This window comes from Sipha flava, unplaced genomic scaffold (assembly GCF_003268045.1).
Source record: "Sipha flava isolate LNK unplaced genomic scaffold, YSA_version1 85_pilon_pilon, whole genome shotgun sequence".
NCBI classification, from domain to species: domain Eukaryota; kingdom Metazoa; phylum Arthropoda; class Insecta; order Hemiptera; family Aphididae; genus Sipha; species Sipha flava.
This window is the reverse complement of record NW_020273627.1, coordinates 923,961-996,049: the sequence shown is the minus strand read 5'-3', so window position 1 is coordinate 996,049 and position 72,089 is coordinate 923,961. Positions and strand designations below refer to the sequence as shown.

Genomic DNA, 72,089 nt, shown 5'->3' with positions numbered 1-72,089 from the left:
TTAAAAACAATATTCCTTTGGTATATTTTAATTAAATGTTGTATTAGCACTATTGTCACAATATTAAAAATAACAAATAATCATATATATATTAAAATATAATAACACAAAAAAAAAATTGGTTAACAAAAGGTAATCCTTAAATAATAATAATTTAATACAAGATATAAGATAACAATATAGGTATATATATATGTATAAAAAAACAATATTTCTTTAATGTATACGATGGTAAATATTTACTTTCCGAAGAATAAAAAAGAAACTTGAAATACTATTTAAATTTTATTATATGAATTAACAATAATATATTTTACATATTATCTGTACTCATGTTAGTTCTTCTATCGCTTAAAATTTGTTTATAGAGACTAAATGAACGTTCAACATCAACAGCTATTAGAGATGCAAACTTCATGTTAACAACTACATTAGGTATAAAATATTTTGGGAGATCTTCATTGTGTCCACATAAAATGTTCCCAACTTTTGCTAACATTTGGTAACCTTTATTTTTTGAACTTAATTAAGACACTTTAGTATTTTTATTATGTTACCCGTTTCACCAGGTATATTGGTTAGTTTGTAGATAACAATTTGTACAATCTCCAACTATGAAAAAAAAATCAAATATTCTAAAATATACTAAATGGGCTAAATATTCTCTAACCTATGATATATTCTCAAACATGCAAAAAAAACTTTTTTCTACAAACTCAGAATTGAATGAATCGTCCACATTTTATACTCTCATACAACTGCGTAGACCAAGTAACGATATGTAAAAACATATAAATCCGGTCTTTACTTATTACAATAATAGACAGTCCATGGTATTCTATGGATATCTTTGGACAATTTCGATTTTAATTTTTTTTCAATTAAACTATGAAATTGATATTTTAGTTTTTATTTGTTTGTATAGAATTTATTTATGCAATTATACGAAACGTAATCGATCCAAATTTTGGCTATGATCACATTTTGAGACTATCATATTGGAAGAATGTAATACCACCATGTGTGTCAACATTTTTTTTCATACGTGGAAAAATATATCAAAACCACGTAATTCTATGCCTAGACCAGCATTATTTTTTTCATGTAGGAACTCACAAAACTCTTCGTACCTGTCGCGTTCATGACCTCGTTATTATAACGTATTTCAGTGGTGTAGTTTGAATATTTGAATATAATGACTAGGACTGCAAAAACTACCCATGTTGCACAGAACCGTTCCCTCCTCACTCCCGACATTTTAAAAACAATATTATTTTAGTAAAAACTTACTACTGTATTATATTGATATAAAATATAAATATCTGTGATTCATCATACTTGCTATTCAAAACTACGAATCAAAAAAAGATATGGTAGGATATTTAAACAATTATTATTTTGATAAATTTAAATCCACCTAAGTTAACTGTTTTCATCCTTCAGTGAAAATTTATATTGATGTATTTGCCAAAATACTAAAAACTAAATGCGTGATTTAAAAAATATGATGTTACCGAAAAAAATATTCCAACTATATATTTAAATAAATCTAATTTTTGGTGATAATATCTATGAACTCAGGTGGTATAGATATGACGGATTTCATCTGTGCGTCGTGTAAAATATTGGTCGCGTGAAAAGAATATTAAATAAATATTATCTACCAAGACACGTAACTCATTTACATACTTACACACAATAGTATATAACACGAGATTATACTTGACCGATTTATGACGAAAAAATGTCGCCTAATTATCATCGATGATCGATGAGAAAGAAAGCTGTAGCACAGTATTATGGGATGAGATGAAGTAAATACTTATACTATTATTGCACAATTTCAGAGATGACCATAATACGTCTCAGTGCGTCAATACACGAGGCTGTGACGTATTCGTGGCTATTGTTCTATGATATTGGGGAAAACCTGTGTACAACAACAGACGAACACGTTAAAAATGCATAAATATGTTTTTAATGTATACACACACGGGCACGTATTTTAATCAATAATGTACACTGCTACGTTATTAGCTAATACACTGACGTTGAGCGCACTTTTCCCCGTTGTGTTTAATACCATGATGATAGTGGTGTTGTACGGATCCAAGAATCAATAACATAATATTAAAAAATCGTAAAAATTGCAACATACGCGTCGTGATGAAGATTGGCGAGTACGCAATGTTAAATCCAAAAAACTTATGGTCCACGTGGTACACGCATCCAAATATCATCGGATTCTGTAAGTGCACACATGTGTACTGTTGCAAACATAAACGCACATTCGCCACAACGTACCCGACGTGTAATATTTTAGTTTAAAAGAGCGATCAAACACTAATGAAAATCGATACAATGTGATCAGATTTTCGATAAATAATCTTCTAGTAAATTAAATTTAATTCAAGTACAAAACAAATATTCTTCGAAATCGTTACTCGTCTCGTATCAGTGTATATAGCGTGTATTATTATTTTTAGCCATATTGTATATTTAATCATTTCAATCAAACGAATGCGATCGTATGGATGTAGACCAAAATAAATTTGGGGGGGGGCCCTTTAATTATTAATGCACTGGTTCATCGAACTGTGGGCGCCACTGCACATGCATATACTTACTGTATATGTATACATATGCTTTTGGAAAAAGGTTAACTTTGCCTCAGCTTACCATCTCCCCGATTCGTACTGGTGTGCGTGATTTTAAAATTACCATTATTGTTGTCGTGTTGCGTTGCGCAGGATGGCCCGTTGGGGAGTATGAAATCGACGTCATTATCGACGTGCAATATGGTCATATACGTTTTTTACGGTTAACGACACGCGTAGTGGGCGCGTGCGTGACAACAGGTGAACCGCTTGTTCTAGTGTTTACACTCATTAAACCTATAATATAATACAAATACGTATTTTTATACGAGTAGTACAAATATGACATACACACACATACACACAGGTGTAATATTATCGTATAGATTAACCGTATAGGTTAAACAGTGTAAACATCGTTTCCACGAGAATCCACGGCACCCGGTGTCGATACATGTTTGTTCGACGAATATTTATTCACGTCGTATTACTGCGGTATATGCTCGCGTGTGTACACGAGTGAATCGTGGGCGCGCAAATATTTGCGCTCGTGTCAAAAACTCGTTCGGACCCTTTTCGGCGATAGTGTCCCCCCTCCCCAACGCGCACTGCGGACACACCATGCGACGAGCGTGTACGCGAACGCCAACGCGGGAAAAGAGTCGTCGGACGACCACCAGACACAAGGTTAATAATATAATAATTGAATTATTTAACGGAAATGATTTCCGATCACAAACAGTACAACGCAATACAATTTTAAACATAATAATAATAATTAGGCCTGTAGGACTGAAAGTAAATAGAAATGTAATAATTATATAAGATCATTCTCAGAACGTGTGTCATAAACGTGATACGTGTCTAATGCGATTTCATGGAGATAAGGAATTATTAAAACAATCAATGTGTTTGTCACCAGACCTGCGTACAGGGACGGTACACGCGTCCCGGCCTAGTGCTACTTCGTACTTGAACAAACCCCCGCAACCCGGTCGGTCTCTCGTTCAGTCCTCCTGCCGCACCACTCCTCCCGCCGATCCCTTCGATTCGCCCGTCGGGGTCGTAGGAAAAAATATTTCGATCGTGGGCGCTCGCCTCGTATCCGCATACCTGTCCGACCGGCGGCGGCGGCGGCGGCGGCGGCAATATGTGCGCGCGCGTCGAACGTGTCCGCGACACAGTGAACTTGACCCGGTTCACGGTTCGGCGGCCAGACGACCACGCGACGCGCACTACGGTTCCGACGAACGCGCGACCGTACACCGAGTGATCGGTCCGACCCGCGCAACTTCTCGTCACCGCGGTCCCGATCGGCTCCGGACGTGTACGTTCGCCGCGCCGCTTTCGATTCCCGCGCCCGGAACGTTTGGGCGCGTCGCACCGGGAATCGAAAATAAGCGCACGGGCATGTCCCGAGAACTGTTGCTCGCCGGAGAAACACCGACCGACCGACCTGACGAACATCGACAGGACTACCACGTCACCTCTTCCTACACGCGAACGCGGTAGATTAGCGTTTTAACTTCGACACGGTCCCGTTTTGAAACGCGCAAACCGAACAATATCGATTTAGAGCGTCTTACAAAACCGACTCATCGAAACGTGGATAATGTTCTCCCCTCGTGGTTTTGCCCACGCGTCGGCTTGATCCGATATAGAACACACAACGTTCGAACTGTCCAACGTAGAACTGCTGCGTTGTACTCGTGCAAAACCGGCACGGTGCGGGTGTGGCCGCGTCCTCTTACGGTACACTCGTACCCGAATACCGGGCACCCCTTCCTCTCAACACTTCAATGAAAACATTACTGTCGTTGCGATCCGAAAAGTCAGACGAGACCGTGTGCCGCGTTCTCGGATTATTTGCAGACGCTGCAGCACCACAATCGTAATAGTAATGGTATGCCTTAATCGGACTGCTGCAGCGTTTGACCCGTTTGAACGTAAACGAATTTGTGTTTCAAACAGTCGTGTTAGTACTGTCCTTGACGGACGTTGCCGTGTTGAAAAATCTTTCGATAATAATACGAAAACTTTGATCGAGATCTGGCAAAATTGTTGATCCGATTAATTTCACCGTCGATTACTGCGCACACGTAGACGAAAAATATAATGAAAAATCAGTCGCCGAATAAAAATTCCTCGCGGTGTTCGATCGGAAACCGCGCAGTTATACCGCGGAGATTTATAGGTTTTATTTTTATTATATATGAATTTTTTTTTTATCCATTTACATAATTTATGTATGCGTATAAATTTTTTCACAATGACGCTACGGAACACGATATTCTCGCATGCAGTCGTTCCCGCGGTTATCCGAATCGATCGGATCCGGAAAAAATCACACACAGAAAAATGCAGTTATTCGAACGCGTCTCGGCGCCAGCAATTATTACCAGCGAACACCGACTACTTGGTTTACGCGGGCATAAGGTGTTTTACGGGAATTCGAACGGCATTCTTCGCGTCACGCGCCCAAGTCGCTAAATGCGACAAACACCATTATCATGTCTCGTATCCGTTGAATAATTTGTATTGCCATGTACACGGTCCCATCGGTCATCGACGAGGCGAAGCAAATGTCGTGTGCTTGGACTCCGGCGATTTATTAAAATATCATCTCGTGTCTCCTCATTCTAGCCGTCGAATAATAATGAGCTATTTGTTTAGCGCGAAACCGTGTTCTATTTATTCAAATATTAACATATAGGCGCGAACGCATTTCACTTATAGACAATATCCTGACAGTTTGTGGGCGTCTTGTTAAATCGTCCCGACATTGAAGTAAACTAATCCATTACTACGATATGAATTTAGTATATATTGTCATAAAAAAAATATTCCGTCCGAATTTAATTATGTTTTATTATCATTTTACATTTTACATTTTCGAGTTGTACAGAAACGATATATTAACCTACAACAATGTACGTATTAATTATGTTACCAGATGTCCGTCTTCCGTTGGTTTAATCGATCTTCTAAAATCGTTAACCGTATTATTGGTTGGCATGATACATTTTTTAATATCATTTTTTTTGTAAAGTAGTATAAGCCAATTGACAACAATTAAATATTTACGATTCTTAATATTTAGCTGATATTATCTAAAACTTAAGTTGAACTTAATACCCGGATGTAATTGATTTATTGTTAATATATTTCCTACAGAACATAACTACATAAATCACCAAGTTAAAATAACGATTTAATCTACTCTCGATGTGTATCTCATCAAATCTTCAAATATTAGCCCAATATGTTTTTTTAAAAACTATTAGCTACCAATAATTGTCATTACATGTTTCATTATACAGTATATATGTACCGAGGAGATAGTTCATGATTTGTTATTACATTATGATCACGATATACTATTATTATTTGTAACATATAGCAAAAATCATATCAGGTACCTATTTATTATAAACCATATCACCGTGATTATGATATTTTTATAGGTATACGTAACTACACACAACACTTACTTATTGAATAGAAATTTCAATAAATGATTAAAATTTAATTTAATTATTGATTAGTATAAGAAATTATGTATTTTTGATATTTTGTTTTTAAGTCCTTCGTTTTATTTAGCCATATGTTTTTTTTCGAAAGGAGTCATATAAGTGTTGACTGCTGTAATCGAATGCAAAATCATCTAGTCGTTTTTATTTAATTTAAGATAACGCGGTGGCAGTACTTATTAAATCTAGTATTGTGTTCATTAAAAAATCTGGTATGACGTTAATTTAATTCTATTTAAATACTTAATTTGTTTACATAGAATTCTATATAAATATTAAAACGTAAACTGAAAACTACATCAATTACAACTACAACTTTAATTATTGTGCAAATACATGTAGCAACAAATTGTCTTCGAATTGGTTCTGTTCCAAAAAAAAATATAATATATTTTTTTTCATATTGCTAACGGCTTTTACGTGTGAAAATTGTTGAGATGAATCATATATCTTATCATTTTTATTTTAAATATGTACCATAATATATTTGTATTTTGTATTAACTGTAAATAATGTAATACAAGTAGTATACAAGACATAATTTAAAGCTATCAGTCCAATCAACAAATATCGATTTGTGTGGTTTGTATGAACAAAAAACCGCGTTAACTATTTTTTTTTCTAAAAAGAAATATATAAACTCTGTAAGAAAAAACTAATAATATTCTTACTGGAGTTTAAAATCTATAACTTTTGTAATATAATCCGAAGTTATTTGTCCATGCGCAAAATCATAGGTCAAACTATATGAAGTAAATAAGTAAATAATAAATCTCTATACATGAATATTTATTATACATGTATAATGTGTATAATGCAATAGAATAAAAAACACATCTATTATAGGTTTAAGGGGTTAGTTTTAAGAAAATATTTTAAATATTAATGGAATTTCACCAACGTTTCATTAACCTTAGTCCGTAAAAATATTATATGATTTGTCGAGCGATTCGAAGCTTTATCGTCCGTAACAAACGAGCTATGTTAAGTATTCAAACGCATCAAGTCTATAGTCTATCCGACCATATCGTATGGAAAACATTCCACCGTAAGTTACCGTCTGCTGTACCGTGTAACCAGTGATGTATACAATGTAATTTTACTGTACAATCCTATCATCAAAAATTGAAAAATAAATTGTTATGTTGCATTTTTGATACATACAATCAAATTATTAAACTATGAAAAAAAAAACATTCCTAGAAAACTTCAACGGCGGATTCAAAATAGATCGTTTAAATTAATCGAACGATATCTATCTCGTAAATAACTTTGTGACATATATAAATAGCAAATTACAGTTTTCGACCCAGCTTATATATATTGATATATACGATAAAATAATAACCTTTGAAATAACTGTCGATATTTTAAATCAATTTTATGTCGTTTCGGAACAATATTTATATTTGTAACTGCAACTTTAGAGTCACAAAAATAACATTTGACACCCTAAATATCAGGCTTTCAATACAATTATGATTTTAAATTATTAATAAGAAATAAAAAACCAACTACAGAAGTCGATCACTTGATTAAGATCAAACTAGTGTGGTAATAACGTTTTAAAAAAAGAAATGGCTATTTTGCATTGTCGTTTGAAAACTGTTTTTAAGTATAAATATTGTATTTTTTTTTACGTTGCAATTTTTCAGATGAGCCGATTTTTAGATTCGTTCATGAGCACAGAATTATACCTGTACATTATTATAGTGTCTTAAATGTGTAACATTATATATGTAATTATTTACGCCAATGTACTAACTTAATTATACAATTTACACGCAGAGAACGTATAGTTATACAAAACAAAATGTAATTATTATAGTTGTGTATAATATTCTATACATAAATAATTAAAATACCATTCACCTATTGAATGATCAACATAGAGCCAAAACTACCTAACTCATTCATTTGAAATGTTGAGGGAACATACTTTTTACAAGCGCACTAAGAAATAATTTTTGAAAAATCGCATTTTTAAGTGTCAAAACAATTTTAAACCGGTTGCAGATATTCCTTCACTTTTTTTTTACCTAGGAAATGTGTTATTTTATTTAATATATTTATTTCAACAATAATTGTTATCGATAGAGGTGTACCTATACAGGTATAATATAATTAAATAAAAACAAATATCATTACGATATAGGTACGACGAATAAGCACTTTTTTTTACCAAAGTTTTTTTTTTTACATTAAAACAGTATTCGCTTGGATTACTAATTGTAAAATATCTCCCGGGTGAGGCCGAGTAATTCAACTACATTATTACTTACTCGGCAACGATAAAGACTGGCGTTCGTTCTTATTATTCAATTGTTTCGATGGAAATACTTTGTTTCCCGTGAGCATATTATTGTTTATTAATACGTTAACAGAACCGCGTCGATTACATATATAGGTATATCTAATCTGTCATCGGTCGAAGGTGTCTCGTGAAACTCCGGCGCCCGTGACCTCTTTGTGACCCCACGCAACAACAGCAACAACAATAATAATAATGATCGACTCGAACCGTCATGGTTGGAAGTAAGTCCACCGGGCAGTCATGAGGCATCACGGGTATGGTGATGTATTTCGCTCACGCCAAATGGATTTGTCACACGTTCGACGAACACCGGAAACTTTGATTTCGGCAGAGCAATTATATTACGATGTGCATGCGACGTTTATCGTGTAACGACACTAGGTGGAAAATCGCTTGAAACCTGCACAGTTGATACGAGCAGCGCGGTAAAATTATAGCAGAGAAAAAAAAATAAACTCCCAGCCCCGAGGTGAATCGTGTTCATAAATGAACGATAAATTAATGCGTGACCCGTAGCGTATCAATATGTATAGACATTTTATTTTACACACTTTTGTCGTCGAACTTTACGATTAAAACGTTTTCGTCAAATGAACAGAACAACGCGAATAATAATCGTAATTGAAGGGTATTGCTATCGGCAATATATTTCTATAGAGTACGGACAATGTTCGACGAAAAAAATAGAAAAATATACTCTGAGTAAATAACAATTTTGTGATCGATGTAATAGTAGTTCTAAAAACAGACTACGCACCGACTTCCGCAAAACTAATAACTTAAGATTGGGGATAGTCTATACAAAATGGCTTTATGATTAATAAAAATAAGCTAAAACAGGTTTCTTTCGCATCACATGATCAATACAAAAACGTTTAGACTAATCACGATACTATATTGTATGTGTTTACAAGATTACATGATTAGGGTTATTAATGTTTTTTTAATTGTTAACCATCATACACGCAGTCTATAATTTTATGGAAATTTTTCATACATACCACTATTGTGCACTTAATATTGCTATAGAAAATCAAAAGAAATCCGATAACGTAATTTTTTTATGTATTTATTTCAGCCAAAATAATTATTTACAATAATTATTTATTGTTTAGTAGCATTACAGCTTACTTTACATTGTATAAATATACATAAGTCTTTAGCTATAAGATCTACACATGGTTTACTAGTGTATGCGATTACGGTACAATAATTAAGTTAAATGAACTGACATTATCTAGTTTCTTTAAACACGTTGATTTAAATTATGTTGTACCCAAAATGTAATTCAAAAATATTAAAAATTTGATATTATATTGAGAAGTTTATTAATTTAAAGAACTTTTAAAATGTATCTCATGGTCATTTTTTGTGAATAAAAATACTAAAAATTAAATAATTCATGTAATAATAATGTTTTGGTTGATATAATTTGCAACAAGTTTTATGTGTATTCGTATTGTATATTAGATCACAAAACTCATACCAATTTAAACACATTATTTCTTCAAATTCTTTTGATTAGTTTTTTCAATACAAATAACACTAAAAAAAAAATTGGGAATTATCATTCAATAATTTTTAAATTGATACTTCAATTTTAATTTTCATTTCAAACAAAATAAAAAATCCTGACTATAATAAAGGTTTATTTATCAAATATATTATTTGATTTCCAATACACAGTTGTTTGGGTATAATTAACTATAAAAATTACTACTAATAACACTAAAAATATAAAAACAATAATTAATTTAGTCAAATAAAAAATAAATATAACATTATACTGTCCAGTGCAGAGTGAGCTGTTTCCAACAGTACATCAAAACAAATATTTCTTAGATATATACTAATTTTAATAAAAACAATTTAAAAAATGAATTTGTTTTTATTTAACAAAAATAAATTATTTAGATCACCTTGAAAACTTATTGTAACCACCGAATATTTCAAGATTAAAGGATAGTATTAGATACACCCAATCCTTGAGTAGTGGTCACATTCTCATATTTTAATTAAATTTAAATTACACTGAGGACTCTTTGTGTGGAAGGTCACGATCACGAAAGTCGTGGAAACTATAAAATTAAATAAATTATTTTGATAAGATTTTTCTCGTGAATTTGAGGAGAAGACGCGTGCGTGTGATAGAAATACCTATGGTGACGTCGCTGTAATGATTCATATGGCCAGTAAATTATTATTGAACAATTTTGATGGATGGGAAATGAAACGACGAGAGAACCAACAAACAGTCGAACGATGCACGTAGATAATTTTAAAACGATTTATAGCCTAAAATTAATTAAATAAAAACATACAAAATTCAAAACTAACAACAACCACTCGAATTTGTCAGCAGCACGTCTTGTTTATATGATTTTGCAATATCCGGCACATACCTGGACATCAATCACAAGGCCATGATGATGTATCAGGTCCTTTGTTAATGCGTGCATACATAATACGTTATAGTTTCTATACAATTATACAACATATATAAATACATAACTGTATGTAACATAACACGTATGTATACTTAACTGTATATATACAAGCAATCACATAAATACCTCGTGAGAAGTCAATTGTTTTAATATTCAAGTTGACTAATAAATATAAGGTAGATACCGTTGAGGGGTTTTTATTCAGTTACTCGACTAAGAAATTACTGTTCATAAAATGCACACAGGATTATTCACAAAGACAAATTACGTACAGACATTTATTTTGATTCACTCGCCACGACGCAATTTTATAAAAATAATAAAATAAATCTTGAAAAGACTTTATTGTACTATAGAAAATATAGGACGTTTCATCCCAGACCTATTCCAGAACTATAAAAAAAATTTAAATCAAATCTTGTGTATCTTTTAATACACATAATAATAATAATTATAATAATAGTACCGACTTTTGAAACATTATAATGATGTACCCAATTTTGATTTTTGTTTTGACTATTTAGCTAAGTTAAAAAATGTTATTATGAATAGTTCTTAATTTACCTATTGTATTGAAATAAATAAATAAATAATAAATAATTAGTTGTAAGTTACCATACTGTAAATGTAAAACGTATTATAAGTTAAGTTAAACAAACAATGACGCTGCTGTTGAATTTAAAGTTAAATAATAAAAAATAAAAACGTTTAGTTAAAATTGAGATTTAAAATGAATTAGTTAAAAAAAACTTTATTGCATCAATTATCAATCGGTATGTTGGATATAACAAATACCTTAATCCCTATGAAGTGCGAGTGATAGACACGGAAAGAAAAGCATGGCTTGCAATCCTCTTAATTAAAGTTGAAATTAATTAAATCAAAAAATATTATCCATTTTCAACATAAAAAATTACATTTTTTTAACATAATTTCATATTAACATAAGTTATTATAATTGGAAAACTTCTTTAAAATGCCAACTTTTTAAAAAACTTCAAAGTAAAAAATACCACACGGTTATCCACTTAAAGTCATTATCTGAGCGATCTGGAGCATCCGAGTTGGGTTCCGAGTACTAGGGGCTAATCACAGGTAGTGTACTAGTTGGGTCCCAGATTTTTCGGCGGTCATCAAAACCGTACATTTGCCGTCATAACCGCACATTTTACATCGTTCAATACAATTATATAATATAATTATAGCCATATTAAAAAATTAAAAAATATTAAAAATTTTAAAATCATTATATAATATAAATAAAAATGAATGGAAAAGAAACTAAAAAACAAAAAAAAACTATAAAAAACATTTTTAACCACACCTATGATCTAAATAGATAATAAACAGTCCTCAGTCTTTTAAAATAGGAAGGAAAATGTAAGTAAATGTAGTACTTACCAAAAAATATTCAGGAACTAATTTATACTTAAAATAATTTAGAACACAACTAGTGAAGTATCTATAAAAATCCGGGACCCAACTAGTGTAATACCCATGAAACTCCAGGACCCAATTCGGATGCAGTCGAGCGATCTACCTGTCAGTCTTTAAAGGAAATACTTTAATGAATTAGCTTTACACAAATTATAATAACAAACAAATCTAAAACAAATCCACACGTACATACTTTCATTTCAGTAGCAATACTTTTATCTATAATAAATAAAATGAATAATTATGAAACCATTTTGATTAGTTAAAATTAAATTAATAACATTATAATTTTTATGTTCTTCTATTAACTTGGTCATTAGTTATCAAGCAGGAGAAATCATTCGTAATGATTCACTACAAATTTTGTAGTACATTATAATTACGCTAATAGTACATTTAAATATAGAAATCAAAACAATATTTTTCTCTTTTGGGAGTCAAGAACTTTTGGATAAACATTGTGCCTGACATTTTTGAGTGGTATTAATTATTATTACATTTTTTATCACGCTTTCATAGTAAATAATAATTAAAATTGTATTTTTATTTTTAATTCAGATGAATATAAAAGGAATTTTGACTTACATCAATTTATCGATGAAAATGTATTCTTAAATATTTAAATTTTATTGGCAATATCAGTAATAATTTATATTGTTAATACAAAGGGATGTTCATAATTTTGTTAACAATTTGATATGGAAAAACAGTATCTTGTTATTCTTATTAATTATTTCCAAATATTAAAATAATATTCGAGTCACACTTGAAAGCCGACAGTAAACGAATAACGTTAACACTGTCCATATTTTGGTATTATTATTATTATTCATTGTTGCGGTTAATTCGATTTCGATGCATTCATTTTCATGCGCATGAGGTGTGCAGGGTGTACTTTACTTATTCACAAATATAACATTTAAAGTTAAAATATATAACGCAATACTATAACAATTTAATATACAAATAAATTGTATAAAATTAGTTGTACATGTATATTAATAATTATTTTTAATATATTACCTAGCAAATACAAACAGGTACTTAACGAACAAAAGTTTAGAACTACAAAATTCAATTTACATCAAATATTATTACTTTTCATAATGAGCATAACAGTTTTTAATATATAATAATCATTTGAAACTTATTTTTTAATCATTATAATAAAGTAGAATTAATTTTTTTCTATCCTAGTTGTAGTGAAACAAGGAACCCCTAGTAAAATGTGAATAGTTCCTGCACACACGCGTACATATGCATGCACTATAATAATATTCGTTTAACCGTTCGAAAAATAATGTTTCAAATAACGTGTATAATAATATTCTCACACCGCGCATCAATGCAACAGTAAAATCAAAACTAATTCCGTGTCTTGGAAATCATTATTTCGCCGATCGATGGTTTAAAAATTAACCATGTCTGATTATTATTGTCAAGAGCTGAACACAGAGTCCGCCTTAAGACACGTCAAAAGCAGTACGTAAGTCGATTTCCAGACGAACTGTAAGCAATAAAATATAATTGCGCAACTTCAATGGGTTTTTAATTAATTTTCAGCTATAAGACCAATTGGCAGACGAACAACCGATTTCTGCGATCAATGCACATGGAATGTAATGATTTCGGCTGATCACAGATCATCACCCGCAGTTGTGTTTTCAATGTCCTTCTATTCATTATAATATTATTATTCAAATAGAGATGACCGAACCCGTTAATTAATTATTATGTACGCGAGACATCATATTCGTAGTGTCCGTTTCGGTTGTTCGATCAATGTATCCCTCATCATTAATAATATAAATTGCTTATCGCTGTCAACTAAATTACCTAAAACTTTGAAAAATGTCTTATATTCCGTGGTCGAACGAGTGTTCTCTTGTGTTAATCGTAATATCTTTGTACAAAAAATATACAGATACCAAAATTTACAAATTTTATCAACTAAAACTAAACATTATATAACTTTGTTTTTTTTCTAACGAAGCATTGTTATGTTACGAATTATTTTTAAATAGGTACTTGAAATTTAAGCAAAGTCGGTTTTTAAGTGATTTTTCACTTATTATTCACATTTTAATTGTAAAATATTATAGAAATAGGAAGTAAAATATGTTTGCGAGGTTTTAATAATTTTCTGGAATGAAGATTTTAATATATTCACATATGCAATAATAATATTACGCACTTAACACTTATAAAAATAACGTCATCGCTTTGAATATCTTACCACTAGTATATATTGTTATTTGATACCTACGTTTTATTAGTTAAATTACTTGTATTAAATTTCTAAGTATATAAATAAATTGTGTTATTTGTAAATAAATATATAAATATTAATTATTAGTAGTTAGTTTCACTAAATGTAGTGTTTAAATTATTATTTTATTTTTTATTTGCTTTTGTTAATGTGATATTATTATAAAATCAACAAAAATCTACTAATATAATTTAAACAATGCACATAAGATAATCAATGTACGGCAGGTATACTTAAATGTCTGTGGTCGTAAATAGTTCATTAATTTAATATTAGTTATTTATTTTTTTTTTTTTGATGATGATATAATTCGTTATTTAACTACGAGAGGTTGTTGTTAAAGTTCTCTGATAACGATATAATCATTTAAATATAATAAATCAATGACGTACACCCAATACACGTATAGAATATTGTCAAGAGTAAATGTTACTGCAATTTAAATCAATGCGATTATGAAGTAATCGTCAAGCTCCCCGTTTTAAAACAGTGCGCCCTCGTGGAACACGTTATGAGAATAAAAATAAAACCATTAACGCATCCCGGACACGGTATTGACAATATTATTAGTGTGTATGTCACGTGTTCTAAGTGCTGCGAGCAAAATCTATCTAGAATATTCGTTCGTTAAATATGTCAATGTTAGGGAATTGCATTATTTTGCCGGTCGATTATGTATTATTATCAGTGGTGTAAACTTGTCAGTTGTTTAATGACTTCTGGACACGTAAACGATTATGAGTCGCTTATTACAATCAACTAACGACCGCTACTGCTGCTATAATTAATAAAATTAAAAAACAAAAAAAGTCCCAAAATTGTTTTTTGATAACATCGCACGTCCTCGTTGTCGGATTCGTCATCGTCGTTGTATATCCTGGATCGCGCATCCGTCTGTTGTAATTATTACTATTGTTATTATAATTGTTATTAAAATTATTATTATTATTACTATTTGTATTCACGTTTTTGGCTGCAATTTGTTAGTATTTTTTTTTCATTTTTAATCGCTATATTGGAAGTTTATTTAAATTGCACACATTCCTCTGACGTAGATAATAATACTCGTGATATTGATATGACGTCACCTCCATAGATTCCTCGGTAATTTACGAGTTGGCTGGACCGGCAGTGACCCATGTAAATCATTTACGACCTTACGAGTAGGTATATAATAACATTAACCACCACAATGAATCGTTTCTATATACCTGCGTATAATAATATGATTTTAGCGTCTGCGGACAGAGAAGCAAGCACATATTTCCTACCGATAACTTTTTCTTACGTAAATATTATCATCTCTTTTTGAACACCATATTCAGATTTTCGCGTGTATGATTATTATTCGCACATTAGATAGTAATATTTTTAATGGAAATATTTTTGAACGATAGACTGTTTGAAATTAATATTTTTAAAATTAATTTGTACGAAAAAACTATACTATCCACCGAATAATTAAATATTTCGAAAGTGGATTTACAAAAAATTCATGACGTGGAAACAATCAATATACTAATGTCCGCCTTAAAACCTATAATAAAAGAAAAACTATGGTTTACTGTAATAGAAAAAATGTATAACCAACTAATAGTATTAAATAACTACAAACTCACGAATACATAAATGCAATTCATTTATACTAATGAGGTTCAAACGAATTTATGTTCAAAATATACGTGAGTACTCCGATTGCTATCAAAATTCATATAATAAACAAATAACTATGCAAATGCCGAATATATGGGAAAATTACACTCGTACCTGCAGTGTTCTTGCATCTTTATTACATTACACTTTATTGTACACGTTCCGCGGTTTTTGTGGTGCACCGATAAACACACTTGAACTTGAGAATTTTAAGCGTTCATCCGAGTTTATATATGACGAACGATATATATTGTGATATTGAGTAACCACGAAAAGATTTTCATGAACACTATGAACACGAAAAAAACGCAATACGAAAAATGAAAGAAAAAATCTCACAAAACCAAATCGCAACGTTTTGTTTTTATTAGGTATACACTCGTATTATCACCGTCGGACGTATTATATTCCCGTTATTCCATATTTTCATCCACTTGCGTTCGGGTACAAGGACAATGTACTGCGTTTTCCGTTGAAAATACGAATTATACTATATTTTAAAACCGCGTAGTAAACTGAAACTTGAAAACAGATTTAAAAACATGAATCGTAAAAAACGTTAACTAATATCGAGATGAGAAAAATACAAAGGACTAAAAATTCAATATAATTTTGCTTCAAACGAGAATCGTGGGCCACAAATCATCGTGTTTGTACGTGTTATATTAAATACTTTATAATATTTGTAATAGCTTATTATTCAAACGAGACTTGCCAAGTACTGACAGTAAACAATTTTTACGAGTATTTTCCGCGAGCAAATCTACTGTAAATAGAAACATCATCTCAGCAAAATTGTTAGAATCGAAAAAAAGATCGGTTAGATCATCATTTCGATTAGGTCAACGGATGAAAATAGAATTCCATTTAATTTTTCCTCGGCAAATCTTAATAATGAATGTTATAACCAGTTTTTAGTAGTGATCGTTGATGCGTCCACGTTGATCCTCCGCGTCCGTGTTGGATGTAACACTCAGGAATCGTCGGGCGAAAATTCAAGACCCGAACATTTCATTAATGGGTAATAGTCGCAGGCGTGTTTTAATATTAAAGTATAATAGTAGTATTATAAGCCATGAAAAAAATAAAATGTAATTGTGTTTTTTCTAACTTATATATAAAAATAAAAAATATAAAAAAAATCATCCCAGTCTTCAAGGTCAATAGGTTAATGTGAAGTGAGTAACTACTGGTTTGAAATATATTTTATTCTACAAATCTATAAGGAAATAAAGATATACGTCGGAATTTAGGGGACAAGAAATAATTGTTATTATATTCTTACTTCGTATTTTAATTTTTTACGACATATAATTACAAAATAAAAATGACTAACGTTTCCATTAATATTTATTAATTTTATGCCATAAAAATTTTAAGCTTACCAATACATGAGTATTATATATCATATCGATATGATACGAATTCTAAACCAACATATTTATTATACCTATCAACCGATTGTTATTAAAACACAGTGTTTTGATATATACTAAACTTATACAACCATGCATAAACCTATAATAACATTTTGTAAACAATATTATTGAACTATACGTGTGTCATCATAGGTACGTCTTTCACAGTAATATTTGTCTTTCAATGTTTTACGAATAGAAAAAAGTATCGTCGAAAAACGATAATCACTTTAATAAAATTTTATCTCGTGTTACTGTCTCTATTTCGTAAACTACTAATGCTATATCTATCTAGGGCGTTAGGTGAATTTCGTCCCTGTTGTAATTTAATTATAATTATATTGTAACTATTCAATTATTCGTCAATACTTTATGTAAAAAAAAATTAAAATTATAGAAGTGTATTATGTATTTTTAACAGAGAAAAATGTATACGAAACGACTTGAACGTATTCGAATCTAGTTAATAATTTATTATTATATTCAATAATTATTCTCGAATATAATTTTATTTTTCGACAATTTGACGGAATTTTCTTTATCCATTACTTCATATTTTTATATATGTTTCAGAATAACTAATTTTTAAAACATCAATTCAGTTTTAAATATTTAGATGTTTAGCAATAAATAAATTATTTAATATATAGTGAAATGCCTCACAACTGTTGGTTTTCCAATTTGTCGTTGGTGCAAATTCAGCCCAGAGATTTAAAGTTGTATTGCTTGGAATAATTATAGGGGAATGCAATTCATCTACTTGAAAAAAAAATATCCGGGTCGCAATTCACCTAGTGGTGCATTGACAATTTTTAACCCATTTTTTAACATTTTTTTTTTTTTTTTAATTAACCCACTATAATTTGCGTGTATCTATGATTTAGCCTTTGAATTATATTATACAAAATAATAAATCGATTGGTGTGTACTGCAATGTTAATCAACACACAATGAAGGCTAAATATACTTTTTTAAATAAGGATTATATGTTGGAACAGTATAGTACAACAATAATTATATTTAATATTACTGTTTTACGCATAACAAATTAACATTTCTTTGTTAGTTTAAAATATAGAAGACATCGAACCTGAACACTGTTTTCCATATGGTTACATTTGAACAATCTTAACCTCAACCTGAATCTTGTTAGTTGTAGAATATTCCAACACTTTAATTGTTTTATTAATTTGTTAAATTTCAATAATATTCGTACGTACCCTCAAAATAAAGAATAGACGATAAATTCACCAACGATCATGCTGGTTTTTTTAATGGCATTATTAATGCTAAATTATGCAAATGTAAATGAATATTATAAAACGTTCCAAATGGATACGTACTAGTATAAATACTATATTATGATCAAAATTAAAATTAATCACATTAATTTAGTATATCACAATTACCTATAAGGTGTGTAAAATAAATTAAATATACTTATTAAAATAAATATTTCTGTTATTCATGACGTATGCTATACGTGTTGTTTAATATTTATTTTATTCATCCCAGTAAAAAATATAAAGCATAGTATTATTCAATTTTCGGATAGGCATTAAATCGTAAACACATGAATTCGTGTGTTATTTTATTGTAAATTATTAAACCCGTGTTAATCAGTATTGGAAATAATAAAATATTGTCAATGAAGATTTACAACTAAAGTGCAATGTAATTAATATATTTCAGTGGTAAACCATACGTTTGTTTTACATGTAAATACTAAATACGGCCAATTTTACAACGCAAATAATGTTTTCTAACTGCACACTTAGCTAATAAGTCGATGCATTTTTAACAGAAAAGTTCTACACCACACCGGGTACAGGTACTTTACAATTTCAGTTACAAAAATAAAAATGGTTTGTTTTAGAAACGTTTTTTCCGTTATAATGTATGCATGCCGTCAGGGAAATAATACACCTACGAAATATTTAGTAGTTGATCAAACGACTCGAAAACCCAAAACGGCTTATCAAATCGAGTGACGATGACCAGGACTTTTGGCGAAGGGAAGGGGCCAACGTTACGGCAGCGTCTGGCGGTCGTCATGGGAACGGTGATTGGGTGCCGGCAACGATCTGAGGCGATGGGTTTTTAGGAGGAAGGATCTCGCGGCTATTTGTAGGGCGCCGAATGGATCGCGTTGCGAATTCAGTCGTTGCGGCGCTGAACGAGTGATACTATTCTTGCCGACGGTGACCTCAGCAGTCGTGCGTTAACACGTTCGAAATTTCGCGGGTAAGTGAAAAACTTTGATCTTTAATAACTTGAACATTTTGCATTATTCTAAACTAATACGCGGCTATGGTTTACAAATATTCAAAGTTAATTGGTATTGTGTTAGCTATATTAAGCGCTCGAAATTTTTTTTTTAACAATTATAAAATAATATTCAAGGGATTGATAAATGTGCGAAAAAAAAATCAATAGTAATTTTTGGAAATATTGTACAAATAAAATGTTTATTTTAATTTTAGAAACTATTTGAACATAAATCTTCGTCCCTTTCGATGGTAAATAATTTAATTCAACAATTTTACTCGTACAGTAAATTAAAAATAATTAACTAAAACAAATGCGTTTCAACTATTAAAACAGTTTTATTAAAAATCAAATTAAAGTTCATTGGTGACTTTAATAAATCAATAATATTTTTATTCATTTTTTTTTTCATTTATAAGATAAGAATCTTAAAAAAGTATACGTCAAATATTTATGAGAATATGATTGTAGAATAAGAAAACTACTAATATAATTAATCAAAAATTAAAAAAAAACATTCAATTTCAACAAGATCGTTAGTTATATTCTTCAGATGGGGATTTTTAAACTGATGATATTCTCACTCAAGGTAATCGAATACAATTCATCGTATGTACAATATTCATATTTATTTAATTTCATATTGACACCACTAAATTATATTTAATATTTTGTAATTAAATTGATCATTAGTGTTTAGATATATATATATATATATATATATATTTATTTATTTATTTATTTATTTATTTATACATGTGTATATGTACATATGTACCAGTGTTTATTCTAATACTAATACGAGTATAACAAAATGAAAACTAAAAAAATTAAGATCTATCCCATTCGATCTTTAGATGCAGTTTTTTAAACTACATAACGATTTACAATTACGTATGCACAGGAATACCGTAGATATAACTCGTACAGTTCACGAAAAACGTTCGTTATGTTATATGTTTGTGTGCTGTAAAAGTATTGACATTTTTACATGTAAAACGCTTTGAAAGAAAATAGTAGTAAGTCTGTCATGTAAACATTTTTAGATTATTAGCACGTCCTACGAAATAGTATATTTTCAATTGACTGATAATATTTACGTATATATATATATATATATATATGTTTATGGTATTATTTTATCATGTGTTCGAATAAAACACGTAGTTTGAAAATATAATTCACTTAAACCTCATTGCGATCATTACAACTCGTTAGCTATTATATGTATATCTAACAGATGTATTTTTAATATTTAGAATATTATAGTTTCCTCGGTCATTTTATGTGTTTTCCAACTATATTTTTTATATAATTTAAAGTATTTATACCACATTTCGCAACATTATTGCTTAGCAAATTACTTTTTTACTTTTTTGGCGAAGCAAGTTATAAGATTTAAAAAAAAAACATCGAACCAGTTGCTAATTATTATCAAGGGGTATTTTAATTTGTAGTAGATTACTATATTTATCTAGAACTTAAACATGATAGTACCTTTATGATGTCACAACAATATAGGTACTGCAAAAATAAAAATAAAACTTTAATATAATAAACATTAATACAATAATAAACTTTAAATTATAATAGTTACGAAAATATAAACATTTTTCATAGATCCTAATTAATGAATTAACAAATTAACGAATTTCTAATAAAACATGAACTATTGGCCGAAATAATAATAACGTTTAAAAAAAATAATATCACTGCGATGCGTGTACCTACAACTGTTGTTGGTGAGGTTCATGAAAAAAGTATAATATATATCAGTCATTCAAATAATAAAGGAATCGGGAATTTGATTACAATTGAAACAATTGTACTCGTAATTTATAATATGTTATTATACTACTCGTTTTTGTATGCGTTATATTCGAATAAAATACTATCCGCAGCGTACTATACGGTTACATGTTATCCCAATGCCATTAAATAACATAATAATATCATACAAGGTTTGGTGTAGAAAGACGAACACGTTAATTATAGTTGCTATACTTCGGCATCCTGATTCCCGTTTTTGTGAAGCAGATAACAATATCTGTTTCTGTTTACGTTATTATTTCCACGTCGTTGTAGAATTATTATTATTATACTTGTATCCTTTCGACGCAGCTTGTCGATGTACTCGTTGATAGGAATTTAATGTTTTACAATTTATTTGCATTATGATTTATTTAATTATCTGACGTTTATATTATATTATATTATAATATAAAATATTACAACTAATGTACACACGTCAAGCACGCGCGTGCGCGTTCGCTAGGAAATAGGTGTACATTTTCACTAGACGTACACCGTCGTGATCGAGCAACGTAATTTATTACAGCTTACATTTTTCAACGTAATTCAATACACTGAACATTTGTCAATCGACAAAATCCCACGATTTCGATATAAATGGTCTAATATTTTTAGCTTGGGGTTTTTTAATTTTCCTCTTTTTCGCGTTTACAAAAATGTGATTTTATAATTTATGCTCAATTCGTTGTTTTGCGATTAATTTTCCTGGTTATTTTACAATAAAAAATAGGTGATCATACATATTTTATTCAAAGGGTATTGAACAATTAAACTAAGAAATATCAATGCGTTTTTTGTGTTGTGGAAATAAAAACTAAAATAAAATTTGGTATTAAACATTTATAAAAATTAGTCAATACATAGACCACATAGTAAATACATTGATTAAACATACAATATATATTATACATACAGTATGTTTAATCAATGGTAAAGATATCGTTATTCTTATTTTATACTTATCTTACAGATACCGGGATATAATTAATTTACATTACTCAAAAATAACATCCCCATATATTCTCCCTCGTCAATTTTCAAGCCGTTCAAAATATTTAACAGAGTATTTTTTGAGATTTCAAATTCACTTTTTCTTATAACCTTTTCGGATTATTTGCGATTTTTCACGGCGTTTAAGTCTAAATCGCTATATAAATAAGTAACGATAATTCATCAATGAAGAACGATAACAATATATATATTATTATTATTGTATATATTTTATTGCTATTGTTAATATATTATATCCCGCGTGAAAACACTCTTAAGTGATGGTGGCGAAGATGCGCACGCGGATCGTGTCCGCCGGGTGTTTACAAAACGTGACCGCGGCCGTGGCTGGCAAGGCTGACCCGTCTGTAACCACTAACCGGTAGCCGTGGCTCGTTGTCCGTCGTCGTCGTATTATTACAATACAATATTATAATGTGCACAATAAACTGTAGGTAACAATAACATTTAACTATAACAATTTCATACATAATTCGTACGGCATCTGTTAAGTTCCGATCGTGTCCAATGTTACTCGTCTATATGTATAGGTACCCTCATTGTTTGACGGAAATACGTATGTATACCAACGGAGACATTTCTAGGACTTGAGCCCTGTAAACGTCTAAATTTTTCCTTAAGCATTCACTACTAATCCAGGCTACTTTGTTAATACCATATTTAGCTATAAATGTATAAGCTTCACGTAATTATAATATGCTACTGGAGCATTCCGCGAAGTTAATAGTATTACAATATTATATTACACTTCTAGGGATAACATGATTGTTTCAAAAATCATATTTTATACTTAAGGCCGTTCTGAGTGATTATATTCTGTTTCACAAATCCATAGTTTGTAGAGTTATAAAACGAAGTGTCTAAAGTTGTTACCGGTCATCGTCCCTTATATCGCATTTTATATGGAACAATTCCTGTAACAATTTATCGTTTGTATGACCCAGCAACAGTGTACTACAGAATTGCACAATATATGACAGACTGTTTTTACTTATTCCGTATCTGGCACATTTAATCTAGCGCTTATCGATCTCAACTTCTTATATATTACTAGTGTCAAAAATATTAACACACACATACCCATACCTAATATATATTATTACGGGTCATCTCTACATAGATTAGAACTAGATAACTGATATTAATCAAAAACAGACACACGGATTTAAAAGAACGCATTCTTTGATACTTACACTTTAAAACAATAACTGTCATGATAAACGCTTCGAGGCTTCCGCCACCGAGACCTAGGTTAACGGGATCGAAAGCGTGGATTTTAAATTTCTGTCTGTCTCCCGGGCAACATGTGGACTTAGGATGCTAACCACTACCAACGTACCGATCGATTGGATTGAAGGATTTTAAAAACTTGAAATCGTCATTAAATTTATATGAGAACCTTATCACATTTTATAAGCATTAGCTTTATTAAAATTAACACGGTTAACAATTTCAAAACTTAATTGGGGAAAGAGGGAATAAAAAAAATCTCATTAACACGAATTCGGAAAAACGTGTTCTTCGATACGATCAAATGAACAAATTAATTGTTTTTCAAGATAAAAATCCGTGTAGAAAACGATTCGAGATGCCCGTCACCCGTTCAGAGAGAGGTTTAACGGTTCGAAGTGGTCGAAATGAGAAAAAAACACGAAGGGACTGCATCTCTTTACATTCGCACAATTCGTTTAGAGTTCAAACTGTTCATACGGTTTCGTCCGAAATCCACGTGTTGTAGTAGGTACAAGTACAAATGTTGTCGACACGAAGAGAAGCGATAAGAACGCGAGCACGTCCCTTCGCGTTTGCCTAGCATTACCGAGCCGTCGGTTATGTACGTACACGATCACACGGATATGCGAAAAACGTGTTCGCGCGGAAACTAGGTCTCTCGACGCACAATGCGAGACGTCCAAGTGCGCGCCTGGTCGGGGCCAACGGCACCGCCGTCTGGTTTTCGGGAAACCCGAATGCGCCGCCGAACGCGGGTTTCGCGCACGCGCGTACGTATGCAAATTCGCACGGCGTGCGGTTGATAGTCCCCGCGCGTACCGTTAACCGGAACGCGGACCCACGGGCGGCCGAATAGCCGCCGCCGTCATCGTTCGTTTCGCGGCTGTCCAGGACGAAACACCACCGAGTGCAGTTCTGCAATCTTACTCGTGCGATGTCCACCGTAGCCATTATTTTGACAGGCACGCTTAAGCGATTTTACACAAGTTTCCACGTAACCTGGCGTCTGTTCGTTTTGTTTTTCATTTGCTCATTCGATCGTCGACAAAAATGACATCCCGAAAAATACTGCTGGCTGAAAGCGCTGATTCGATTTTCGAATAAATATCTGATCTAATTTATAACAGTACCTTGTCAGTGAAAATGTTACAGAACGAATAAACATAAATGTGTAACAGTAAATATTTAAATAAACATTCATGTTGAGACCCTTTCCCAACTTCTGCCTAACATTTTTGAACCTTTGACCTATTTTTGTGATCTGGGTGTCTAGAATTCTAGGATTTTAAATAACTTCCTATGCGAAAACAATGGCAACTATTCCTTCGGACAGAACCAATGCGGAAGACATTTTGACAGCCATTAATCTCATAATATCAAACTATTTTGTTCTTTCAGCGATTATTGCGCGTATAGCACACTCACATGATACGTGACACTGGGTAGAACCAGTACATATAAATTACATACTATTATTAAAATTGCTGTAGGGTATCGCAAAAATGCAAATCGCTCTAACTGGGGTTATATCTTATAAATAGTCATAAACAGGGTTTGAATTTTATATCATTGAAAAGTGAAATATACACAATGATATCACCAAATAAAACTTTAAAGTATGCCCTAAAAATATCGAAAATAGCAACAAAAATAAATACCTAACCAAAAATTGTATTTATTTATAATTTTTTCTTTTGAATTAATATCTTTGATGTAATAGTACTAATTAATACATTTGTAAAAAAAAAGCTAAAATTACCTACTTCTATTAACAATTTAAAAAAAACTTGAGACAAAAATAAATGTGAGCCTATTGAAAATAGGGGCACCGAAAGTCACGTGTTAATGTAGGGCAGTTACCCCACATCAGACACATTTTTCTCTATTTCACTAGTTATAGTAAGAGTTATAGTCAGAAAATTTGAACGTCTATTAGCTTATATTACTGGATTTTGCCCTTATAATTTTAAGATAATCGGGTCCACTACGGTCACGTGTAAACTAGCATTTTTACTTCCCAGTTCCAGGAGTCATTCTTGACGTGCACTTCGAACGTAAATTTACAAACCGATTTATTTCGATTCAAATTAACAACCGTTTACACATGCATTTAACTCCACGAGTGCATTTATTCGAAACTAGGTAAAAGGCCATGTAATATTATATTAGAACACAACAAATTAAACCGTTTACCAGATCTACCATTTCACGATACAGATGAATGTGTGTGTGTGTGTGTGTGTGTGTGTGTGTGTGTGTGTGTGTTTTATGTTAATACGACTTGTGTTATATATAAAACTTACAGGCTAAAATATATTTTCGTGAATAAATATGTATCACAGGCTATTTGTAACAATGACGAACCATGTGTGTATGTGCGTGCGTATGTAGGTGTATTATTATGATAGTTAATAATCGTCGCACAAAGCGAAACAAAAATCGCGCGTCGTATGATTTGTCACAACACTTACAATCGAGTATGATGAATACACGAGAATGGGTTCGTTGACCAATTTATAATTTTGATCCTCTCAAAAAGGATACTCGTATATTTTACAATACATGGATGTCAAAATGCTTACACGTGTATAGGATTACCATATTTGATTAAGAGGTCGTCAGGACGTTCTAATAATTCTAAAATGGAGTGTATAAATATACTCAATTTTGTAATAAAAATAATAATTCTTTGTATTAGATAAACTATTTGTTTATTTATTTAGGTTACACAAAAAAAAAATATTTCGAATTTTTTACAGAATACTTTAATTTTTTTAACATATTTAACATATTTGTATAACTCTGCAAAAATCATGTTATAATTAACTTAACTCTATAAAATCAACCCTTAGTCTCTGGGAACAGCCGATTTCATTCATCAGTCCACTGGGCCGTCATTAACGAAAACACTCTTACTCATACGTTTAGTCATAGAAGTTTAAAAACATAATTTTTTTTTTCGATCACATATTCATAAGTAATAAAGCAAAAGGTGCGAAATTTGCAATGAACAGTTTCAATCAGGACATTTTAGTCTTTTGTCGGGACGTCAGGACGTAGATCTCAATAATGGTGAAAATCCCGATGTATCGTGACAGATGGCAACCCTACACGTGTAGTCTTTTCGAATTGTTCCCAACAAATTTGCATTGGAAACCAAAACGTGTAATACGGTTTTAAATTGAAATATATTATTGGTTAAATTTTTTTAGATTTTTTTAGATTACTAAAACCATCAACTCTTTGCTTGTCTTCAAATAAAACTTGTCAATTATTAGATGCATTGAACAAATAATCACTATCGTATATTTTATATAGTTCACAAGTATATACAACACTTAAATAACAAACCGATTACCTAAACAATACGAATTTACAGAAATAATATAAAATTAGTTCAACTATATGAAATATACACCTTTACATACAGACATTTTATCGTGAACACACAAATATCGGCGTCATCATATAATTAAATGTAATTTATTTATCTTGTAAACAATTCAATTAAATTAGTTTTGCAATAATAATATTATAATGTCGATGTTTTGAACTGGTAGTTTTTAGTTGAGAAATAAATTACTGAACTATTACTGAATATATTTTAATTCATGGATAATAGATGCATCTATTAACAGTTTCTATTCCTTTTAAACCATTGCATTTCAAATGAATTATCATTACTATAAAAATTATAGCCTATAGATAAGTGTACAAAATCAGTTTATTTACGTCTTGAATTAATAAAATAATTTTATCATACTATAAAGTATTTTTTAATTAAATCATACATTTAAAGTTTAGATACATATTATTTTCAAAATTCATATTTAATCATAATATTATTCAAAATTATAAATATAGTCAAAGCGTATACACACACGTGTAGCGGATTGTCAGTTAGCCAATAAAAGTAAAGAGAAAAACACAATATTTTATATAGTCTATGAATATTATATTATTTTAAATCGACACTACGAAGTAAGCTCATATTTCATTAAAACATTGTTTTGCAAAAAAAAAAAAAAAACGATGTGTTCTTGAATAATATAATAAAAATACACAGCACTGTTAAAAGCATATAATTTAACTACGTTGTATGGAAATAACAACCGATAAAAATCAACTTTGTTACTTTATTTATTCAACGAGATTTTAATCGTTGTATATTATTGTTTATACATTTGATTACAGTAGCGACTAAATGTATAATATAATACACTTAGTGCGGATACTTTATATCTTATTGAATTCGCGGTTCTGGAGGTCTTAAGGTTAACGTTAAGTACAAAATAAAAAACTAGTATGTATTGAGCTATTAACGCGGCTAGAAGAAGGTGGTTGTTTATTATTATTGCGTGCTACTGGTCCTACCACCGAACAAACCGTTATTGCCCTGATGAGCTCATAATTTTAATCTTATACGATTATCGGAAAAAGTACTGCGCTCCATGGTAAATCTAAAATGTTCAAAACGTAAAACCTGTTTTAAAATAATTATTAGTTGAATCATCGAATAATAATGATAAATATTGCAAACATTTTGAAAAATCGTGCGCTTCAAAGCAAATGTCTACAGTTACAGTTACAGTGCCCTAGTAATTACGATCGTAGATCTCATGAAAAACACATTGCCACGAAAATGATAAAAATAAAAAAAAAGACGACTGAACGATAATAATACAATTATCACGAATTAACGAGTTGAAACACAAGGTCAGTGTGTTAAAATGTAAAACTATTTATTTTTAACCGAATAATCGTATGTTATGCGACTAAATTTGAAGAAGTCCCTCTTGTAGTCACATGCATTGTTCGAAATCCATTTGTTAACTTTTTAAAAATTGAAACGAAGATCTCAACAACAGTTTTTTCTTTATTTTTTCTATTTTATTTTTCCCCGACCACAAACCGCATTTAACGAGTTTAATTCGGAGTAAAACTAGTTTAACAAATTTAAAAAAAATAAAAATAAAATAAAAAAATACTTGTTAGTCCATTTATGCGATACACATGACGTATAAATATTATTAAATTAAAAAAAGTCACACATAATCACTAGCAATTAAGAGATTCACTGGGTATAGATTTTTTTCTACATTTTTACTACTTTTTATCCGGTGCGCACAAATGCATCTAATCGATTATCATAAATTATACGTATTCACTTTTGGAAACAATTAATAATTTATTCATATGATAACGGACTCTCGCCGTACACACAAGTCTAGGTGGTATTGATTTACACGAAAGATCTCCTAATAGCATGCATTCCGATTTCCGTGAACGGCCACGATCACGTCAAATTAAAGCACTATAAATCGCTATAACTTACATAGTACTATGTAAAACACGCGACATGGAATACGGATGAAACCTGATGAACGCTAAGGATTAAGAATGCATCAATTAGACGAGGAAACGGAAAAAAAAAAATATTGCGTACGCAATGCCGACCGAAAAAATAACCACCACTATTGTTGCCAATCAATTGGTTCGCGCACTCGGTGGATTGTTACAGTCGTAAACGTTCGGCAAATCGTTTCGATCTTATGATAATATGATAATCGAGAGACGGACACTCTTTACGCTAACTACGCTAATATCCGTCTGCCGACGTTGTTTTTCAGTTCTCCGTTCGCCGCACATTTAAAAATCAACCGACGGCTTCGATTATTATTATTTTCTGGTCGAAAAAGAACAAATCACGCGTTCGCAAAACACATCATGACGTACATACATCTGTTCGCGTACACGTTTCGCCAGCTGCGATTGAAAGACACTTATGATGTGCTACGGGAAAGGGTTTCGCTTTGAATCGAGTTTTCGATCACTCCCGCACGGACGAGCGGACCCAAAAAATATGCAATCCCATCTGGGAACTGTTAGAATCTGTTGTCCATGATCTGCTGTCGTGCATATATTTTATCGTAGCAGTAACCGTCTTCGACCAAACTTGACACCGATTTTTTGGGTGATCTCGAGGCGACTGAAACTGCCGTGCAACATCACAGCGAAACGCTTACGAACGCAATACGCGCAATACGTAAACTCGCACAGGTGCGTATTCACACGTTCACGTACGTCTCCTTAAGGTGCGTAGACCAAAACACACTTACAAACAAGTCGTACAACAATAACAGCAGTACGTATGAATTCGTTCGAGCGCGGGTCTACAACCTCATTAACCGGTGCCGGCGGCCGATCCGTTTGCTTTTTCGCCGCACAATAATGTTATGCGCGCACCGGCCGTTAGGTTATGTGTACATACTGGCGGCGATTTTCCCGAAAATGTCATTCACTCGCCGCCACGGCGATTAATATCCGTTTTGCGTTGCGCCAAAGGATCGCGACGACGTAATGCGATAATAATATTATACGATTTCCCATACCGCGGTGTTCAAGTAAAGCGTGCGGTCGTCATCCGTCGGCGAACGACCGGCTTTCAATGTCAATGTCGCGATGAACCCGCACGGCGAAACAGCGTTCGTCTCCAGGCATAGCCTCGGAGACATCGAAATACTAGTGCGTACCACAACGGCTAATAATTACTCGTATTCGACTGAAACGCGCGTATAATGATACGACAAACGAACGTTACGTTCAATCGTCTTCCGGTTGCTTCGACTCGTACTCACGCACCGAGTCCTCGCCGTGTTTATATACCTACTCGCATTGCTGTAACAGCGCAGTTTTGTTCGATTGGTAGTAGAGTCCGATCGATGATGATCAATTCCAATTGGTTTCGCGTCGCTTGCCATATTCCTTATCGTTATATTCGTGTTCACTAGTTTTTCGTTTTTCTTATAATACACCTCTTGCTTTCAAATCCGATTTAGATTATTTCGAAAATATAATTATTTGTTTCCTGTATTTCAACACGATACAGCATGGGTAAACGTGCTTCAATATATTTCACAGTAAAAATTATACTAACAATCACAGATGAAAGACACTTCAAAATTAAAAGCAATTCCATTTTTCAGTAAAACTTATTTTCATACTGGCAGTGAAAAAATACGAGCGGTTTTATTTTCTGTTTTAAATATAGGAGATTAGTAAATGGATTTCTACCGGAATGAAACGCGTTATAAACGTCCGAAAAGTTCAGGAAATAGAACACGATGTACCCAATCGATCGATGAGCGCGAGCAGAGATTTCAACACCGAGACGTTCGGAAATAACGTCTTTGTTCACGATTTCAACTTCGTCTACCGTTTCAGCACTGCCTTGACTTACTCGAAGTGATTTTTATCAATGGATTTCCCATCTTTGTGATTAGTAGCGGAATACACAACCATTGAGATCTTGATAGCATTCGACTTTAAACCCCTTATACGATTTAATGGACATTATCAAACACATTTAAGTATATAAGTATATAAAAAAAATTGCGATTTTTATTCACGCAGATAATACGCGAAATAGTATTGGTTTTATTAATTAAAATCTTTCAATCTCAAGTGCTCAGAGCGAGAAAAATATTATTAAGTATTTTCCACCAACAATTCGTTATAAGTTCGTTAAAATTCTACGACCATAACACATATACTCAGCGGCGTAATTTCAATTTTTTTTGAAGTAGAGCAGTCGGCATGCTCTTAATAAATTGCCGATCCGGCGGTTCATTTTACCAAAGCGCCGATTAACTTTAAGGGAGTAGACATCAAACCAGTTCAAAAATATCATTATTTGTACTTAATACATAAGTACCGGTATAGTGCACGTCTTTTTTTTTCGATTCACAACATGTTAATGGCTATATAAAAGACGTATTTATACTTCGATGACTTTGGAATAGCTAAACTTTAGAACTGTGGTAAAGACATGAGTTTCCTTCCCCCCCCCCCCCAATCAAATGACGACACTGCATAAGCTCACACACTTGTTTGGAAAATCCTTATCATAACTCTACACACAGACAAATAAGTGATAACAACCATCTGCGTGCGTGTAGCAATTAATTGAATCATTGTCTATTGCTTCCTCTTCGTGCAGAAAGGAGTAACATCATAAATATAATATAGCAATTCGAAGAGCTGAAAACGCACAGCTAGACCTTGATCACGACGCGCGTGTCCAATCCTTGAACCTGGATCATCATCATCCTTATTATATTTGCTACAATGTCATCGCGTCATCCGCACACCATTTAAGTTTTCACATGAATCCGAACGACGTCCATGACATCATCGTTACATGCCGTTCACGAGCTATTGACACACAAAAACAATACGCACGTACCCGTTTACATATTGTACATGCACATCGACAGCGTTTACGTGTGTGTAAGCAAACGTGACTTTGATTGCAAAATAATAATAAGCAGTATCAGTTAAATTTCGACTCCGAAGAACTAATATAAATAGCCCAACATTATTCGTGTTTGTAATTTTTAATTATTGCTTCGCATATATCATATGTATATTATATTAACCGATAATTGTTTTGAATAAGAGATTCATACGGAAATAGACACGTTTCCCATTGCTACGTTAATTTGCACAGAAAAAACGTATGTATTCGTTTCGCAATCATTGTACTGCAAACACAATTAACTCGATTTATCTACCTTTTGACTGCACATCGTATTCAGTTACTAATATTTTTCAATCGACTATATCAATATTGTATTGCACTTAGGTACGTTTGATGTATCTATGTTCAAAATCTTAACGGAGTTTTTATAACTGTTACATGATAACTAGATTCCCATTACTGTATTATCGAGTACATTAGATTCATAAAATATCTCAATAGTCTTTTTCCCGGATGTTTTGTTTTTAATTTTTAATATTTTTCATTGTTATAGAAATGTACCTACGTTGTAGTATCGATCTATATATTTTATGTACGTGTATCATAATATCTGAATACAGATTACATTTAACGCGTACATATATGTGCGACACTTTTGAATCTTCCTTTCTTTCCTTTCGAAAACGGTATTGTCGAACAAATGAAACCAGTATTGTTTACAACGGTAACAACACATATTGTGTGACTCATACTACTTAGCCCGATGGCGCTACGTCCGATTTGCATAGTCATTTCGGTCAACGGCCAACCATGACCTCCTCTCTTCGACCTCATAAAACACGATCTGGTCGTACGAAATATCATGCCCACCTCCCCCAGCTTTATACTTTCTCGTCCACTTCCGTGTTAATTTCTTATATTCATACCTACACATGTTTATTATAATTGATAAAAACTTATTTTATATTCAAACACCGTATGCCTCCGCTATCTAACATATTTGATAATAACAAAACACATTTTCAGATACACATCGACAGTGTGCTAAATATTATTTTACGGACGTATTTAGAATGTAGTTATTTTTAAGAATCTACTGAATTTTAATTTTTTTTATTTATTACAAACAATAATATTATTATTGTTAACAACATGAATGATGCTACCAGTACGGATCGGTTATCAAATAGATTTACTATTTTAATATTGTGCAATTGATCAAACAAATTTGTAAAAAAGTGATGTGAAAACTTGGGTGTGTTTATACATGTGCGATTTAAAAATAATTTTTATACAAAATACAATTTTTTAAAAAAAACTACTAGGTATCGGACACCGTTGATAATATCACTATATGCGTGTACCTCCTAAATTATTATGTTTGTAAATCAAATGTTACGTTATGAAGTTCTAAGTAAATAACAAACAGTTGCGGTTGGTCTGCTACTCAATCAGATATTCGTACACGAGACATAGTCCCGCGATCGCAATATCGATTAATGAATATGTATAGTTCTATAGAATAATCTGATAACTGTTATTTATCATACCACAACTACCGGTTCACATAGGATCGGCGATTAATTTAATGCGTGTCGTTTATCACCAATCTATGCGATTTTCATTTCGAGTTATGTTCCCTTTACATGGAGATTCGCATATTTCTACGGGCCCGACCGGTTTGTGGTTCCGTTATTTTAGAGTATTGCGTACATACACTGTATTATTTTCATACAGTTAAACATTTGTAACTGCATCTCATAGTTTTCAGTGACATGTAATACTAGACAATATTTTACAGCTGGAATAGCTTTCCGGTCATTGCATCCTTTAGAGTGTTCACATTCGTTTTTATTTATTACTATTTTGTTTTCAGGAATATATTAGATTAGATTATAACCACGTGACGAGTCATCTGCAATCATGACGGGTTCGATGAGCCGCATCATCGTGTTAGCATGCATGATTTACCAATGTACCAGTGGTATGTTTTAATATTTTTTAGTATAGGTACAAGTATTAACCAAATTTATTTTTCGTATTATTTATTATAGGCGTAAATAGTAGAGAATCAAAAGCTAATACAAATCCCACACAAGAAACGTTTAACTGTCAATCAGAAGGTTTCCATCCTGACCCTTTAGATTGTACGGCATTTTACAGATGTGTCGACTTTGGAGCTGGCACATACTACACCAAGTTTAAGTTCCAATGTTCTCCAGGAACTGTTTTTGATCCAGAAAACTCTGTATGTGTACACCCTTCCTCTTCTAATAGAGAAGAATGTAGAAACTTACAATTAAGTAACCCCGAACCAGAACCCAGCCCAGAGGAATCCAATTCATGGAATACACCAACTAACAGTGCTCCAAATCAATTGAGCCCTAGTAAACCAAATAATTCAGGTTATGGTTCAAACATTCCTGAATATTCAAACCAGCCTTCTTCAAATTATGATTATGGACGCCCTCAAACTGGGTATCAATCCCCACAATCCGCATACGTTCAACCACAACCACAACCAAGTTACCAACCAGCTCCATACAACCCACCCCAAACAAATTCTCCTCCAAATTATTACCCACCTCAACAATCAGGATTCATACAACCTCCGTCGCAACCAAGTTACATCCAACGACCGCCTCAATCTAGCTACATCCCAGCTTCATCACAACCGACACAAAATCCAAACTATAACCAATCCCCACAATCTGGTTATGTACAACCAAACGTCCAGCCAGCACAACAGGCCAATTATAATTACCCCCCTCAATCAGGTTACATAGAACCTAGTCAACAACCAAGCTATAATCAACAACCTAATTATAACCAACAACCACAATCAAACTACGTACAACCTCAAGTAGTTGCAACATCACAGCCCAACTATAATCAACCACAATCGACTTATTCACCTCCTGTTCAACCAGGAGATGGCTATAATCAACCGTCTTCGTCAGAAATACCCGAAAATGAAATTGATAATGAAATACATAATCAACCAGAAATTACTAATACTAATGGACCTAATTGTGTATCTGAAGGATTCCATCCATATAGTGGTGATTGCAGCAAAAAATTTATAAGATGTGTTGACAAAGGTGATGGGACTTTCATAAAATATGAATTTGAATGCGGCGAAGGAACTGTATGGGATAGCAGTCAAAATACATGTAACCATGCTAACCAAGTTAACTGTGGTACGACGACGTCAGCTACACCTTCCACCATACAATCGGATTCTACCGTAGCACAACAAATAACTACATCTAACCAATGGTCTAGTTCAGCATCTTCCAGTTCTAGTATGACATCAAGCTCAAGTTCAAGTTCCAGTAGTTCATCGAGTGGTCAATCCTCTTCTACATCCATCATTGCTGGACAAACAAACGGAGGAAACAACCAACAAACTGCATCTCAAGGTTCTTTTTCGACTGGTCAAAATACTGCAACAACAGCAGCCATGAATCAATTTACGAACCAGGCAGCAAGTACAAATCAAGAGGCTACAAACTCTGCTTCTAGTCAAACTTCTAGTACTGGATCAAACCAACAAGCAACCAGTGCCGGATCTAACCAACAAACAACTAGTGCCGGATCTAACCAACAAACTACCAATGCTGGATCAAATCAACAAACTACTAGTTCTGGATTAAATCAACAAACTACTAGTTCTGGATTAAATCAACAAACAACTAGTGCTGGATCGAACCAACAAACAAGTGCTGGGGCTAATCAACAAACAACTAGTGCTGGATCTAACCAACAAACAACTAGTGCAGAGTCAAATCAACAAACTACTAATGCTGGATCAAATCAACAAACTACTAGTTCTGGATTAAATCAACAAACAACTAGTGCAGGGTCTAATCAACAAACTAATTCTGGATCATCTCAACAAACTAATGCTGGTTCAAATCAACAAACATCTAGTAGTGGATCTAATAATCAACAAACGAATAACTCTGGAAATAAACCAACTTCACCAATGCAGTCTACATTAAAACCAACTACACCTATTTCTACGACAAAAAAACCTACAACATCAACCACTCCAAAATCTACTACTCCAAAACCAACCACTCAAAAACCAACCACCCAACAACCAACCACTCAAAAGCCAACCACTCAAAAACCAACTACTCAAAAACCAGTTAGCTCAAGTACCACACAAAAAGTCACTACAACGACTACCACATCAAAACCTACAACCAAAAAACCAGCACAACCATCTTCAACTTCTAAACCAACAACTCAAGCGACTACAAAACCAACAATAATCACAACTAATAAACCTGATACTACAAAACCAATTTCAAAGCCAACTACAACCATCAAACCGTTAAATCAGCAACCCCCCAAAAAACCAGCAACGACTTATGCTCCCCCTGTTACAACTTCATCGGTCCCTACCTATCAAACACAATCACCTTCTACAACAGACACTTGTACGGCAGAAGGATTTTTCCCTGATTCTAAAGACTGTAACAAATTTTATAGATGTGTTGGAAATGGAAACAGCTTTACCAAGTATAACTTTAATTGTGGCCCAGGAACTGTTTGGGACCATGTTAATAATGTATGTAATCACCCGTGGGCAGTGGATAGAGATTGCTCGAAATCGTCTTCGTCGTCTACACCTGGATACCATACAACAGAATCTACTGAATCTAGCAGTTTTGAAAGTTCTACGTCAAGCCAAACTAGTAATCCAGAAATATCCACTACATCTTCCGTAATTCCGTCTTCGGAAACCACAATTAGTAGTAGTCAAACTACTCAGACCCAAACTTCGTCATCAACTTCTAGTCAAGAAACGTCATCGTCCACGAATACGGGGTCAACGTCTCAAACGTCTACAAATAATACGACTGCTCCTTGTTCTACTTCACCAAAACCCCCAAGTAAAATAGTATGTAAAGAAAGTGGATTTTTCCCTCATCCAGATGATTGCAAAAAGTTCTATAGATGTGCCGACTGGGACGGTGATAAAGGTGAACGGTTTTCTGTGTATCACTTCGATTGTCCTCAAGGAACCATTTTTGATCCTAGTTTAAGTGTATGTAACCACGAAGCTTCTGTATACCCTCCAAGAGATTGTTCAGGATCAAGCTCTCCACAAACCAGCACAAGTGAAGCTAGTACTACTGCTTCTCAGACTACAGTGACAGAAGTTACAACGAACGTAGAAACTAATCCTTCGGTAACAACTGTAGGCCCAACTGAGACAACAGGACCTTCTGATACTAGTTCACCAGAAACTAATCCGACAACAAATTTACCTGAAACCGAATCTACTACACCTAGTCAACCAGGAACTGATTCGACCACGGCTAATCCAGCTGAGACTACACCCAGTCAAACAGAAACGAATCCTTCCACAAACAGTCCTACGGAAACCAATCCACCAACTACAAATCCAACGGAAACAAATCCACCAACAACTAACCCATCAGAAACCAACCCACCGACAACGAGCCCAACAGAAACCAATCCACCAACTACAAATCCGTCGGAAACTAATTCACCTACAACTAACCCATCAGAGACTAATCCACCAACGACGAACCCGACAGAAATAACTGAACCTACCACCGATCCTACAACAATATCACCTGAAACAACAAATTCTACTGAAAAATGTCCTACCTTGGAACCTGATCAAATACATTTAGTGTGTCCGACAAGCTTTAAAAGGCATCCAAAAAATTGTAACCTTTTCTATCAATGTACTATAGCAGATAACAATGATATGAAGATTTTAGTTCTTGCGTGCTCGAATGGTACGTACTATGACCAAAAGAAGATTCAATGTTTACCACCAGATGAAGCGGAGTCGTGTCCATTAAATAACGAAGGCCGGTCAGAGCCAATCGAAGATATACTACCTACTGTAAGTTATTATATGTACTAAAGGTAAACAAAAATAATTTGTTTTTTTCTATTTCACAGGTTCAGATTCAACCTTACCAGAAATTATGTCCATCTGAAGGAACGTTCGGCTCTCCAAACAATTGTCAAACTTTTGTCAAGTGCACCAGGAATGCTAGGGGAATTCTCAAGGGTAAATTAAAATTATACATTTTGTAAAAAAATTCCGCTCATATACATATTATGAATTTTTATTTTAGGTGAAATGTATCAATGTCCTGAAGGTCAGAGCTATTGGGAAAAATCTAAAAAATGTGAGAAAAATGATAAAATTCCGATCTGTAACAAACTCGGCCCCAAGATAAATTTACAAACAAGTCTAGCACCTGTTATTGCTGATTCATAAAGTATAAATTAACTAACCAATATTTTAAATAATAATATTCAGCTCAACCGAAATACATGTTAATATAAGATTCTAGTAATAGTTAACTTAAAAGTAAATATTAATTTAATTTATAATAATTAATTTTAGTTAAAAATTTGTATTAATTTTGAAAAATGTTTCAAAGATTATCCTAGACAATCAAATGAACGATTGATTTATTAAGCTTAGATTGTGAGGATATGAATTAATATCAAACTGGGTATTTCTGAAATACCAAGTGTTAGATTTGAGTAACTATTTTATCTGTTTCTATGAATCATTAATAAAATATAGAGTTGAAGAACTTTATATGGTGTGCACTTAACTTAAAAAATAATGTGCCATAGTAGAGAACATTTTTTGATTTAAGTTGCATTAATTTTTGAAACATTTTTTAAATATTACAAATGAAATACATATAAGTTATATATTTAATTTTAAAACAATAATGTGATTATTTTTAATTTTTTATAATCTTATTTGTAAATTTTGTATATACATTTTTTATGTAAAACAAAAATATAAAAATTATTGAAAGCTTACAATATTGTTTATTTATAATACCAATAACTACCATTTTCTTTCCAGATGGAAATATTAAATAGGCATATGTTTTTATTTATTTCGACGGTAGTATTCACTTTAAAAAATAATAGAAGTTAATATAATACAAATTTACCAGTTTATTAGCTTAGAATATTTACTAGTATCTGCACAAACTAAAAGTATTAATTTATTTATAACTATTGTAAAATTATACCAACATACTTAAATAAAATAAAACGTAAAATACGAGCAAAGCAAATACGGTATTTATGTAAGCAATTAGATGTAATTTAAATTAAACAATTTTATGTAACCACTTAAATGTACATTTTCTCAATAATTTATTCAATTAATAGGTCTAATAATAGTTATATAGGTAACTATGATTTTGTTTCTTTTTCTTTTTCATCTTTCTCCCCACGATTTGGTGTTAGCCAAATATTTATGATTATTATAATATTAAAATTGATACAAATTAAAATTTGGCCTATACAATAATTATTGCCTATACGATAACCAATTTTTAAATATCATATCAATCATTTTTATAAGGTTATAAATTCCTTATTTCAACAAAATGTTATATTTTTTTGGTGTTTTTTTTTTCGTACATTTTATTATAATTATCATTTATTATGTGTACTAAATTAAATACAAAAATCATCTGAAATTAAATATAATCTAATGATTAATCATTTTTATTGATTTTATATCTAAATTTTTTCACCTGTAGGTAATTAAAATATTTTAATACCTATTTATCTGTATTTTAATTATCTATTTCATGATTGTAATAATTGATAGTGTTCAATAACATAAATTGATCGAAAATAAATAATTATAATTTATGAATCTATATGATATAACTTGTATCATACAACTTTAATAGGTTTAAAGCTTTTAAAGACTTTTTTTTTTTTTTAAAGATAGTTCAATTTTGAATTAAATTAAATCTAGTGAAATATTCACACATCGTTTATTAAATGAAATGTATGATAAAATTATTTTTCATCCCACTCAAGAAAATGATATTATCACGAAAAAATCGTGGTTTTTTTGAATAATATAGCAATTAGCATTCATCACCAATTAAACTTGTAAAAGTATCAGTATCCATCATTTTATTAGGTATAATAAAAAACTCTTTAGTAGAGTCACGTTATACAGAATCTATAAGCTAAAATTATTTATTGATTATTTAAATTTTGATTAAACTGTTATTTTGATACCATAAATCACCATAGACAAATCGTATATAACTAACATAAACAATACTTCGAACGTTCCTTAAGATAAGTTGCAAAAATAAAGTACTTATCACTTAATCTCACTTTACTTAAATGAAATATAGAAAAATATAGTTGAGCTTTACTTATTCATAGATTAAACAAAGGATGTTTTTCTTGCTTTAAGTTTAGCAAATTTTTCAACAATTTACGCATGTTTAATAAAAATATACTTTCTGCGTTTCTGTATATGACTAACCCTCCATTGACTCTTGCACTAACCATAAAACGCGACATACGTATAAATATTACGCAGATTCCTACTAGGTAGACAACCGTTCGCGCAGGTCTGATTCATAACAATTATTATTTAAAAACCAAAAATTATAAATTAATTTATTAATAGTTATTTTTTATTCATTATTTTAATTTATTTTTCTCTAATCTTGTTTTTAAACAAAATAAAAACAATAATTTCCATTATAAATACATATTGTGTTTGTGATTTAATAATTTACCCAAATTTATTTTATTCTGTGACTAACATTTTTCTAATATTTTCAAATGTAATAGAGTAACGATTGTTTGCTAATACATCTCGAAAATAAACTTTAACATCAACAGATGTTATTGGAGCGAATTTAAATACTTTAAAGCCGGCCGTACACTAAAAGTGCAAAACTGCTTGAAGTGGGTTGATTCAATTTTTCTTTGGTCGGCTTTAATCGTAATCAAACAATTCATGCCGTACACCAAAAAGCAAGAAAAGTAAAGTCGTTATTGGTCACCAACATATTTTCCGACGAAAAAAGATTTTATCGTCTCTATTCTGTGGTCACTGTTGTTGGCACGGTTATCTACCGGTTATAACCAGTAGATAACCGTGATTGTTAGAAATTGAAGAGATGAAAAACCAAGTAGGACGTGGGTCCATAATTTAAACAAAAAACGTAAATAATTGAATTAAATGTTTTTTATGAGTTACATAATGATGAACTTATATTTAAAAACTGTAAGCAAGTTAATGAAACCCAGGCCTTGGGTGGCAAATTTATTGAATCAAACAAAAAAAATTTATTTTATTTAATTATTTTTTTGTAGATTGCGTAAATTTTTTGAGTTTCTGGTATATAATTTTTTTCAATATTTATTCGTAAAATATCAGTTATCATTACAATAATAATATTTTATGTATGTGGATGTCATCGTAAAACTTACAGGGCATACCATTACTTATCTATACTAATATATATACTTACCTATAGCGGCATTTGTGCTAAATCCGACCTATATATGTATATATATTAAATAAAATACTTACTAATATTTCAAGTAAAAATATATATAAATAGCCAGTAGTTGAACTAAAGTTAAAAGTCTCTCTATACATTTTATTCGCGCACCGCTACTACTCTACGGTAAAACGACGGAAATTAGATGCTAACTCAGTTCACATTTGTCTTGTGCATGACCTGCTAAAAAGATGCGGACACTATGGGCACCCCGAGAAGGGTGGAACCCCCGTTAATTTGCACCCCCTGGATTAAAACAAAAAGAAGAATTTAATTTTAAAATTTAGAATAGAGGCTACCATTATCAGATTTTCTAGTAGCCTGCATTACTTTATAACAATCGAAAAAAATATAACAATTTAAGCATTATTTAGATATCAGCGTGTATACTATGCATGATGCATCCCCCTGATAGAATTCCTGGCGGACACGCCTACGATTTAAATAATATATTGACATAAGCATTCAGGGAAAGACCTCGGGTGAACATTTTTCAAAATCCCGATGAGCAAAAAAATTACACTGAACATATTTTATACGAATAAAAAAAATTAAATTATCACCGTATATCACGTCGAGCATTTCTTGTTGCCTGTGATGTTGTCCAGTGAATCGTGTCCTCCTTAAACGTTTACTAGGTTAGGATTTCCACTAAAAAATGTCTCGTTAATTGTTCAATGAATTTATTTATTGCGCGATCATGTTGCGCCATAACCAGTGTCGGCCTGGGCTATGAAAGGCCTAGGCAGGGTTTTTTTTAGGGCCTCAATTTTTTTATCAAAATTTATCTAAGATTGGGTTGAAATTTTGAAAGTCATGTTTTGTAATATCTTACATACATATAGACTTCATACATACACAACATATTATAGAAAATATATATTTAAAATAAAACTATTATTTTATTATTATAACAAATGTGTACATAATATTTCTTTTAACTAAAAAATAGATGAATTTTATACAAGTTTGAATTACATACTCTTTATTAGGTATTAAAATTTACTTATTCTTTTTTTAATAAAATTTCCTTAAATTCACTGATACACTATTTAAATAATTATATTCTACTAATTAACAGACTTGGTTAATTTTAAAACAACAACAAATAAATGATTTAACACATTATATTATTATTCTAATAGTATAATTTTTTTTTATTTATAACGTAAGTAATCTTTTTAATGCATCAGATGAACCAGCTATGCAATTAATAATATGTTCTTTATCAATCTCTATATCTTTCTCGACATTCATTAGCATTAATGGAGTTAAATGTTCTTGACTTATAGTAGATCTTAATTTTGATTTAACCAACTAAAGTTTAGAAAAAACTCTTTCACATGTTACCTGAGTTGATGGAAGAAGTAGTACATATTTATACAAAACAAATAAATTATTAAAAGTAGCTTACTAAAAAAAAAAATAATAATAATATATATTATATATATTGTATAACTAGTATAAACTATACAACTTGGTTTAAAAAATGATCCAAAAATATATTAACTGTGAGAGTGTATTTTAGACAAAAAATAATTATTTTGGCATAAAATAAGATTAATTTTTATATTAAAAGAGCATTTATTTAATTCTCTATAAAAATTGAATTTATTCAACACTTTTTTCAACAACTAGATAAAAATTAAATCAATAGGTATATTTGTTTTAATATAAGCAATAATAAATAAGGTTAAGTAAGTTGAGTTATAATTAATAGTTAGTAGTTACATAATATATTTATATAATATGTATCACCACTTACCAGTATTATTAGTTATGTTTCTTTCTGTATTTGCTATATTACTTTCAGTTGTACTTAAAACTATATCACAACCTGTGCTAGAATTATCCAAAAAAGACAATTTTGATTATTTATTGAATAAATTAACATTCACATTGCATAGTTTTTAATTTTTACTATTATTACCATTGGCATGTATCAAATCATTTTCAAAATCTGATGAATTATTTTCAGTTATATTTAAAACTGGATCACTTGTAACACTAGAATTACCTGAAATTACTGAAATTAGCAGAAGCAGTGTATACCATGTGAGATAAAACATAATTTTGAATTTTATTCTTACCTTGTCTAATAGTTGGGAAGAAGCAAATTTTTTTTTGACTTTTGTCGTTTCCACAAGCAATTAAGGCTTCCTTTTGTTTCGCTTTTCTTTTGGCGTGTCCACTTTGAAACCTCTGTTTATTCATTTTTGTTAATTTTAATAAAGCTACACAAAACACAAAACGAAACTGGTCACTAATACCGGAACACGCGTTACACACTCGAATGCCCGTGCCCCGTATGTATACAAATATTAATTTAACTATTATAGAAGTGATAAAAATCCAACTGGTATAAAAAGAAATATAAATATATTTATACATCGTATTATCGTTATCTTATATTGCACGAGCGTTAACATATTATGAAAAACATGTAGTATCCAAAAATAGAACAAAAATAATTTACGAAAAATAATAAATACTCGTATTTTTAAACTTAAACCATTATGATGCGATAAGAGAATTTAATGTTGCATGACAACAAAACACCTAGAGAATACTTGTATTTTAAAAACAAAATTATTCCAATAAACCGAAAGTATTCAAATATTCAATGTTAATAAGTTTTTATCCTTTAAACTCTTTTTGCTCATTAATTGTATATATTTGTGCGAGACCCAATTACCAAAATTTAATCGCACATGTATGTAATGACCTAAAGAGCCTTTAACAATACTTAGCACCCTGGGCTATTAAGTCCCCGTCCATCACTATTTGAGGTGCCTATACTATAATAAAACCAGATAAAATACGTAAAAGGTTGAGGGCCTCGGCAGCGTTCGCTGCCTCGCTGCCCTGGCCAGGCCGACACTGGCCATAACATGTTCGTCCGTAGTCCAAATTCATGGCTGGTACGGCGCGCGGGCTTTCATGACGACGGGGCACGCGCTCACGTTGGACGCCCTGAGCAAAGCATACCAACCGGGTTATCGCTTTTATCATGGTGACGGAAACTGATTACGGGGGCGGGGTTATTCGAGACGAAACGGCTGTTAAGGTTACCCCAATGCTTCCCATCGACTAACGATTCATCGTCCAACAATTGCAATTTTCCGACGCCGCCGCTCACAACTTTCCTCGACACCGGGTAGCGACGTAGTATCCGTCCGCCCACTTATTAACGTCCTCACATTCTGCCCTCGCCGTCCGTCACGGTGCAATCTCAACGGCTTCTTTTAAACTTTACCGCGCGTAATCGATATTTGTTGGAAGATCATCATTATCGTTAATTAATACTGTTCATCATATCTGTCCATTCCTTCATCGGTCGTCCAACAGATGCGTTGAACAAACTGTCGTCACGTAACACACCGTCGAAATCTAATCCCGATTATGGCGTACTGCAGAACGTTCAAATCACAGGTAATATCCTTTGTATACATTTTTTTTTTTGTACCATTTAGTTTGTGTTCCCGACTTCTTTGGATACGCATGCATGTTAGTTGTTTTACCCGTATCAAGTCGAACATATAGACACGATTGTATTTGCTTATGTTGTAGGTGTCCTGGACGAAACTGGTGTCTGGTGAAATCCAACAGAGATGTTTCCACTCATCACCGGCCGTCTTTGGCGCGTCCAAAGTTGCTATGAGCAAACTCGACACCAAGCCCTTGCCCTACGATATTTTGGAGAAACGCATCAAGATAGTCGCTGACAGGTATATTTGTTTTTACATTACTCATTATTGTATAATAACTCTTCTATAGTGATCACTTTTTGTGCCTCAAAAAAGCAATATTTTATATATTAAATGTTTATTAGTAACCTTAGCTTGGTTTAACAAAATTTTATTTATTTATTTGGAATAGCTTCTCATTCATAATGTTATCTTAGTTATTTGGCCTTGACCAACTTGTATTTAGTTACTTAATTTAAAAAAAAATAACAATATTAAGCATTGGTCCATTTATGCAAGGTATTTAGGTATTTACTTCTCAATTAATAACATTTCTATACTTATGAAATGTATATTTATTGGCCAATGTTAACAATATTAACATATTTAACGCATTCTCAATTATTTATTGTGGAATTTTCCCAATATGAACTAGGAAGCAATATTATTATGGCCTAGTTTTAAACATGAGCTTTGCACTTGTTTAGACCTTATAATCTATGGTCATGATTGTTTTTATTCTTTTTATAATTTAACTAATTCATTTGCAGTATTTCCGGGTAACTATTTTGACCATTTATATTCATTATTGTGTCTGATAAGATTAAAAATCATATTCTATTGTTTTCAGATAATATTAATGTTATTAGTTATTCCTTATTTTATTATTTTCAATACAAATAATATCATGATTTTGGTTAGCGGTCATATTAAAAAAATAAATAAATACATTCAAGCTAACCTACTAGTGATTTCAATATGTCTATTTTTACTGTGAATTTTGGTTTAGCGCCAAATTTTTATATTTTAGGGTGACCTATCTATTGTAGGTTGTGATAACATATGTTTTTACATAATTTAGCTCTTACCTTTATTTTTGCTTAAATTAAATTATGATAAACTTTATTATTAAACTTGAAATAAATTACTTATAAATATCGCAAATAGAACCATAAAACTATTTAATAAAAATGTTAAGAAACTTATAAAGTATTTTATAAATATATTTTTTACAATGATGATGTATAATATTAATGATTAGTAATAAATTAAAAACCTTAGGATTATACATTAAACATAACTTCTAGTGAAAAATAAGTACAATAACATATTTATATATGTTATTTTGTTTATTATCAAATGTTTCAAAATTATTTTAATTATTGATTTAATTTGTATCTCTTGGAATGTGCTTAAAAAAATGCCGCTTGGCATTACCTATGAATAGTAAAAGGTAAAAATCAATACTATGTTAATAAATATCTTATACTCCTTAATTCTGCAAAAAAAAAAAATTGCCTTAATTTGATATTAAATATAATTATTATTTCAAGTATATTTTTAAATCTTTCAAAATATAGAAAACAGCAATACTGTTTTTTGCATACAAATAATATGCATTATATTTACATTATGTGATAATTGATTAAATCATTTTGATTTTAATTTAAAAAAAAAAAATTCTTTCTCCAATTTTTTATTACTAAATTATATATTCACTGGTAACTAATAATGTAAAATATATATATGTGTATAAATAAACAATGAATTTATATTATCTCAGATCTTTTGTTCAATACATAAATATTTTTGCTTATAGAATAAATACATTAATATGTAAATGTATGACTTATATAACCTTTTTTTCTAACATTTTTCTAGTTAATTATTTTTTTAATAATCTTTATTTATTATAGATTGGGAAAGCCATTGTCTTTGGCTGAAAAAGTTCTTTATTCTCACTTGGATGATCCAGTAAATCAGGATATTGAACGTGGTGTCTCTTATTTAAAATTAAGACCTGACCGTGTAGCTATGCAAGATGCAACTGCACAAATGGCCATGTTGCAATTTATTTCCTCTGGTTTACCTAAAGTTGCTGTACCATCTACCATCCATTGTGATCATTTAATTGAAGCTCAAGTAAATTGAAACTATACAATCATTTAGTTTTTTTATGTTAAATAAATGTTGATTAACAGGTTGGTGGAGTAGAAGATTTAAAACGTGCAAAAGATTTAAATAAAGAAGTATACGACTTTTTAAAAACTGCCGGTGCTAAATATGGAGTTGGATTTTGGCATCCTGGTTCAGGAATCATTCATCAAGTAAAAATAAGACATTAACAGTTCTACTATAATTATATAATATATAATTTGTATTGTATAGTTTTATTGTTATATTATTTGATATTTAATAGTTGTATTTTGAATTAAATTATTAAAATAAAAATTTGATCATTTTTTGTTTAGATTATTCTTGAAAATTATGCTTTCCCTGGATTGTTAATGATTGGTACTGACTCCCATACACCTAATGGTGGTGGTCTTGGTGGCTTATGTATTGGAGTTGGTGGTGCAGATGCTGTTGACGTTATGGCTGACATTCCATGGGAGCTCAAATGCCCAAAAGTAATTATTAACTAGTAAAATTAATATTTTTTTAATTTATTTATAATTTTATATTTATTTAGGTGATTGGTATTCATTTATCTGGCAAAATGACTGGCTGGACTACACCAAAAGATATTATCTTAAAAGTTGCTGATATTTTAACTGTCAAAGGTGGCACTGGTGCTATCATTGAATATCATGGACCTGGAGTTGATAATATATCGTGCACAGGTAAACATATTGATATTAAGAAATTATAGATATTATTTTAAATAATCGTTAATCTTATTTTTAAAGGTATGGGTACTATCTGTAATATGGGAGCTGAAATTGGTGCTACTACATCATTGTTCCCTTTTAATCATCGTATGGCTGATTATTTGAAAGCTACTCTACGTGGTGATATTGCTGAAGAAGCTGCTAAATACAGCAAAGTATTATTGACCCCCGACCAAGGCAGTCATTATGATCAAGTAATTTTTTTTGTCTTAACCATTAAAATATTCAATGTAATCAATGATCTAATGTTTCAATTTTTACTTTTATTATATAGTTAATTGAAATTGATTTGACAACATTAGAACCTCACGTTAATGGTCCCTTCACACCTGATCTCGCTCACCCTATATCTAAACTTGGTAATAATGCCAAAAAAAATGATTGGCCCAATGAAATTAAAGTTGGTAAGTTTTTTACATTTAATTTCATTTATATTGTATCAATGTAATATTAGGAGATATAACTTAAAAATAAATGAACATTTCAATGTATGCAAACTCTTAATTTAAGTTAAACTTAACTTATTCAAATATTTATTATGGAGCAGTGTAATGCAATGGTCATACAGTTGGCTACGACATGTACAATCATCAGTTTGAACTTGGCTTAGTGAAAAACATTCTGCAGAATTAAATCTGTAGTCTCTTTCTCCTGTTATAATTTTGGTTGTTTTACACTACTCCTCACCGGACCAACTCCACTGAGAGTGAAATCTGCAAGTGTGATAATTCTCTATTTACTAAAAGATAATAAATAAATAAGATAATAAGATAAAATAATTCTCTACTTACAATAAGTGTTTCTCTACTTTCCACTACCCAAGTGAAAAAATATCTACAAATGCCCTTGACTATCGTTTTAATGGGAAATTTATATGTATGCGCATATATTTATTATAATAAAAACCCATTTTTTCCTTAAATAATACATACATAATAATTTGTTTACTTTTTAATTATGATTTAAAAAATTTTTCCTCACAAATAACAAATATTTGTTATTTCAGGACTTATTGGAAGCTGTACTAATTCAAGTTATGAAGATATGTCAAGATGTGCCACTATTGCCAAAGAAGCCTTAGCTCATGGACGTAAATCGAAAATCCCATTTAATGTTACACCTGGATCAGAACAGATCAGAGCTACTATTGAAAGAGATGGAATTGTATATAATTATTTTAAATTATTATTTTTGACTTGTTTTTAATTACGATATTATTTAGGCACAAACTTTAAGAGATTTTGGAGGTACAGTTTTAGCTAATGCATGTGGTCCATGTATTGGTCAATGGGACCGTAAAGATGTAAAAAAAGGAGAAAAAAATACCATTGTTAGCTCATATAATCGAAATTTCACTGGTCGAAATGATGCTAATGCAGCAACGCATGCTTTCGTCACCTCTCCTGAGCTAGTTACGGCCTTAGCTATTGAAGCACGTCTAGACTTCAATCCTGTAACTGATTCAATTAAAGGAGCTGATGGTTAGTTATGAATAATTGTTTTTAATGATAAAATATTTGTTATTTTAAATTTTTAGAAGAACCTTTATTCATACTAGAATCAAACTCTTGTTTTAACAACTCATTGATAAAAATTATATTTTTTAATTTAAACGATATAATTTATGAGTAAAATAACATTTTTCTAATAGTGAATTAAATAGTTTCTCTAATTAAATTCTCTAATACTTTATGTTGTAAATAAAATGATTTTATTAAAAATCTTAAATTTGTTAGTTTTTTAATGTCTTATAAAAGTTTTGTAAATATGTTACTAATTAACTTAGTTCTAAAAAATGTCAATACATAAAAATATTTAAAGCATAGATATATTAAAAAAATAAAAAACATCCAAAATTATGTATTCGGAGTTTGAAATCTATATATAATTGCATAAAAAAATGTTATCAAATTCTATATATACTAATATTTTTCAGGCAAAGAATTTAAACTGAGTAATCCATTTGGTGATGAATTGCCTTCAAGAGGTTTTGACCCTGGTCAAGATACTTACCAAGCTCCACCTTCCGATGGATCGACCATTAGTGTGGATGTTGATCCCAAATCAAAACGTTTACAACTATTGGAGCCATTTAAGCCTTGGGACCATAAAGATTTGGAAGATCTTACTATTCTTCTTAAAGTATGTTTAAATATAATTTTAAATTTTTATTACCAAATTAATTATATTTATGTATGATGTTCTTATTTTGAACAGGTTAAAGGAAAATGTACAACCGATCACATTTCTGCTGCTGGCCCGTGGTTGAAATACCGAGGTCACTTGGACAATATTTCTAACAACATGTTTTTAACGTAATTAATCATAGTTATTGTTTTATATTTATATATTTAATAAAATTATTTTATTTTTACCATTTCATAGAGCAATCAATGCAGATAATAATGAAATGAATAAGGTGAAAAATCAAATAACTGGAGAATGGGGTGCAGTGCCAGATACAGCTAGGGCGTACAAAGCAAAAGGGGTGTCGTGGGTTGTGTTTGGTGATGAAAACTATGGTGAAGGTAGTAGTCGGGAACATGCTGCTTTAGAACCACGCCATTTAGGAGGACGTGCCATTATTGTGAAATCTTTTGCACGTATCCACGAGACAAATCTCAAAAAACAAGGAGTTCTTGCTCTAACATTTGCTAATCCTAAGGATTATGATAAAGTTCAACCAACTGATAAAGTATCTTTAGTTGGACTTAACGAATTTGCTCCGGGCAAGGTAAAAACTGTTTTAAAATAGTTTAAATTATATTTCGTTCTGTAAAAATTACCTACCTTCATGAAGTCTAAACACTAGTTGATAAAACCAAATTTATTTAAATTACAAACATTAATTTTTGTAATTTCTTAGGTTTTGTTAGTCTAATTTTACCTAATACAAATTGCAAAACATTAAAATAACTTTAAGTGGTTCTTGAATTAAAATAGTATTTTTTTTTTTTAGCCTTTGAAATGCATCTTATGTCATTCTGATGGAAGCAAAGATGAAATCATGTTGAACCATACATTCAATGAACAACAAATTGAATGGTTCAAAGCCGGTAGTGCATTAAATCGTATGAAACAATTAGCAGCTGCTTCTAAATAGAACTGCAACCATCCTTAGAACGATAATTATTTTTATTTAAACTGTATTATCTATTAATTTATTGTTAATATATTATAATAATTGTGTAAAAAAAAAAAAAAAGAAAACAATGTATTTTAGTCAAATTATTTAGGTGGAAAATTATTGGGTTTAGACCCATTGTGACTATTGTTTTTTATATATTATAATTGTATTTTAAAATTGTTAATAGATTCATAGTCATTTATTCATTGTTATTTTTTATACAACCCAATCTTACCTAATTGTCAAAAAATAATAGCCAAAGGCTATAAAATATTGTTGAAAGAAAAGAAATCATGACATAATGAGAGAGTAAGAAAATGGTAAAAGTGATATTAAATCTCATGAAAAATTCAATATATTAAACTTAACAAAGAAAAAAAAATTTAATTTTTAAATTCAATAATAATACAATTACATTGAATTAATTATGTATATATGTTACAGTTAAAACCCGAAATCCGTCGAACCTAGTTTTAACTAGTTAAAACTAAAATCAACCGCAGGTTAAAATAAGTCAATAAAACTAGTTACAACTAAAATGCATGTATTCGAACGTAGGTTACGTGTTGTTCTGTCGATTATCAAATCAATTAAGATAACTTTAACTAGTCTTCATCACTCAAATACGACTACTTCAACAAATTATATATTGTGCTTTCCTTTTGCCGATTCCATAAGCTTCTTAAAAAATCGGCTACCAGCCTCTGGTCACTCATACAAGTTCGACGCCACGGAATTCTCTGGTGAACTTGATGGCCAACGACAAAGAACGCGACGCTCTTGACGATGTTCCTGAAACGCGACGCGTTTGGTACGAGTTACAGTGACAAGTATCTAAAACAACGGTCGAGCACTTACCAAATATCCTTGTCCTGGTAGATGAACCTTACCTTCTCGGTGAAGGTCTGTGGTTTCGGCTTGTTAGCCACTACAATTGTACGGAACATTTTGGTTAGCTGGTGTTTTCGGAATGTGCGATTAACTGTTGATATGCCGGACGAAACGTGCGTGCGGACGACAAAGTTTAAATGACAAGGCGACTGCGACGAACAATCAATAACCAAACACGGGAGTTCCACGTGAAAAGGACTGTGATTCAAATGAAGTTATCATATAGACCTTATACCATTGATTGGATTTACATTATATCTATTTTATCGCTATCTCCCACGTAAAGTTAAAAACTATTAACCCATTAACGACCAAAATATTAAACATTGAAAAACGTATTATAATAATGATTGGTATTTGCTAAGTAACGTAATTTTATAACGGGGAAAAAATTAAAAAATTTTCTGGTCTACCCAATTTTGCGTAAGAAAATGTTGCGTTGATGCAACATTGGCATAATGTGTATTTTAAAATAACAAAAAACATCGAATTTATTTAAACTGTTAAATTATTTATTTATTCTGAATTTATAGATTTAATAGTTGAATTATTATATTGAAAAAAAAAATGTATGTTCACAAAAATATATTTTGTATTTATTGAAACATGAACAATAAATATTTTTTTAAACTTTTTTTTACTTTTCATGGAATTTTCGAAAACAATCTGGATGTAGAAAAACATTGTACTTCTTACATAAATAAATTGTTTGTGATTGACAATTGCAATATCTTTCCCTAAGAGTCCTGCCACACTGCGGTTTTTTCGCCGTTGAGTTTTAAACGGATCTACCGTCGGTTTTATAACCGTTCACACCATAACTACAGTCTCATTTCGCTGCTGAATTCCTATTGACCACTTGTGCTTTTTGTTTTGTTAACGTTTTTAATTTTTAATTTAAGTATATATTAATTGTTTATTTTTAATAATTTATTTATAATTTATAAACATTCGATATACATAATAATATTAGAAGTGGTTAAAATCCACATAAATATTAACTTATGAAGATTGTAGGTAACAATAACAATAATTTAGAATAACAATTAATATTATTACGTTTATATATTATACAAACGTCCTACATAATTAATTTTAAAAATATTTAGATCTTACGATATTTTTATTTTTTATTTAATTACCCACCTATTAGTTATATAATATGGATTATGCAATTGTTTGGATCACCGTAAAAACCGTTGAAACGTACCGCAATGTGGCGTATCACAATCATGTGTTTTTGGAACGAACGGCAGAATTTATTATCGACGGTTTCACCGTCCGACCGTTGCATGTAGTGGTGACGGATGGCATCAAACGGTCAAACCGTTAGAGTATGGCGCACTAAATTTAAATATGTGTATTTTTCCGATTACGGAAAAACCGTTCATACGAACGGCGAAAAAACCGCAGTGCGGCAGGACCCTAATGTGTGCACCGAACTTATTTTTATTGTGTGGCGATGTCACGTCGTTCGTCGAAACGATAACACTGTACATGCCAATTAATATGCTAATATAATACCAACAATATAATATAAAACCCGATTAAAATCGTCATCAGTTGACTATTATTTGCCATTATTTAGGTAATTTGTTGAACGGCGTGCCGTCTCCGTGTGCGGTATGCGTTTATTAGTTTTTTTGTACGTCTATCGGAATATTATTATTATTTATTAATTTATAAATTTTATTAACTATTTTTTTAGAAAAAAATAATTTAAATGAAATGTCTGATGAAGTTTTTAAGTCCAAAAGAAAAAGATCAAACGACACAAATGTTTCAAGGAATGCAGCTTCAAAGGATGTGATGTTTTTATTAATAGCGTTTAGGACCGGTTTGAGTACAAAGATCATTTATTTGCTTCTTATTTATTTATATCCTCAAATTTTCCTTCATACGAAAATCATTTTCCACTACAATATTTCAACAAAACAATTGAGACTCATTCTGTATTTGATAACAACAAACTTAAGATTGAATTAAAATTAATATATAGACGAATCGGTTTTCGTGACGTGTCAGGGATTGTCAATTTATTAAAATGTATTATTGACAACAATTTACAATCAGTGTTTTCAGAATTGTACAAACTTATAAACTTATATTAATTATTGCAACAGTTCCAATGCCATCAACTGAAGCAGAGAGGTCATTCTCAACTTTTAAAAGAGTTAAAACATTTTTTAGAAATACAATGATAGAAGAAAGACTAAATGCATTAGCTATGTTGTTTATTGTAAAAAGCATGATAAATGAAATGTCTAATTTTAACGAAGAAGTTATTAAAGTGTTTATACAAAAAAAAAAGAATTATTGATTTAGTTTTTTATAATGTAACTGATTAATTTTATATAATATTAATTTTACTTTGTTAGTAATTTTACGGCTCTAATAATAAATTATAATTACTAAGATATTGTGCTCATGTTTATACATGATAAATCAATAATTAACTGATTAGTTATTTTTTCTCATTTATTTATATTTTAATGTGGTAAAAAGCTTAAAAAAATTAATTTAGATAGGAAGTATGCACATTATTTTGGTATGCACCTATAACAAAATTAATATTTTTACCATCTTACATAGGTATAAATAAAAATACATTTCTTGTGGACTATCTTAGTTGAACCCCACGAGCCGCCATTGAATACCGGTTTTCCGAAATGTATAGCAACCCTAAATAACATGCATATTGCATAAGCCAAGTACAATAATGATTAATGTTTTTAATATTGATAAATTTTAATGTTTTAAAAACATAATATTTAAATATTTTATTTTTAACATTTTAATATTGATATTTAATGTTTCGGGTTATTATAACTGCCATGTAGTGGGTTACTGGGACACCTGTCCCAGTACTGTCGTAAGTACAAGTATATTTTATATTTCACTTTCTTAAAGCGGGCTTGTACGAGTTACGAAATAAAATAACAAAATAAAATAAATAATAAATTGATATATAAATTAATTATAAATAAATGTTTCAATTTCAATTATTATTATTTTACTTTCTAAGTGAAGACAGGGATCTTATGGTTTCACAATGATGTTTCATTTTTCTGACAGCAATTTTTCGTCCTTGTGAGAAATACTGGTCCAAAAGTTTCATATAGGACATTTTTAGAATATAAATGAGCCAGTGGTAATACTTTAGAGAGGTTATTTTTAAAAATCTCAATATTATTGAATAATTAAAAAAATCCGGATCAGACTAATTCAAATCTAGATTGAATATCCGGATTTTAATTATTATATCGATACTTTGCTCCGAATCGTCTTATTAAAAATTATTACTTATCGTTATTTATTATTTAAAATTAAGCTTCATTTGCAGAAAAAGTTTGGCTTATAAGTCTTGTATAACATTTAATTTAACACCTTCATCTGTGAATTGTAATATTTATGTTATTAATTCTTGTTAAAAGTAATAATCTAAATATACGTATCAAATGTTAAATTTGTATAAAACATTTTTGCTCAAAAAAGCAATTTATGCTTCATAGTTATAAATTATAACTTATAATTTAATTTAAATGCCCAAAAAATGAAAAGCTCTCAGTTTTTTATTGAAAATTTGCTTGTAATAATATATTATAACTGATTTATTTATAATTATATAAAAACAATCGGACCCTGTCATTTCGCCGTCGGACTATTCGCCGCGATCGTTTTTCCATTGTATTAAAATTTGAAATAAGTCATTTTTTATGTTATGTAATGGGCAAATGAACACTAGGCCCGCGATTATCTTTTTTGTTGTAAATTCGGCCCCGGAAATTGTAGGTAATAAAGTAGATAGATTGTAAACTCGGCCCCAAAAATTTCAGGTAATAAAAAATGTCGGTTGTAATCTTGGCCCAATTATATTTACAAGTGAAATAAAATGGCGATGTATAAACCGCAAATGTACAGCTTTTTTAAAAACGTTTGGAATAAATAATGATATTACGGAGATGATGACCATCTGCATGTCAGTGACTAAGTACTACAACGACAATGTGTTACCACCGTGGGCAAACGCAAAGAAACTGAGGTTATCTGTAGTAGGCCAAACAAATTTTTTTGTAGTGCAGTAAACAATGTACCTAACGCGCAAGATCTACAAGTAAGTGATATTTAATATGTAAAAAGGAATATAAACAATGCCTCCTCGTGGTGTCCTCTGGGTAATGCTAAATGGTTCTCAAAAATATTATAAGAAAATTATACAAATGTACATTTTTATCTTGGCCGAGTTTACACCTAAATTATTTTTACTTGAAAAAAACATGGGCCGAGTTTACAATAGACCTTTTGAAAACTTTTTCCTTGGACCGAGTTTACAATCGTCCGATGTAATAGCTTATGCATTTTTACTTATTATTTATTATAAATTTAAATATAATTATTATAATAAACTAACCTAAACTATAGACGACGGAACTTGTTCCGCCACATGGATGTCCAAATAGCGAAACTATAAACATTACTCTTTTAAAGAAATTCTTTGTTCGCTAACTATTTGATTTGTTCAACTATTTTTAAAATATACTTCTTCAATTATATTCCTAATAATTGAATACATTAGTTAATGAACAAGACAAATATTAAAGAAATACTAATTAAATAATAACACTCTAAAATAAATAAGCGTTGAACAGACTGAGCAATACTGATCTACGGTCAATCGGATGGCATCCAACATTATTTTTCTTTTTTATAGTTTTGTTACAATAATGGTTGAATTGTTAAACTCGACCAACACTAAACTACTTTTCGGCTTTAATTTCGTCGCATGGTAACAGTTGTTCGACCAGTGTAAACCCGCCTATACTTTTCCCTTAACTTTCGTAATTTATATTAGGCGCTCCATTTACAATAAGGAAATCCAACGTGGTGAAAGCGGCGCCGTCGACCGCGGTGGGAGGGTAGTGCCGTCGACCAGCAGCGAGACGGCAGTGCCATTGCCCATCGTCGAGAGGCCACCACCATCCACAAACACACCGGTTAGGGACATCGTCGGTGGTATGGGTTTCCACAAATAACACGAAGAAGAATAAAAAAAAAATTAATTAAAGAATTGAAAAAATACTAAATTAAAATTATTTATTTCAGTTGGACAGTAACAGATGAAAATAATCGATAAAAAATAAAAAATTATTTCAACTCTTTATTGGATTTATTTTAATGTTTAATGTTTATATTTTGCAGTAGTTTGGGACAATCGATCGAATTAAGTATTTTGTATAAAAATTTTAATTTTAGCTGCATAAATCGTTTTTCTAATGTTAGCATATTATAGAAATTTATTGTGATGTAGGGATAATGAGGATTTCTGTAAATATGATACTGAAAACATAAAAATCTTATGAAGTTATTTTGAATTTGGTTTAGATCTTATTTCTGTGTTACAGAATTGGATGCCAAATAAGTAGAGCATAATCAAAATAGGAGCAAACTAAAGAATTATATAAAGTTATTAATGCAGATTTATCCCTAAATTGTCAACAAGAACGTTTTGGCTGCACTGTTACCATAGCAATTATTGTATGCAATTGACAAATTAAAAGATGTTTGGAATTTCTACATTAAAAGGTGCTTGGGAGACACTAGGCTTTTTATCAATTGCTGTTGGACTATTGCTAACATAAACATCGTAATTTATTGTTAATATATATATTGTTAATAATTGTGTAAAAAAAAAAAAAAGAAAACTCAATGTATTTTAGTCGAATTATTTAGGTGAAATGATTGGGTTTAGACCCGTTGTGACTATTGTTTTTTATATATTATAATTGTATTTTAAAACTATTAATAAATTATCATTTATTTATTTTTACTTTTTATACAACTCACTCTTACCTAACTGTCCAAAAATAATAGCCAAAGGCTATAAAATATTGTTGAAAGAAATCATGATATGATGAGAGAATAAGAAAATGGTAAAAGTGATATTAAATCTCATAAACAATTCAATATATTAGACTTAAAAAAGAAAAAAAATTACAATTTTTAAATTCAATAATAATAAAATTACATTGAAACAATTAATTATGTATGTACATCGGTAGTAGACAGCAGATAACTAGTGAATGTAGCAGTGATACGTGATTTATCAATGTACAAGTTCGACGCCACGGAATTCTCTGGTGAACTTGATGGCCACGACAAAGAACGCGACGCTCTTGACGATGTTCCTGAAACGCGACACGTTAGATACGAGTTACAGTGACAAGTATCTAAAACAACGGTCGAGCACTTACCAAATATCCTCGTCCTGGTAGATGAGCTTTACCTTCTCGGTGAAGGTCCGCGGTTTCGGCTTGACGGCCGGTCCAGTTCTACCGAACATTTTGGTGAGCCGGTGTTTTCAGAATGTGCGTCTGTTGATGTGCCGGACGAAACGTGCGTGCGGATGGCGAAGTTTTAAGTGACAAAGCGATTGCAACGAATAATCGATAACCAAACGTCGGGGAAATCCGCGTGATAAGGACTGCGATTCGAATGAGGTTATCACCATACCGTCGTCCGCGATAACAGTGTTGATAAGACGAACAGTTTATCTAATCATTTGCGATAAAAGCGGCGGCCAATTGTTCATTTCACAAATATAATTATTTTGTCATATTAAAGTAGTATTTAAGTAAGTAGTAATTGCTATTTAATATTACTACTACGATTGAAAGGAATCGGTCATCTAGTTCAATAAATAAATACATATATCTCTGGTTGTTATTACCACGACTGTAGACCGATGAAGTAATGTCTATGCACACCGTAGTACAGCTGTGGTCCATGGGAAACAGAAATGTTTTGTTCGCGAACGAACGGGTCACACTTGTGAACGAACCGATCCGGATCACATAAATTTAAAAAGTCGTTCTCGTTCGGGTTGCTCTGTTTTCGAACGATTCGACCCGAAATCCGGATCGTGAGTAAAAAGTGTCCTTCGTTCGTTAAATTTTGTTTTGGTTGCTGCGTATGGAACATTGTGGACTATTACACAGACCAGTTAACATTCCAATAGCAATTTGTAAATTGTGATTCGATTATGACTTAATCGCGTTCGATCATTTCAGTATCAAAATAAAACCAATTCAGTACGTACAAGCACCGAACAGTGCATTTTTTAATTAGTTAACTACGCGACACTAATGTTGCCCAGTGAATATACTCTGTCGACAATATTTTGAAAAATTGGGCGAAATAATGCGAAATAAATGTGTAACACTATAATCGTACTATGGTATTACATTGACTATTTTGAGAAAAACATTTTTTTGTCGCTCAGTGAAAATTCCTTATAAAATGCACTAGCATCGAAATTGTACGGAACGAACGATAACGTTTAATCAAATGAATCTTTGTTCAATCCGGTTCGATACAGTAGTAATTATTTTTTAGATTCAATAAACGAAACTATTTAACGTGTCTTTTAAATGAACCGAACCAAACGAACTGAATTGTTCAAATGACCCGTTTTGCTCATTTCTAGTCGGAAACGAACGTAGGCGCCCACACAGTCGATCTTTCAGTAAACTCGATAGCACATAACAGTGTAGCCATCTCTATTTTCTTTTTGTTATTTGCGAGAACCTAACCTTTTCGGTGACTCCGAACATAAAAGCGCGTCGCGGCAGCGTTGACGGTTGAGGTTGGCGAGTTCGAAATCCGACCGTGACTGATAAATGTTTGACGATTTTACTCGACAACGACACAGCACAATAGTAGCGATTGATTAAAGTAACGAGAATATTAATTAGACAATATGCAGACATCGCGAGAGTGCACTGGACGCGGTCGGCTGCTCTCGCCTCGCCTCGCCTCTCTTCGACAGCGCTCGGTCAGAAGAAGGTTTTTTCGTGGCCGTGTCGAACAACACGAGAACAGTCGAGACGCGAATACGAGAGAATCGCGCTTCGTCCGTGCTCGTGCATTCTCGCATGTTAGGCACTGTGTTTTTTTTCGTGCGTAAGTCGTGCCTCCCGTCATGTGCGATTGGTCAAATGAATTGACGTTAAAGTTTTTGGAGTTGTACAAAAACGAACCCGTTGTATGGGACCCAACGCATTCGTGTCACAAGGACAGAAAAAAAAACAACGATGCATGGGTTCGATTAAGCGGAAAACTAGATTGTTCGGTTACCGATTTGAAGAAAAAAAAAGACTCAATAATGGCTACATTTAGGAGTCATTTGCGGAAGAAAAGAGCTTCAATCAAATCAGGCGCGACTGATATTTACAAACCAGTATGGTTTGCTTTTGAATATATGGAGTCTTTCCTAGCACCGGTTTACAAATGTCACCGGACAACTCTGAATACTCGAGATACAGTGAGTACCTACCATAAATGATAAATATTAAAAAGTAATATGATTTATAATCGTTTATAACTCGACATATTTTATCACAATATATGTAATCGATTACAATAAGACTTATTTATTATATATACTTAGTATATTAGGTATTATATATTATTGTAATATTAAGTATGCAGTAAACGCTTCTCTAATCTTGATGCTTTAGTCTAACCTAAATGTGTACTTAACAGTAACACAACTACATAATTTTTTATTGAATAACAATAAATAATCGTTTATCAGATCCATATTCACGATTTCCCGTATCAGGTTTCATAATGTGCGCACTCAATGCAAAAGCTCTGTAACAAAAAAAAAAAAAAAATCTATGGTAAAAATTTGTACGATAAAACGGAATGCGTAAAATCAAACGTTGCGCGCAACTTAATATTTTTTCTCTACTAGGAAAATCTACGAATCATAAATATATTTTTGTTAATACTAAATACTGTCAGTAATAATATATTTTATTTCAATACAAATATTAAGTAAAATGAATAAAATATAAAAAGTTACCGTTGTAACAAAAATAATACGAAAATCGACCTCGCAGAAAAATAAGTTGTAACCAGGCCAAAAATATATTAATGTTAAACAAATATATACAAATACAATTGTTTTCGTTTTGTTTAGTCTTTTGTAACTGACGGACAAAGTCACCGTGAGGAAATCAGCTCTGTATACGACGAAGAAAATCAAAGCGTGGTAACTGTGGATAGACCAAATACAACAAAAAAAATAACAGAGAATACGAGTTCAGCAGTTCTTGGACAACCAAACCTAACACCTTCAAGGCCAAAGCCAACGATTCAACGTCACGATTCTCCTCCCGAACTTCAAGAGACAGGAAACCAAATAAAAGAAGCATTTAAAATGTTAATAAATGTTATTACTAAAAGAACTAGCGATAAAGAAGACGATGAATATGATCTTTTTGGTAAAATGTTGGCGAAAAAAATAAGAAAACTGCCAGAACATGAACGTGAAGTATTTATGTACGAGATCGAAGGTTTGTACTTCAACAAACTTCGTAATGTAAATTCTGCTCGTTCAAATAACTCATCTTCCAAAATATTAGATCATCCACAATTAAAAAAATTTTCGACCTCTTCATGTCAAAAAAAACCTCCCCCTAGTATTTCATCATGTTCTGAATAGATATGTCTAACTTTTCCATCAAACTTTGATCAACAATATTTTAACAAAAATATACTTGTTGGTAAGCAAAATATACGTATAGCTTCTGAAACTTACAATCATCGTATTGATGAAATAAACATTTCAATGATTGATGAAAACAATCAGTAAACTACCTAATACTAGAAGTTGATCATTATTTTAAAAGAAAATTGTTCTTATTTATTAGAAACATTTTTAATTATTATTATTATTTTTTTTTTCGATTAAATGTTTATTAATACCTATTTTATAAAAAAAAAGTTATTAATATAGTCGATTTAAAATAAAGAAACATTTGAAAGTTGTAATTATTATTATCAGCGAACAATTTATTTTTTACCTAAATCTGATCTTTTAATACTTCTACTAGAGCTATACAGACTTCAGGAACAATTTTTGATATAATTTCAGTCACTTTTGAATAAAAAGATTTTAAACTATCGCCAGTGGTCAAATATCGTAGTGTAAGACGTAATTTATCAGATATCGCCAATCTCCAATGCGTGTATTTTTTAGAAATAATTGGTGAACATTGATTTAATAAATATTCGAAATCTGTACAAGTCGGGCGCGTTATTATTTCAAATTCCTCAGAAGGTTCAAAAATGAATCCAAAAATCCAAAAATCGATTTTTAACGAGTTTTCTGTAACAAACATATTTTTAAAAGTATATTTCATATAGTAAGTATAGTTCATATGATAGATATTAATATTAGCTACTACATTAATTATACAATACCTGTATACTTTTTGATATACTTCCGGCTACTTTTGTTGTTCTATTTCCATGAACATTTTGTTATTCGCCAACTCAATTTTTCTAAGGCTTCTTAATTTTATTTTCGCAAAAAAAGTTAAGGCAATTAATTATGATATGCAATTTTGTTCGCAACCAAGACGCATACCATTTTTATTTGATAAATATTACTACATATAATTAATTTATATCATCTACATTAACATATAATTAAAAAATATTAATATTGTATTGTAAACCTACACATAGGCCTTATGACATAATGTTGCCACTAGATTACTATACCTTTTTTTGGCTTTAGAATTTTGATCTTGCCCCAGGTGGGATTTTATCCTGCGGGTGCGCTTGTTCGCGGGGCCTCCTCGGCTAATCTAAATTCTCGTCGAGACCGTCTCGGCGAATGTCGGCATAAACGGCATTGCACTTGTTACTCACGTCAGGGACGTAACTAATACCAGGATCGCATGCGATGGCGTCGACGGTTCGCCTTGAAGCACGTTTCTGAACACACGCGTACAAAAACGACTCACCCGCAAGCAAACTAACACGTCTGACACGCGGTCACATGGAAACTCACGCGATGATGCAAATTCGAACGGATCCGAAGACCAGTGTCCCATAAACGGCCGCTATCCGCTGGCGCGTTTTAGTGTCATCAATGTGTTCGTTTAGTTGTCAAAATGGACCGTTCATATAATAATATAATACTCGACTACAAAATGTAAATAAACCACATCGTATTGTTAATACATTTGAATAAACAGTTGCGCCTACTCAAATCTTAATTTATTTATTAATGAGATTCTTAACATTAATGAAAATTAATTGAAGAGATTTTCTTATTCTAAGGAATAATAAGAAAATACTTTATTTTATTACTCAATTTAATTTTTTTTTTTTTTGTCATTTGAAATATCATCATTGTATTAAATATTATTGTTGAATGCCTTTACATAATATTATCTATTGTAGTTGTAATTAATCAATTGTGGTTCATTCGTTTATGATTGTTGTGGACTCCTACGAATTATTCCGAGGATTTTCTTTGGTCAGTTAACCGGGATGGAGACAAGGCATATTAATTAATAATATATGTACAACAAGACAATGATTTACAGAAAAAAACTTAACGTGGAATATTATAACAGCAAATCGATACTTTTCGTTCTGTACAAGTGCAAAGCAATAATAATGGTACCTTTATGGTAAATTAAAAATAAAATTAAAAACTGAAAATATTTTTACAAAAAAATCTTTGGACCATCACAGTGAGGAATAAAGGACATATAGGACTCTAACGCCCTCACCAATTTCAGAAACACCCTGTATATAAACCCGTCGTAGATTACAAATTCTTATTTTTTATTTGCGTTCATTTTCGTTGCAAATACACCCGATTTTTTTTCCAGAACCGTTCATACACAGTAATAATTATTACGTAGATCAGAAATAGTGCGACACGACACAGACATAGGTTCTTCAACAACTTCTTTGCCGATGATGTTTATTTATATTTGTATATTATGTATATTATGTATGTATATTTTATATTCGCCGTGCGTGTAAGAAATGTGCACGTGTTACATCGCGGACACGCGAGTACCAGGATCGCATGCGGTGGCACCGTCGTTTCTGATCGACACACACACGGCTCGCCCGCGAACGAACAAACGAGTTCGACGAGTCTCATCGTAACCTACGCGATAAGTCAAATTCGAACGGATCCGAGCAGTGGTGGGTCAAGAGGGGAACGGTTATAGACCCAGGTGTAAGTCGAAAATGACTACAAATGTGTTTTATATTCGCTGGTTAACAAATACAAAGTACTGTAATATCAGTCAACTGTCAAACTAAAATGCACAAATAAACTATACTTGTTTCAATTAATATCTATAACAAATTACTAAATCTGAATAAAAAAATGAAATTATTTTGGTTGAAAGAGCCCCCTTGAATGTTTTATGACTACAATCCGGCTCTGCCCACCAACGACCACGATGCACTCGCGTATTTTGATCGTCAATGCTATTCGTTTTTTTTTTCTTTTTTGCATTATGAACCTATTTAAAACCTGATTACACGCTGCTACACGCAAAAATCTCGGGAGAGACTCGGCGCAAGTGCTGTAAGATAATGTGTAGTTTCTAGACAATATTTCTAGATGAATAGTTATTTTTTTTTCGAACCCATGAACCACGAGGATGCGAAACCAGGATTGCCTTAAAGTTTGATTTGGTTAATTTACAGAATATCTTTGGATCAGTTCCGTTTCGAGCAACTGGTATGATTTTCGAGTCCGCCCCATTGAACGACGAGTGGATTATGATGGTCTTGTTTGAAATATTTTGCATAACGTTTTAGTGGTTCCATTGACGTTTGAGATTTTTTTGGTCATGGTAGATAGTCATGTTAGCGAAAAACCATGGTGCATTGGACTATTCACATACTGATAAGCTTGGATTGTTGGATAATGTGTATTTAAAAAATAATTACATGATTACATGAATACTAATGCGCTGTGTTGGTCATTCATCTGCTCTAATTGCTAACAAATCATGTAAAATGCTACCAAGATCTGCTGAAGATCTGATCCGTTCAGTCGCTTTATATGTATCAGCAATGCCGGCGGGAGATTTTGCGGGGCCCAGGGCAGATTTTTTTCATGGGCCCTATACAAATTAAGGAAGAAAAATACATTTTTTTTCTATTTTACATAACCTCTAAAAAATATTTTATTTTTTATGTACACAATTAAACAAAGTATATTAAACGTACAATTTTCAATTTGGATTTATTTTTTAAAACTATAAATATTTTTTTGCTTATGCACAGATACATTTTTCGTATTAAAATAAAATATGTATAGATCAAATATTAAGGTACAATTAATTCAAGTTAACTACACAAAAATTAAAAAAAATTCAACATTTTAACATCAAAATTGTTTTTTTCTTTTTTAATTATTTAGAAATAATATATTTTACAAACCTAGTTGTGAGCGATTTTCGATAAACAATGTTAAATACATATATAATCGTAACAAGAGTACGTCGAGGATTGATTCGTTATCGCACAACTAGACAGTCCAATATAAGTTGTCTAATACTCAAAAATGAAATGACAACAGAAAGTGCACTCCGATTGTGTTTTTGTGGTCATGCGGACACCCATCACATACAAGATAAGGAGTACACAATCATTCTTCAACTATAAATGAATAATAATACGATAAACTATACGTATTTTCGGAAAGAAAAACACGCAACCTGGGTTATAATGGAATTATTGGAATTGATGTACACATAATAAATTACATTGTTTTCAGCGAATTATTTTAGACGTCGCCGTTGCCGTTATTAGTCAGTCTTATAATTTATTTTTACTCTCACGCGTATTATTATATAAGCTGATAATATTCATCAATCATTATCGTAAATTTAAAACAACAATCGCATTTCTGATTTCTATCGAAATTATAATTAAATATTCATAAAATTATTCGTAATATAATATATTGGTTACATTTTTTTTTTTTTTTTGATATGCATTTCATTTAAAACCCAGGCACCACTACAGATGGGATTTGTATTTTTAATATTAAAAACAAATTTATAGTATTACAAATTATTACATGCCATTTTAGGCGCGGGGCCCCTAAAATGGCGGGGCCCTGTGCAGCTGCCCCTTCTGCCCTGCCCTTCCGCCGGCGCTGTGTATCAGGCAGCACCAAACGCTGTGCTCAACTAATAGAATACTTCGATGGCCATAAGTAAAAATTTTAAAACTTGCAGATACACGTTGGTTGGCTTTGCACTTGTGTGTTGTTCGACTGTTAGAATGTTGGACAGGCTTACAACATTATTTTGTAGTTGCTATTCAAGAAGATAAATTAAAATCAAGCGAAATCATACTAAATGATCTCAATAATAGAATTATAAAATGTTACTTTTATTTCTTGAAATACGCTTTAAATTATTTTAATAAATTTAATGCTCTTTTTCGAAGTCGCAGTATTTCAATTAAATTACTGTAAAACAATTCTATTTGTCTTCTTAAAAATATATTTCAAAATTTTGTCAAGCCACATTTAATCAATGACTATTTACATGAAAGCAATTTTACTGACAAAAATAATTATTTATCTTATGATGAAGTTTTTGTTGGAGTAAAATGTCAATCTGAATTGAAAATGATAAGGACATTATTTTAGAATTTAAAAAAAACTGTTTTCAATTTTATCTAAAGACTGCAGAAGAAATGGTACTGCTTCTTCCTTTTGAAAATAACATATTCAAAGAAATGTAATTTTTGAATCCCCACATTGTGCTTTACCTGAACGATCATTCAAATTATGAATGGTTTTCTATTCCTAACAATACATTTTCATGGTACATAGATACCTACTTTTAAAGTCGAAGAAGAATGGAGAAGTTTGCCGTGCAATTTAAGTAGTGAAGTAGTTCAACAATTATCAAAATTTCCTTTACTTGAAATGTGGAAAAAGATAAATATGTATCAGATTAAAAATTAGATTTTATTTATGTAAATAATATAGTATTAAAAAATAAAAATGTAAAAATAATGAATATAACATTTGAATGTACTTAACAGTAAGTTTTATATTTTAGGCAAATTGTGTTGAAGAAGGTATTTTATTTCCAAACATGTCTAAATTAGTACAGTTAGTGCTAACATTGCTGCATTCAAATGTTGAAGCTGAGAGAATATTCTCTATTGTAAATGAAATTAAAATTAAAAAGAGAAATAAGATTGGTGATAATGCATTAAATGAAGTTGCTATCATAAGATCTTCATTTTAAGATAAAGGTGTAATTTGCACTCAATTTGAAGTAACTAAAGAGCATATAGTTTTACACAACACTAACAATTTATATTAATATTTCTCTTTTTTATAAAAAATGTATTTATTTCTTCTTAACTGTATGTATTTAAGTATGGTAGGTATTTAAGAGTTTTAAGAGCTGTTGAGTTGTATAATTTTAAAATGTTTTCTAATTTATCTTCTAATATATCTCATTTTTATAAACTAAAGTATTTATTTGTTGTTAACTATGTAATAAAGTAAGGTATTTAAGAGTTTTAAGAGCCTTTAAGTTGCATAATTTTAAAATAATTTACTATTTTCTTTTTTATTATGTTGTTAATAATAATTTTTTTATTTGATTACTTTTTTAATATCTTTGTTATTGTTTTATCTGATATGTAACTTTACTGAAAAGAACACTTATTTAAAAATAATAATTAACTGTAGTACTTATATGTATACTATTATTTATATATTTTGTATGTATTATAAAGTAAGTATGAAATCACAAGTGTTCAGTGTTGTTGAAATTAGTTATTAAAAAAAAAAAGTTGTTATGATTAATTACTGAGTCAAGAAAACATACAATTTATTTTTATCTATATTAATATTTATGTAGGTGCATATAAAAGTTACCGATGAACTTGAAACTTAATGAAAAATACATTTTTTAAGTTATAATGGTTTGTTTAGAATTCATTTTTACAGAGCTTGTTAATGTTGAATTGAAGTTCGACATAAAATGGCTAGTTATTCTTTAAACTTCTAAAATATTATTATAATTTGTATAAGTAAAACATTATATTTAAAAAATTATAATATGCTATTGTCATAAACTAATAAAATATTATACAGTGTTATAATCTTAGGAGAAGTAAGGGTTCGAACATTTCAACGAAAAAGTGTATTATTTATTATGTATTAGCATTGATTATAGAATAAATAGTTAATTCTATAATCAATGGTATTAGCAAGGCATATGGTTGGGAATTTTGATTGCTATCACCTAACATACTGTACGCACCGTATCCCCACACTATGATAATGTTAGACCAATATTCAGATGTGTTTTAGTCCGATCGTAGCACGTACGTTTGTTTGTATTTGTGTTTTCTATTTAGAATATTCACAATAAATAAAAGTTGACTTAAATTGAGTAATAATTTGGAATATCCAAGTACACATCCTTAGTCAGAACTGAAGGCACGCAACACCTATGTCCGCGTCCAACAAACCAACAATAACTATTGGCACGGTTTCGTGATCCGTCCGTTTGAAACTTATGTTCCTCGCGAACGATATTGTAAAACCGTGGATCCGGTAATGGTGTACAAAGAAATGCGTTCGGTGCAGCGTTAAATGGATATCATGGGTGAGTAAATGGACAATATTAATAAACAGTCATGTGAATGCAATCGTCATCATGCAGACACTGCGCAAATCTGCGAGCTTGATAAACATCATCATTCGGATCGTATCGTAAGTTGTTCGTATTGTAATAACAGCAATCATCATCTGTTATGGTTTTGTTGGTGATGCAGCTCGTTAATTGCAGAGTGACATCATCCGATGATGCTCGACAGTTCCGATCGTCTTTCCATTATAATATAATGAATATGATGAATATTACATATTATGTATCAATAATTAAAACTTGTTTTTTCAGGGTAATTTGAAATTTCATCTTTAGGCGTATTCCTTGTTGAAGTCAATGCTCTTCTAGCAACTGTGTAGCCAAACCTGGATTGGAATTTTGAACTGAGCCTGTTATCCAGTTACCTTCCTATGCATGGATTGAAATTAATGCTAACATAACTAATTGAAATAATTGATAAGCACACATTGGACATTGTTTTAATCACTATTATTGTCCGTTACTTGAACAACAAATATTGCTATGTATATTTTTGAGTACTATGTCTGTATAACTTATTTTTTGAAAATTTACAAGTATTAGAGTAAAAGCTAAAAATGAAATTGAACTTAAATTTTGGAAATTAATGGTGAATAGTGTTTATGAAAAATGCATGGAAAATCCTAGAAAAGGAATGGATATAAAATTAGTACCAATTGATAGAATGACATGCTGTTATATCATAGAACCTAATTTTAAAGATTGTATATTTTATTTCAATCATTTTATGTCAATTCACATGTATACATTTGGGTAAAATTATTTCACGAAGTGAAAATAAAATAGTACCTATATGAAAAACAATTTTACTTATGAAATATAAATGTTCTAAATTAGTAATTAATAAACGTATTGTGTTTTTCTTTAAAAAACAAATTAATAATTAAGTTTACATTATATTATGCTTATAAGATTTTAATTTAGATTTATTTTAAATGTAATTATTGTATAATATTTTAATTTTATTGAAATCTGCTTCAATTGAGTTGCGTTCAAATTAATATGTATTGTGTTAAAATATCTAATGATGACATTTATGAGTAATCTTTTGAATCAAAATCAAGTCATGATACACATGATTTATTTTTGTTTTTTTTATAATATCAATAAAAAATGTGTTCGGAAAACAGGTTTGTTTTTTATTCCTTCATTGTAAAATATCCTAATATTGGATTGTTAAACTATGTAATAGTTCCTGTTATTGTATTTTAGACTTATATGTATTTAGTAAATATCTCAGTAGTCCAATTTGTACTTAACCTTAACTGAATTGATGTTAATATTTTTATATTCTTATTTTGCCATTATCTTTAAATTTTTGTTTTTTCTTGTTATTTGTATTGTATTTAATTTTATGGAAGTTGATTCGGACTACAGTGTATTGTATTATGTTTAGTATGATTTTAATTATTTACTAATTTTAAAATAATATACCAATTTCAAGAACCTGTTGATAAAAAATGTACATTTTGTTTTTATTGTTCTAATAACTCGCTTTATCATTCCTGCTTTAATATTACCATTGATTATAAATACTATTTATAATCAGTGATATTACTATATGTTAAATAATGTCAAATTTTATAATTTTGCATTATTTTCAATTTAAAGTGTTGTTCCTTTACCTATTATAGTGATTTAGGTTGAGATTTTATATTATATTAGTAGTGGTCCTTTAAGGTATACCACATGTAAACATACTACTTACACTCTCAAGTACTTCGTGGAGAAGTAATTAATAAGTATAGTAAGAATAACTGTAATTAATTGTACTGATTTTGATTTTGCCCTTATTTTCTTTTTTACATTTAGTTTTCTCTTACAGTTTTCTCTTCTATACAATTTATTATTTTTTTAAGATAATTTTATTTTTAGCACATTGCTTAACATTTTAGTGTAAGTATTGCTTAGCATACATTAATATGATTAGCAATGTGAAAAATTAGAAAATGATTAGCTATAATAGGTTACAATCTTTTTCTAAGTTCAAAATACCAATTACGTTTAGTAATAATAATAATAAAATATGATTTTAACTTATTGTATAAAATTTTAAAAATACGTTATTATTTGTAAGCAGATATTATCATAGAATAGGTTATTTAATAATTTTATTTTTATGTTTAATAATAATTTACAATTTTTGATAAACTTTATTACTTTAAATACTTAATTTTTCTTCTGAACAACTAAGTTGCAATGACCTAATGGTTGTTTATTGGTACTGTAATTGTCTATTAAATAGCAAACGCTGGTTCATATTCGATATTGGTAAATAATATAATTATTGCAATTTTTACACACAGTCGAATAATAGTAATAGTACGAACGACAAACATCGAGTGTCGATTCTATATAATTTCTGTCTTATTCTCTGATAACGCGCACATTGTGTCCACGGCACTGCGCATACCTTCAGCCGCGGTAACAACATGTGCGAGTCAAACCGCTCGCAAACTGACAGCGAAAATTATTTGAACGGCGGGAATCGCTAGAGCCCATCAAGAGTTTTTTTCACGAACACAATGCGAACCTCGTGTAAGTTTGGACGGCGTTGACAGGTTTGCAGTAGGTTCAGCTCACACATGTATATTCGGCTTAGATTATATATTAATATAGTATAACATAATATAGTATATGAGGCGTGTACGAAATTGTTTCATGTACACTGTTTGAAGAAAAAGACTTGGTACGATCGGTCCTGTTCTCTCGTTTAGTAGTTTATATAGTATATAAAAAGTAAAGTCGCGTTATTTGGAACGGAAAATATAAAAGAAATACAATTTGACATTTGAGACGTTTGAGTTTCGCCACAAATGTGAACGTAAGTCAAATCTCGAACACACGAGTACCAGGATCGCATGAAGCAGCATCGTTGATTTGCTATAGAGTGCATTTCCGATCAACTACACGTAACACGCACGGCGAGTACCCGAGTCAATACGTCCGACGAGTGTGAATTGAAATTGTCCCATACCGTACGACGGTTCAATATATTTAATACACTTGTATAAGATAGTATAAGAGTAACATCTTTGAGTAACAATGAAATTCTGGAAAGAAGGTACATTCAAAACGACTTATTACGTCCTCTGCCAAAACTCACTTCTTGAAAATTAACTAGGAACGCAGACGGAATTCGGAGTGCAAGGTTTAGTGTTTGACCTGCAACCGTCACCTCCATATAATACCCTGATCAAAAAGAGACCGAATGGCTCACCCATGGAAGTAGACGATCAAGTTACCACTGATCCTATGGAAATAGACCGGGTCGAGCCAATGGAAGTAGACGATCGAGTTACAACCATATATGATATATATGCAAACTAGATCCGGACGGTGGCATAATAAACATGATAAACACTGTGTCAATGACGGATTTTTGCCAACACATCTTATTATTTAATTTTTGAACGCAAGTGATACGATTTTGAGTAACTGAATGCGATCTTTTTATGACCAATTTATTTTTTCACAAATAAGTGTATTAGATAAATTTTTTCGTATACGAACATTAAATTTGTTTCCTCAGATACCAGGAGTGTATGTAATAGGGGTCTTTATTTCACGTGTATT

General features: G+C 31.1%; 4 protein-coding genes across 8 annotated transcripts; 3 read left to right on the top strand and 1 right to left on the bottom strand.

Annotated features, from left to right (window-relative positions):
- Window positions 1-19,802: 19,802 nt before the first annotated feature.
- LOC112693335 (mucin-5AC-like) lies at window positions 19,803-38,943 on the top strand. Its single transcript, XM_025568335.1, has 5 exons — window positions 19,803-19,909; window positions 34,126-34,233; window positions 34,304-38,142; window positions 38,202-38,313; window positions 38,381-38,943. The coding sequence occupies exons 2-5, from the start codon at window positions 34,173-34,175 to the stop codon at window positions 38,524-38,526; spliced, it is 4,158 nt and encodes a 1,385-aa protein (XP_025424120.1). The 5' UTR covers window positions 19,803-19,909; window positions 34,126-34,172; the 3' UTR covers window positions 38,527-38,943.
- Window positions 38,944-42,737: 3,794 nt separating this feature from the next.
- LOC112693365 lies at window positions 42,738-44,399 on the bottom strand. 3 transcript variants are annotated; one of them, XM_025568391.1, is made up of 4 exons: window positions 43,702-44,399; window positions 43,542-43,637; window positions 43,377-43,463; window positions 42,738-42,961 (listed from the first exon to the last, which is right to left on the bottom strand). In XM_025568391.1, the coding sequence occupies exons 1-4, from the start codon at window positions 44,000-44,002 to the stop codon at window positions 42,951-42,953; spliced, it is 495 nt and encodes a 164-aa protein (XP_025424176.1). In that variant the 5' UTR covers window positions 44,003-44,399; the 3' UTR covers window positions 42,738-42,950. The 3 variants fall into 3 exon arrangements, with proteins under 3 accessions (XP_025424176.1, XP_025424178.1, XP_025424177.1); XM_025568393.1 differs by lacking the exon at window positions 42,738-42,961 and having other exon boundaries at window positions 43,309-43,453; XM_025568392.1 differs by lacking the exon at window positions 42,738-42,961 and having other exon boundaries at window positions 43,309-43,463; window positions 43,542-43,628.
- A 261-nt stretch (window positions 44,400-44,660) lies between these two features.
- On the top strand, window positions 44,661-51,298 carry LOC112693358 (probable aconitate hydratase, mitochondrial). Its single transcript, XM_025568371.1, has 14 exons — window positions 44,661-45,043; window positions 45,182-45,339; window positions 46,995-47,220; window positions 47,280-47,405; window positions 47,550-47,708; window positions 47,771-47,921; window positions 47,988-48,163; window positions 48,244-48,373; window positions 48,976-49,133; window positions 49,192-49,450; window positions 49,906-50,111; window positions 50,187-50,284; window positions 50,355-50,703; window positions 50,929-51,298. The coding sequence occupies exons 1-14, from the start codon at window positions 45,014-45,016 to the stop codon at window positions 51,070-51,072; spliced, it is 2,370 nt and encodes a 789-aa protein (XP_025424156.1). The 5' UTR covers window positions 44,661-45,013; the 3' UTR covers window positions 51,073-51,298.
- Window positions 51,299-59,289: 7,991 nt separating this feature from the next.
- LOC112693382 lies at window positions 59,290-67,177 on the top strand. Of its 3 annotated transcripts, none has more exons than XM_025568422.1 (3): window positions 59,290-60,307; window positions 60,971-61,346; window positions 66,903-67,177. In XM_025568422.1, exons 1-3 carry the CDS (start codon window positions 59,966-59,968, stop codon window positions 66,914-66,916), a joined length of 732 nt encoding a protein of 243 aa, XP_025424207.1. In that variant the 5' UTR covers window positions 59,290-59,965; the 3' UTR covers window positions 66,917-67,177. The 3 variants fall into 3 exon arrangements, with proteins under 3 accessions (XP_025424207.1, XP_025424208.1, XP_025424206.1); XM_025568423.1 differs by lacking the exon at window positions 66,903-67,177 and adding an exon at window positions 62,576-63,039 and having other exon boundaries at window positions 59,291-60,307; XM_025568421.1 differs by lacking the exon at window positions 66,903-67,177 and having other exon boundaries at window positions 59,292-60,307; window positions 60,971-61,698.
- Window positions 67,178-72,089: the final 4,912 nt, after the last annotated feature.

Excerpts from the sequence above, each read along its gene's own strand:
- LOC112693335 (XM_025568335.1), top strand. The coding sequence starts at position 34,173 with ATGACGGGTTCGATGAGCCGCATCATCGTGTTAGCATGCATGATTTAC. Across the intron at positions 38,143-38,201 it reads TCGAAGATATACTACCTACT|GTTCAGATTCAACCTTACCA; the intron begins GTAAGTTATTAT and ends TCTATTTCACAG. Across the intron at positions 38,314-38,380 it reads TGCTAGGGGAATTCTCAAGG|GTGAAATGTATCAATGTCCT; the intron begins GTAAATTAAAAT and ends TTTTTATTTTAG.
- LOC112693365 (XM_025568391.1), bottom strand. The coding sequence starts at position 44,002 with ATGTATAAATATATTTATATTTCTTTTTATACCAGTTGGATTTTTATC. Across the intron at positions 43,638-43,701 it reads CTTCCCAACTATTAGACAAG|TAATTTCAGGTAATTCTAGT; the intron begins GTAAGAATAAAA and ends TGCTAATTTCAG. Across the intron at positions 43,464-43,541 it reads TGATTTGATACATGCCAATG|ATAATTCTAGCACAGGTTGT; the intron begins GTAATAATAGTA and ends TGTCTTTTTTGG.
- LOC112693358 (XM_025568371.1), top strand. The coding sequence starts at position 45,014 with ATGGCGTACTGCAGAACGTTCAAATCACAG. Across the intron at positions 49,134-49,191 it reads CTATTGAAAGAGATGGAATT|GCACAAACTTTAAGAGATTT; the intron begins GTATATAATTAT and ends GATATTATTTAG. Across the intron at positions 50,704-50,928 it reads ACGAATTTGCTCCGGGCAAG|CCTTTGAAATGCATCTTATG; the intron begins GTAAAAACTGTT and ends TTTTTTTTTTAG.
- LOC112693382 (XM_025568421.1), top strand. The coding sequence starts at position 59,966 with ATGTGCGATTGGTCAAATGAATTGACGTTAAAGTTTTTGGAGTTGTAC. Across the intron at positions 60,308-60,970 it reads CTCTGAATACTCGAGATACA|TCTTTTGTAACTGACGGACA; the intron begins GTGAGTACCTAC and ends CGTTTTGTTTAG.